Raw genomic sequence first — 68,428 nt, 5'->3', positions numbered from 1 at the left:
ACTACCGAGTTTTATTTGAATCAAATTGAGTAGCTCGCGAGTCAACTCAACTCAATTACACCCCCAAGTGTGATGGTCATAGAAAATACCTGGTCTCGCAGTTTCCAAATTGCAGAGATGTAACTTTCACGCTGAGCTTTTGACAGGTCATCACTGTTCTTGTCTGGGATTAAAAATAAATTCAGTGGTGCAGAATGAAGATTGTTAGTCTGATTAGAAGCTACGGAATCAATCTCCTCTTTTCCCACGTTTCCACATCTCTCTCTCACGAATGAAGAGGAGCTGAAATATTGAGCCAGTCCTTCTTTCAGTTGCACCAAGTTAAGTGGACTAAAATGCTGATCTTGAAATCTATAAATGAAGCGGATAAATGAATGCGACTAAAAGAGTTACTTGCACATACCAAGCGGCAATCCATTCATACAGCGCAAAAAGATAACTTACTTAGTATGCACAAAAACTGGAGTAGCCATATATTCTTTACTGTCAAAAGTTCTCTCTTTCATTTCTTTTTCAGGCCCAGCATTAGAGGTTTGTGAATGTGAAGATGTTAGTGAAGATGGATCTGGTATCCCATGTTTCAACAGATCAACCTGCCGAAAAAATAAGAAAGAGCAGTGTAAAATTATATATTATCTGTTCAATCGAAGCACATAATGATGACAACAAGGCAATGAAAATCGATTACAGAAATAGAATTAAAAGAAATGCCTGCAAAATTGAAAAAAGAAAAAAATAATGGCACAGATTGCTGGTTCATATATCTACTTCGCATAGCTTCCAACCTTCCAGCATATCAAAATAATGAAAGAGAAGTGCTTGGTGGTTGCATATGAAACATATTACACTAATAAGAGAAAAGACCAAGGCAAGAGCAGTACCGTCAGCATTAACTGCCACATACTATCATCATGAAGTCCGTCTGAGACCACCAGCACAATGTGACAAACGGATGCTAGAAGAACACCAAGCTAAGGAACTCCTTACAGCACCCAGGAATATACAAATTCATTAGATATTCAATTTGAAAAGTATAAATCGAATACATTTGCAATCAAAAACTACGTTTTATAACAACTTAAATACAAACTTTCTCCGGCGCAGTTACCTGAATAGCCATAACTTCATGAGCCAATTCAGCAGATAAATTCTCACCACTTAATACTGAAATAGTGGATGAACCATCAGGTCTCATCATCTCAGCTAATATAGAAGGGCTAAAAACAGGCTGCAAATAAAAGAACCGTCATGTATTTAGTCTTTCACATTAAAAAGGCGAAAACCGTATAAATAAAACAACACTACAATTGAAGTCGCAAACAGAAAAAACCTGCGTATCAAGCAGTATAAGCCGGTCAGCCGATATTCTCGGTTCAATGCCAACACTACAATGTCTTGCCATTGCTCTGTTATCTTCTGTTTGTACAGTAAATGGTGGTAGCATTCCTGCATTTTTTTTACCAAACAGTAATAACAAAAATTCAGAAATACAATCAAACAGACCATAATTTCGTCAATTAGAAGTTAAAACCCTAAAAAAAAGAGTAATGTTCCAAACTGACCAGGTGAAGTTGAATCAAAACCATAAAGCTCGTTCATAATAGTGGATTTACCAACTCCAGAAGGTCCAATCACACCGACCACAATGAAATCCGTATTTTCAGTTAAAAACTGCATCCAGAATGTCAAAATAGGCTTAATAATAATGATATCGTAATATAGCATACAGAAATGTTAATTAACTCGAAGGTAGAAGAGAAAATTACGGGGAGAAAACGGTCAATGTGAAATTCCCAAGACTCTGAGAGGAGATTGAGAGAGCTGATTGCAGGTATACGAGAGCGATGCGGCACCGTTTCGTCTTCGGATCGTCCGTACTTACCGACTGTCGGTCCAGAGGTGACGAGTCCGGGCTTTGCTAATAGGATTTTGGGAGCAGACGGAGTCGGTAGAGGAGTTGAAGAACCGTTACCGCCGGTAGTTGAGCCGGCCATTTTAGATTTAGATATTCTGGAGCTTGAATTTCAGTTGCCTGAGAATTGAGAAAGCTGGCTTGCTTAACCAACAAAGGTTCATTTTGACCCCTCAATTTGGCACAAAATATCAATTAAGGACAAATTTATAATTTAAAAAAACAACAACTGAAATCTTATTTGAATGGACAAAACGAGATAAAACAAGAGTATTTTTGTTTAAAAGTCATGAGATCTTATTTGATCTTTCATCCCAAGTCTCAAAGAATCCAGGTGAATTTGTATAGGGGCGAAACCAGCCCTTTGGCTGAGATAGCGACCGCCCCTGAAAATTTTATTTTTAAAAATTTACCCCTTCAAATTCTAATTAATATTTTTAATATGGTTATTTAATTTTAATTTTTATAACATTAGCCCCTTAAATTTTATTATAAATTAGCCATTCCATAGTAGAATTCCTAGTTCAGCCCCTAAACTAGTATAACAGGATTATTTAGTATTTCTCTTAGTCCGTATTGTCATTACTTCTATAAGTTTTAGATTCGAATCACTCATTTCCATTAAAGACATCAAAGAAAACAATATAGAGCTGCAGCATTTATACTTCTTTTTCTTGTGGGAAGAGGGCAACAATGACATTTATATTACATTTTGAATTCTTGAATTTCAGATATCATTACTCATTCCATGCCTCGATACACTGTCAATACTATTTTTGTATTCTCTAAAGACAAATAACAAATCAAAGATGAACTCTGATTACAAGAGAAACAAAATTTGGGTTAAATTCAAAGTCCAAAGGCATGGTGTGCACTTGTGGCATCACTGCAAGTTGTAGAGGTATCTTTTCAATTCTCCTCCTTATCATTCTACCATTGCCTCCACTGAAGTTTCAGCTCCTGGCTTAGATTTCCCTTTCTTCTTGCCTGTCAATTAGAGAAGCGCAGACACATGAATAGAGGCTCGAGGATTACGCAGATAATGCGTATAACCAAAAGAGAAGAGTAAGATATAGCAAGAAAATAACTTAATAAGCTGGATTTATGATGACATAAAATGGAAAATTACCCTTGCTCTTTCCCCGTTTCAGCTTTAAACTCTTCTTCACATTAAACTTTCTCGGTGTTTTGTTGGCATTTTTCGAGGAATCTTCACCTGCAAAATCAACTTGCATGAGCTTTGCACAAAGATGCTTGTTATACAGGTAACGGTAGCTAATTAAAAAATAGTGCCCATTCTTAACAGATAACAATACAGCAAGTCACAAGAAGTTTGTAACCAAAAAAATTTCTCACTCGTCTCTGCTCAAGTAAGAAAGTATTTACTAAAATCAAAGGGATGAGCCCTCATATTTCACCTTATGTGTCTTTCGTCTAGGTGTGAACAATATTGTCTTCCTATCTTGTTCCTTTTGACTAATAAGAGTTTGCACCAAATCCATAGTCTAATCGTCTAAACACGTACGTCATAATAGCATATAATGAAAGCATATCACCTGACACCATCTTATGCAACTAAAAGCACAACAATATTGGATCCTACAAATCCTAATATTAAATACAAAACTGCTTTTGCTCTCAAAGAACTTGTGAAGGAAGCAGCTGAATTTCTTAATCACTAAACAATTGCAGTTCCATGTAGCACAAATTCAAAAACATAGCCTCTATTCATCAGCAAATTAAACCGTTACACCTGGATCAAGAGTAGATCTTACAGCTTCAGATAAGCCAAAATCGATAATTTTCCAAGAAATAATTACAACTTTGATTGTTCTGAAACAGCAACAAACAGATTAAGTAAACTACAGTATTTCATCGAAAGTACCGAAAAAAACAAGTCAGGAGACAAGTGCATCAATTTAGCTAAAGTGTGTGTTAACTAACAATTAAACTTCAAAAATGAGACGGAACGAGTACATATTAAGCTAAAAACAATAAACTAAGCTAATTCTACATCACCATGCATTCAAGAATCTACAATACCTTCTACTAGTTAATCTAAAAGAACCCTAATATAAAACCTAAATTACAATAACTAAATTAAATTTCTAAGCTTCTAACCTTCAGCGGCAGCCATCTCCACATCTTCCATAGTAACCAGTCCTTTTTCCATAAGTTCCTTCTGCTCCTGCAACACGATTAATTAATTAATTAATTAGCTAATTAATTAATCAAATTACAGGTTATTATCATAAAAAAAATGGCAGAAAGAAAAACATAATTTTGAGACATACTCTACGCCATTTCTTGAGCTGCTTTTGTTTCTGTTTACCGGAGATGGAGTGAAGCTGCTGCCGGCTTTTCAATTTACCGGTGACTGGGTCTCCATGTACTGCTCTTTTTCTTTGGGCTGTTTGTTCTCTTCTCCGTTTCTGTACTACGTTGAACTTTGCCATCTTCCGATCAAGAATTAAAAATGTCACCTCTAAACCCTAAAATCTTTTTAAACTTTTTATAGTTTCTCAAAATTTGGGTCTTTGGACTTTATTTCTGGCCCATTAAGGTTAGGAAATTTGTTTTCTTATTTATTCTTCAAATTATAGTAAAGCTGCATTTTGAAAAGAAAAAAAATTTCTTTTAGATAAATTAAAAAAATCATTTTAGAGTTATGCTATACATTGCAAGAGAGATTTCTTAATTTTTTTTTAAACATCCAAAAAGATAAAGGATAATAGATCATCTCAATGAAACAAAGGGAATACCATTGTTTAAAAATTTATTAAAAAGAAATAAAAATTGTATTTAACTTTTCATAAAATTCACACGACTTGTCAAATTTTAAATGAATTTTAAAGTAAGAAGTTAATTTGTTTTTTAACAATTACAAAAACACCTGTAGAAGAATGAAAGTCTTGCACATTAATAGGTATTTTTGATAAAATAAAATAAATTTCCTGAAAAGCAAATGAATTTTCAAATAATAATATTATTTTTTAAGATGATTTTAATATTTTATTAATTGATTGCACATGGTCATCCTTATTATAGCAACCGGCAATAAAAGATGTGGACATTCTTTTCAAACCAAACCATATAATTTTCACCTTTTTAAACTCAAACCAAACTATTTTATAAAAATCTGAAATATTTCAAACCAAATAGAACCATATAGATCTGTTGATTTTCAGTTCGATTTTACCAAAATTAAACAAATACTTTTGTACCATTATTATCGAATCAAACTAGAAAAAGCAATAAAATAATACTTTCAAACCAAACCAAATCAAATTTATAGGATTTGTCGGTTTGGTTCAGTTAATCAGTTTGTGTTCGATTTTGCACACCCCTACTAACTGACTCTCACTCAGTGTTACTAAAATAAATCTGTAGTAATCTCAATCATGTATATATAGTAGAAATAACCATTTATAACAACATGAACTTTATGTATAAATTTATGAACATTACAAAGATATAGTAATATATATCATATGCTTATTTGTAACACCGCATGTAGCAACTCTTCTGCATCAGAATGTTGCTATACAGATGCAGCAGTGAAATTTATTTTTTAAATTTCTCAGATAATACAATTTTTTACTATAAGCATTTAGCTTCAATTTCTTCAAGAGTGAGTCCTTTAGTCTCTGGTATAATGAAGAATATGAAGAGGAGAGACAGCACAGCTATTACACCAAAACCATAGAATAGAATTCCAGCTCCCAAAATTTCCTGTAATCATATACAACAGCCACAGATGCAGTTTAAAAGACTAAACTTTAATTCGCATGTCGACTCAATTAGTTTTTATATACACTCGATTACAACTTAACAGGAAAATTTTGCTGACGGTAACTGAACTTCCTTCTCTCTCCTAACGCGTTACCTAAATTTCAATTCAATACTAGAATAATACCCGAAATACTTTTGTAACCGTAAAATACCTTCTGTTGACAAATTTCCGTTTCTGTCAAATTTTTGTGGCAGTCACCTGACTGTCATGTGAGTCCATTTTGATAAATATGGAGAATTGTTAACGGAAGGTACTTTACTGTTATAAATTAGAATTCATGCATATTCTAATTATAAACTGAAATTTAGATACCTTGCCGGGAGAGAAGAAAATTTAGGTATTGTTAGTGAACTTTTTTTCCAACTAAGCGCATAATGCAATGCTGTAATTGGACCATATGGGTAGCGATTACAAAGATGAATGGAGCGACTTGCTGGGAATAACAAATTCATATAAAGACATGTTTGAGACAAAATGTATGTACCTCCAAAGGTGAAAATGCAAATGTAACAAGTGCATTTGCTCCAAAATTTACGAGTACTGCTAAGCCAAGTCCTCTCCCTCTTAGGCGTAGGGGGAAAATCTCAGAAATCATCAGCCAACCGATAGGACCAAATGAAAACTGCAAAATCAATTTCATTATAAGCATACAAGCGTGGATTGCTAAAGCAGCAGATATATTTTAAAAGACTATTACCCTTGAGAACCGAAAATCTGCAACAATAGAAAGTCAAACAACTTTGGCAGAACTTAAAATAAGTTTGTTATATATTAGTTGCAGATATAGCCACTTGTTGTAAATATCAGAACATGATAGAGTTTGGTAGTGGTTAGTTGTACACATTTTCACTCTGCAAGGAAACAGACTTAGCTCCACGATCCACGAGACCAGGAGCTGGACGGCAAAGACTGATAACCCAATTTTCTCCCAGTCAAGAACATGTTCAGACACAAAGTACTGTTATTAAACTTAAATTTCTATTTAGGTCTTAATGCTATCCCCAGACGAGCATGTTCAGACACAAAATACGGTTCTTAACCTTAAGTTTCTATGTAGGTCTTAATGCTAACACCTGAGAGCATACACTAACAGCAACACACAAAGATATTATATGCCCTCTGGTGTCGGAAATTCGTCAACAACATCATGATGTATAACTACTCTCTTTGGTTTGGTTTTTCAGGTAGCAATCGCTCACCAACTACTTTAACATGACTAACAAATTGCCCAATCATAATGCAGAAGGCTTTTATAACGTTTAATTGCATTACTGAAAATTAAATTAATACGATTGCTTTGCCTATAGGTTTTAATGCCAGCTTCAAAACAGTATTCATTAGAATATCTGTATTATTAAGCAGTTTGGTTTTCTATTACTGTGAGCTTCATTTTTGTCGTATTGAACCTAATTAAATTTACTATTGAAAGTCATTTGATTGATACATGTATTTAACAATTTAAGAAAGAACACATATAAAAGTAAATTAATAATCTAATTATAATTCTGATTGGATGATACATCAGCTGACGCTGATATCTCATGAAACAGTAGTAGTCCTTTTAAAGCAAAACAAATGGGAAAAATAACAAGGAATCTTGATTACCTGATAACACCCAACGTACAACAATAGTGCAACTACAGCCACAGCTGGAAGATTACCCAGGAAAAGATAATATGACCCCAGAAGGAACAAAGCGATCGCCTGTTGCAAAATAAAGCATTTATTTCAATTTCGTTCCTGAATTTCAGACTTCGTTGCTGTGTCACTTAAGTTCATATAATAGATCATGCAGCCCCAACTCCACTCCTTTCACTAATAAATTATGTAAGACATCAAGCAACGGAGAGCATAATTCTCTCTGCGACAGAATGGCCAACCAGTTATAGCATGCAGACAATTCTTGCCCTCATAAAGGCTTGGCTTAAGATTGGCATCAGAGCAGACAATGAATAGCCATTACATAAGTGGTGTTGGGTGGTGAAGAATGAAAGGCTGAGATAACAATTACCATTCCAGAAACACCAGCGAGCAATAGAGGTCTCCTTCCAAGTCTATCAACAGCAACTACAGCTGCCCCAGTCATAATCAACTACAAATGCAGAAGTTCATGTCAGAAATTTCCCGAGAATAGTCAAATCGTTCCAGTTATATATAAAACAACTGTTGTATCACAGAAGAAAAGGAACATCTTGGTCAATAACTTGGCATATAATTTTATAAATTTGCATCCTATAAGTTCAAAAGCAACTTTACATGTACATTTCTTGATAAGAAAGGGAAAAGGTTGAGCTCCAATAGAAAATTGAAATTTGCAAACACCAAATTCAGAAAAGCCTCCACCAAAACCAATCTAATTTCCCACATAAACATGAAAGGGAAAAAACATGCATGTCATACACGAACTAGGAAGAACATACAACAATAAATACATTAGGCAGGATTAGCACAATGAGAGGCACATCAAAACAAGTGCGCACACACATATGACACAAATGTCTAATGCATTAATGCCACTAATGGCACTAAGAGCTGCGGTAAGTCTCTTATCCAGAACGGCTAACTATGTTTTCTTCCTTTAAGAGACTTTACTTTTTTTGCCATTAGATGATTCTCCATTAGGCAACTTACAATGCAATTTATCTTGTTAAAAACAAAGTTATAAGAATTCACCACGCGCACGCGCACACACATATACATTGTACTTCAAACTATAAATAATTAAAAGGATCATTTATCATAGAGCCCCTTCAGGATTTTTGAGTTTGATTATAGGCCAAGTAGAACTCCTAGCAGTCTCGGATGTCAAATAAGGTAAATACATTTATTATATATTCACTGACTAAGAAGAGGAATATACCTTCAATAAACCAAGTAGAATTGAGACCCGTGTTGCATCAGATGCAGCAGAAAATCCTGCATCCTATCAGATAACAGCAAATTACGATGAAAAAACACTTTTTTTGCCAGTCTCACAGAAATTGTAGCAATAATAATTAAAGAACAGAATTTAAAATAGGCACCTGTAAAATTGATCCCGCATAATACAGTACACTTGGTTGCCCTGTAATCTATCATGAAAATAGATCAGTTAACAAGCTAAGCTTTTGGGAGTTCAGCATTTAATCTCAGACCATTTTTGGTAAGATATATACCTGTTGAAAAAGAACTAACCCTGAGCCAATGATGAGAGCTTTCAAGCATTTTCCTTGAAATATTTCCCCCAGTGAAGCTTCTTTTTCTTCACCAACAAAAGTAAGTTCGCTAAGAATTTCTTCAACCTGGGTGGTTGCAGTGTTACCAATAGCCTCGCCCCTGAGTCGGCTCAAGCAGACTATTGCAGTTTCTTTTAAATCCTGCAGATTGCCTTTCCCCTGCATGGCACATAATAATAGCCATCTAGGTGATTCTGGTAGCCACCACATCCCAACTCCCATGATTAGTGCCAAAGGGGTACTGGCTACATACATGTAGCGCCAACCACCGATAATTTCAACCAAAAGGCTACCAACTCCATAGCCTGCCTGCATAAAATTCCCATACTAACTGTTAGCGACCATTAACATAAATGCATAAAAACTTAAAACGATGAAGGCGTTACAAGCTATTGTTGCCTTACCGTAGCTTGTAAAGCCTAGAGCAAATTAAAAAGTTCAAAGAAAAATAAGAACTTACAACCATCCCAAGAACTATAAAGAACTCTTTGAGAGAGATTAGTAGACCGCGAATCTGAGATGGGGCTGTCTCAGCAATGTACATTGGAGCAGCATGCATTGCCTAAACATAAAGAAACTGAATATTAACTGTTTTCCATAATGATAAAAAAGAAGATGCGCTAAATTTACAAAATAATTTAAGGAAATAGATAAATCATTTCAATATTAATCCATCTTACATTTTAGTACTCTCTCCGTCTCAAATTGATAGGAGGGTCTCAAATTGATAGGCAGTAATGTTAAGTTTATCAAATAAAATGAGTTAATTTATAGAAAAATACCACTTATCCCAATATAATGCAGTTGTAATTTTGTGTTTTTTAGTATCTTGTGTTTCATTTTATTGTCTTGTATTCTACCAAAATTAATAGGGCATATATGACAATTAATCATGTAAAAGATATTAAGTGCCTATAATTTGGGATGAAAAAAGTTTGAATAGCGCATATCAATTTGGGACTGTTAAGCAATGTCTTCTTGCAATACATGTAAGCATATGAGGGAACGAAAAATGGAAGCCATATATGAATGATTATCATGAAATTTCCAAGCCAATGTATAATCTATCAGTAAAAAGTGTATCAGATTTTACCAGTCCGATTCCAATACCATAAACAAAGCGTCCAATCACCAAAACAGCAAAATCAGGTGCTAGTCCTGTCACCAGAGCTCCAAGAAGATACAACACAGCAGCCCCAATCAACTCCCTTCTCCTTCCTTCATAACAAAATCATCATTTCAACTTCATCAGAAAAATGACATCAGTAATTCTTGGAATTGTAGGTTAATAAAAAATAACTAACCTAGAAAATCCGCAAAATTAAATGCCAAGATGGAGCCAATCAATGCCCCATATAATGAGCCGCTGGTCTGCATAAAAAGCAACTACCAAATTAAAACCAGAACATTTACATTAAGAAATTGATCATTCAAACAAACCAAAAATTAAAAATAGGGAGGACTTCATGAATGAACAGCTCAAACGAGCAAATTATTAGTAGAAACTCACAATGAGCCCAAGCTGCACAGCATTCAAGTCGAACCAACTAATTCCACTATATATGGGCGACTGCAGGGTAAGAGAAATAGTTAATCAGCTGAGGAAATAAAAGAGCTTCTAAAGTATTCCAAATGCAGTATTAAATGATCTAAGTGTCTCGCATGCATGTGCATATGAAAATACTTATTTGTAGATAGTCTGTGCCTCTAGGAATATTCATAACTAAACTGGAGGCTTCTTTAAGTTGCAAAGAACACAAACAATTAGAAAAATCATCTTAATCAAAATTTAATTAACTTAATATAATAAGCTTCTTTCCTCTTCCACTAGAGCACAGAATCCGCCTATGACAATATTAGTCATCAGGTCCACATGAAAATGTCTTGTAGGCTACACTCACTGTTGCAGCACCTCATTATAGACGGAAGCAATTCAAGTTGACATATATTGGCAATCCAAAAGGTTATACATTTTACTGCAGGAACAATATATATAAAGGGCAAGCAAAAACTACCAAACCTCTATAATTATTGTAGCACAAGATGTGGTTCCAATATCATAACCATATAATAGTCCTCCAAGGGCTGGAAATAGAAATCTGAAAAGAAAAAAAAGGGCAATCCAGTAAGCATGCAAAATTTACTTTATTTTCAAGAAGCAACGCTATTTGTGAATGGATTATGAGAACCATGACCCAGGAGTGCAGAAGCACACAGTACAATGATGATCCATGGTATCAAATACAAGTGTTGAATCATCATCTGAAAAACTGTTTATCACTTGAGCATAAGGCCATGGGAAAAATAACATGGAATACCTTTATTCTTTTTACATTAAACGTGCAAAATTAGGATACTCCAGTATCGAATTATAATTTCCTAATATTGATATCTAGGTAACAAAATCCTTAATTACAACTTCAAGAATTCAAATTGATTTCACCCGTTACAGTCAATTAAAAAATGAATAGTAAACAAATGCATTTACAGTCCCAAAATTTTCTGTAGAGTATGCCTTAATGTAATCTTTACTTAACTGTTCACTTTCCCATATGGTTCATTGGGTACTCGAAAACAAACATGACCAAAAACCATATAATTTGACAATGTAACCATACCATAGCAAGCATATAAGTATTATCATATATAAGAGTTGTACAAAACCCTTAAATATAATAAAAGTAGAAACTTACGGGAGAACTGCAGCTAGGATAGAGTAGTTCTCCGAATAACCCCCATTTAAAAGAGGCTCTTCTACACCATCAATTTCACCTGAAGACTTTCCGACCTAGTAAAACACTGACGAATTTAGCAATTCTCCAATGTAAAATAAGTAACCTTGATTCATCAAAAGAAAAAGAAAAACAATTCTTTGTCTGGTTGCATAGTAAGCAAAGGAGTCATTATTAATCAATCATACATAAATACGAAATCATATGGTAAGTTTTATTGACCCAGATGAATAGTAAAGATTGAAAATCACACACTTAATAAGATATTATAAGTTCAAGGGTGGAAATTCCAACAACAATGAGACAAATGAAATTTTCATTCGCTGAGAAAATTTTAATTTTTTTGAAGTGTCAGTCAACTAAATTGAAGCATAATCAACCAAATTCCCCTATTTTTTCTACAGTTTCCCAGCAAGCAAACAGCCATGAAATGAGAAAAGAAATAACCTTTCCGAGAGAAGAAAAAGAGGGCTGCTCAGGATCAATTGCAGCCATGAAACCCACCTGTAAGAGATAGTGACACTTGTAAAAAAAAGGATCACAAATAAATCAAAGGGGAGAAACAAGAAAGATCAAATTCAAAATAAATTAACCTTATTTCAATTTAAGAGCTAACTAAACAAGTAAGACAATGGTGGTGGTGGTGGTGGTGGTGAATGGTGGTAAATGGTGGTGGTGGTGGTGGTGGTGGTGGCGGTGGTGAATGGTGGTATACTAACAGTCAGATGCTTGAAAATATAAGACTGAATGTTGCAGAATAAAATGGTTAACCACCAGAATTCAAAAATTGATGAGCAAAAGAGAAGACAAGCTGAAGAAATTAAGTGAAATTGGATAGACTCTTCTTCTATATATTTTTGACCTTTTAATTTGAAACTGTCTAATCAGTGGGCACCCAATAGAAATTAATATTTTTATTAAAAACATTGTATTTTTTTTATTATTTATGGAGGGAAATATTTTATGTCAACTTGACATGTGAGATGGACACAACTAAACCGATTTAAAAAGTTGAGTCTTTTTTTATAATTGAGTAGGAAAAACGTTTTTGAAAGGAATAAATATTACAATCTAGCAAATTGCTGTCAAGCGCTTATATTATTTGAGTTACAGCTCATGGTATTTTAAAAAGTTGAATAGAATTCTAGCAAATTGGTCAAATTGTTATACTTACAACTTTTAAAAGTTTCAGATAGTTATAAAATCGGAAAAGTTTGACTTTTTGAAATCATTAGACATTTTTTAACCGAAGAATAATATAAAATGGTATATATTCTATTGTAATTTTACAAGGATGAGCTTTTTTCTATCCATACGAGGATGAGCTAAATAAATTATATTAATTGTATTATAAAAAAATTATTTATAAGATGGACAAATATTTAAATATATGCCTATAAAGGTCTTCTCATGTCTGTGTGAAACTCTAGAGATTTAAAAAGAAGGTTAGGTTATTTAAAATAATTGTTTAGGGTTTAGATTTTATTTACAATGAAATTGAGGGGTTGAGATACAGGTACTTCTACTGCTTTGACAAATTTAGTTGATATGGTGCCTGTTGGAGATACAGTTTTTCCTACTTCTTTTTCCCCAGTGGTTACCTTTCCTGTGATTTCTCATCCCCCCCCTCTTTTCACAAATGCTACAACTATTACACCTACAACCCAAACTGTTGCACAAACTACTACCTCTTTATCTGGTATGGCTGGTTTATCTGGAGGGGTTACAAGGTTGATGATTTTACCTCCCCACATTTATAAGCTTATGACCCCTGCCATGCAAGATAAGTATTATGCTTATCAGTGTCGTTGCATAGATGAAGATCAGCAGGTTGAGGTTGCTTTGGATGTGATGTATCCTAATGCCCGTTTTGTGCCATCTCTGATCCGTTCCTTTAGCAAAAAAGATAAGGAGGATATGATTGTGCTTCTTAAAGAAATTGTGGTGACGGAGATGTCCTTACCCCCGGATTCTACTGCTTTACAGTCTAATCTTCCCTGGCTACCTTGTCCATCTCAGAGTCGGTTGAATGCTCGTACTTGGAAGAAACTGGCACGCTTAGGAGTTACAGACTCTCCTTATGATGACAGTGGTCCTTCTGACTTGGGAATCCAAGAGGGTAAGAGGAAATGGGATCAATTTTCTGCACCACCATCTCAGGATATGTTCATTCCTAAATCTAAAGTGTTTATTACTGAGATCAGTTCTCCTATTATTTATCCTACTCCCTCTCCAAGGTCTTTTACTACAACTGATGACTTCTCACACAATACTGCTGAAATGTTAGCCTTGCTACCTTCTGATTTATTTTTGTGTGATGCTGAAGCCTGTGTGCAGGGTCCTGAGACCAGCCAGAATTGGTCTCCACCAGTTCCATGAAGCTTCTTTGTTGGAATTGCCAAGGGTTGGGGAATCCCTTGACAATTCGTCATTTGAAATCTCTGTGTAGAGATCATTCTCCGGATATGATTTTTTTGATGGAAACAAAAAATGCTCGAGATAGAGTTCTTACATATACCTCTACTCTCCAGTTTCCTCACCATCTGGTTATTGATCCTCAGGGTGCAGCTGGTGGTCTTTTGCTTTTGTGGACAGATTTTTTGCTTGTAAATATTCAGCAAGTAGGAGCTTTTTATGTAATCTGTTCAATTACCATGCCAGATGGTTTTATATTTGATGTAATTTTCTGTCATTTTCATACCAGTACTCAGTTAAGGTTTAAGCAGTTTGTTACCATTTTAAACCTTAGGCATAGTTTATCTGATAGCTATGTACTCTTAGGGGACTTTAATGATATTATCTCCCCCTCTGAAAAGGAAGGAGGTCTTCCTTATGATTTTGGTGCACATATTCCTTTTCTCTCTTTTCTTAATACTATGCAATGTTCTGATTTGGGTTTTTTGGGATCACCTTTCACTTGGTCTAACCATAGACATTGGCCTTTTCATATTCAGGAGAGATTGGATAGAGGTTTTATTTCTAAACATTGGATTGATAAATTTCCAGGCACTACTTTGTTTCATTTACCAGTTATAGCATCAGATCATGTTCCTATTTTGATGCAAACTCATCCTCACCAAGCTGTTAAATCTAAATTCATTTTTGATCAAAGATGGGGTCTGGAAACAGCAGTTACAGATATTATCAACCAATCCTGGAATCAATCTTTTCGAGGCTCTTTAATGTTCAGTATCTTTTCCAGATTCAAACTAATTAGACATCAATTAGTTTCTTGGAAACGAAGTCATCCATTGAATTCTTCCAAACTTATCTCTGAGATTAAAGAGCAGCTTTCTCAATGTCATCTTCTACCTGCTGCATTTCTTGACTGGTCCTATATTCGTCATTTAGAGACTGATCTACTTAAAGCTTATCAGCAGGAGGAATTGTTTTGGGGTCAAAAAGCTCGTTTAAATTGGCTTCAGTATGGAGATCACAACACTCAATACTTCCACTCCAAAACCAAGCAGAGACGTTCAGCTAATACTATCCATCATCTTCAGAATGATTCTTCTCAGTGGTTATCCTCTCCAGATGATATTGCCCATCATATTTTGGAGTCTTTTCAGCAGATTTTTACTACCTCTCATCCTCCTCCTCTGGAAGAACATTTTCAAGCATTTCCAAAGAAAGTTACAGATATTATGAATGCTGGACTTATTAAACCTGTGACTCCTGATGAAGTTAGAGCTGCAGTTTGGAGTATCAATCCTAATAAAGCACCAGGTCCGGATGGTTTAACAGCTTATTTTTTTCAACACTATTGGGATATCTTGAAGAAGGATATTACTACCTCTATCATTCATTTCTTTCAAGGAGGTAATCTATTATCTAGTTTTAATCATACTATCATTTCTTTAATTCCCAAAATTCCTCATCCTCAAGCTGTTAAGGACTTACGTCCTATTAGCCTGTGTAATGTTTATTACAAAATAATTTCCAAAATTTTAACTACTCGGCTGCAGTCTATACTCCCTGCTATATTGAGTAATTTTCAGAATGCATTTGTTAAGGGGAGATCTATTTCAGACAATATTTTGGTGGTTCATGAAGTTTTGCATTTTCTTCGCCTTCACAACTCTGGTAATCTTGGTTATATGGCCCTTAAATTGGACATTAGTAAGGCCTATGACCGCCTGGAATGGTCTTATTTGACTACTATCCTACAGGCGTGGGGCTTTCATAGTCAATTTATTCATTGGATATTACAATGTGTTACCACAGTTACTTATTCCATTCAACTCAATGGCAAGCTTCATGGTTTTTTTCATCCTTCTCGGGGACTCAGGCAGGGGGATCCTTTGTCACCTTTACTGTTTGTTCTTTGTGCTGAGGGGTTGTCTTTTCAGATTAACAAAGCCATGGTTTCTGGTAGTTTTTCAGGCCTATCACTTAACAGGCAGGGTCCCAAATTATCTCATCTCCTTTTTGCTGATGATTCTATCCTATTTACTAAAGCAACTGAGGCTCAAGTGGACATAATCTCTACTATTATTACTTCCTATGGCAGAATGAGTGGTCAATTGATTAATTATGAGAAATCTGCAGTTTTCTTTAGCCAAAATATTTCAGATTCTCTCAAGTTGCATCTGGCTGCCAGATTAGGAGTTCGAAATAGAGGTTTTGAAGGAGTTTATTTAGGCCTTCCTTCTTGTATTTTGCATTCTAAAAAGGCTACTTTTGCTCCTCTCCTATCCAAGATTTCTTCTAAACTGTTGGGATGGAAAGAGCAGTTTTTATCTTCAGGTGGGAAGGAGATTTTAATTAAAGCAGTGATTGAGGCTATCCCAGTGTACACAATGATGTGTTTTCGACTCCCTTTATCTCTTTGCAAGCGAGTTAATAGTCTCACATCTCATTTCTGGTGGGGTCAGATTCAAGATGAACATAGATATCATTGGCTCTCTTGGAAAAAATTATGCTTTAGTAAGTCAATTGGAGGACTTGGCTTTAAGGATTTACAGTCTTTTAATCAAGCTCTTTTAGCTAAACAGGCCTGGCGTGTTCTTCATAACCCTGATTCCTTGCTTCATCAGGTCTACAAGGCAAAGTATTTTTCATCTGGGGATCTCTTTACAGCTCCTTTGGGTTCCAGGCCTTCTTGGGGTTGGAGGAGTTTAAAATTTGGAGCTACTCTTCTTAAGGAAGGAATAAGATGGCAATGCAATAATGGCTACTCTATTCATTGTCTTCAGGACCCATGGCTTCCATCTCAATTCCCTTTTCTTCCAAGGTTACTCCCTGGTATTGATCCTTCTACAGTACCACCTCTGGTGCATGATCTAATTTCTCAGAATTCAGCACAATGGAATGTTCAATTACTTGGTCAGCTTTTTATTCCTCAGGATATTGAACATATTTTATCTATTCCTCTTCCAACTTTTGATTGTGCTGATAGATTAATTTGGAATTATCAAACCTCTGGGAAGTATACAGTTAAATCAGGATATCATTATCTTTTCAATAAGCTTAATGCTTCTCAATTATCCTCTGTGGATGGTATCTCAAATCAAGACTGGAAATTTCTCTGGCATGCTCCAATTCCACCTAAGATTCGTCTCTTTATTTGGCGTTGTCTTCATAATGCCTTACCTACAGGGGATCAGTTATTACAACGATTCCAGGTGCAATCCTTATGCCCTCATTGTCAGCAGATTGAGACTTTACCTCATCTGCTATTTAATTGCACCTTCTCTCAACATATTTGGTTTTTGTCACCTTTATCTCTTAGAGTGGATTGTTTGCATTCATGTTCTTTTCCAGACTTATGGGTACAAGTTTGTGCTGACATTCAACAGTTGGATCCATCTATGGAATCTTTTACTCTTTTCTGTTTTATTCTGTGGCAATTGTGGAAAACTCGTAATGCTATCATTTTTAATCAAGAATTTCCCTCAGCATCTACTACTCTCAGGTTAGCTTCTCAGGCTTGCCAAGAGTTTATATATTCTCAATTCCTTTTGGCATCTCATGACAGGACTTTACCAAGTGCACATGAATATATGCCTTGTGTACCTCCAGCTAATTGGATTAAAATTAATGTCGATGCTGCTACTAGTCAACATGCTAAATTTGGAACAATTGCAGCTGTGGCTCGTAATGATACAGGTGTAGTTGTTGGAAAATTTAGTGCTATTTTTCGTTTCATATGGGACCCTGGAATTTTGGAGTTTTTAGCTCTTCGTGAGGCTATGAAATGGGCTCTTTCTCAGAATTGGCAGCAGGTTATATTTGAAGGGGATGCACTGCAGGTTATTCAGTCTGTTACTACTCATGAATCTCAACTTTCAACAGCTTGGGGAATCTGTACGGATATTTGGCATCTTCAGGACCTTTTTCTCGCTTGTACCTTCTGTCATACTCCAAGGGCTTTTAATGTTTTAGCACATGATTTGGCTCAAAATGTTAAGAGAGCAGTGCTTAGAATTTAGGTTTTCTTAGTTTGGTTCTCTGTTAATACTTTTGTTTTTGGTTTTGTTTGTTCCCTGAATTCTTTTTCAATATATCTATCTTTGGTTAAAAAAAAAAAGGGGTTGAGATCGCTATCAAACAAATTAATTAAAAGATTCAGTAGATTGACAAATCGCATTCAGTAGGTAACATGGACTGACAAATCGCATTCAGTATATGTATACACACTTGTAAAAAGTTTCAAAATTGGACTGAAAAAGAGACTCGGAAATTTAATCTCAAATTTTAATCTAAATTTAGACCGGTTTCAATTGTTTTTCCATTATAAAATAAAAACAAAATAACAAATTAATCGAATTCCATAAATCAATGACTCGTCCAATTTGGCAATCAATGAAAATAGAGCAAAGAAAAATTTTGATAAATTTCTCCATTTTTTTTAAAGGGAGATATGGTTAGCTGTGTTAGACGTTAGGATTATGAGTTAATTCAGCCAAAAATCAGGGGCCGAGGCCCGGGTGGAACCCGAGACGTCAAGGAAGAAATAAACAAGAAGAATGATTATGTCAAAGTAAATTTTGTTACTCTGTTTCCAGTAATTCCTGCTCTGAAAATAGAGTCGCACAACGATGACCAGTGAAAGACTGAAGATTCATCGTCTCTCAACAGTGTTGCCATTACAACAGTTTTCCCAACTAAGGTTTGTTTAGAGGGTGTGGAATTCACAATCAAAGTACTCTTCAGAAAAACAAATGCAAAAGCTCTGTGATCTCCAATAAGCACATGCAATTTATTGATGAAAATCAGATATAATCAACAATTTCAAGTTTACATAAGATGGTCGATCCAAAGCATTACTCTGGCTTCGTGGCTCGCCAAGGTTGATACCTGGTCCAGTCTTTCTGACTAGGATTAAGAGCATGTCCTTTGGAATGGTATATGTACTGCTCACCTTCTCCTGAGAGATTTTCCTTGTGCTCAGCTCCATACCTCTTAGGTTTCAGCATGAGTAACTGCAACAGATAAAAAAAATTAATTGCTATATACCATATGTTTACCCGGTATTGTTTATTCAAGTTGACGGCGGCTTACCTCATCTCCGGTGTGATCAGTAATGAAATGAAGCCAACCATGCCATTCTGGCGGCACCTGAGACGCATTGTACCGAGTCTTTTCTGCATATTCAATCCATCGGTGCCTTCCTATAGAATGCCATATAGCTCATTAAATCAACAGTAGCTATGAACATAGTGATTAAAGCAAAGGGAGTTGAAAACATATCAAGCACAAATATATGAGAACAAAAAAGCACCGACATTCTTCTGATACTTCACTAATGGGTAATAACTTTCCTTCAGCATTGATACTTTTGACTAAACTCTAAAAGATGGGTGTATTTGTTCTCTGATCCATGCATAAGTATATAAACCCAAAACTAGCAATATCAGTAAACCTTTAACGAGTCCTATGGCAGGATGCCTGTTCCGTTATAAAAAATCATAACACAAATATGCCAGAAAGCACAAAATCCTACCACCACTACCCGTTCATACTTTTCATTTTGACCTATCCTTTTGTGTTCAATTGGTCCAAAAAACTATGGAAACAAGTAAGAAAGAAAACAAATATAATTGCTTGCCGCGGTAGTGTTTGTCAGATAGACCCGTAATACCTCTATTAACTTATTCAGTGTGTGAAAGTTGTCAAGCTGCAGTGAGATGATATGGTAATAATGTATAATAAAGAACCAGAGGTAGTCCCTTGAGTACCGAGTTAACCCAAAACCATAATGTAATGACAATTTCCTAGCTAAATCAGGAAACATGGACTGTAGAGAATTACAAGAAAAATATGCAATGATTTATAAATATAGAATAGACGAGCATTTTCTAACAGAACAAATACTTTCACCGTCTTAATTCATAACCACCACCAGAGAAGAGAGTGAGACTTTTTAGGATCACATGTTGGGTTCACATTTTAATAATTTGGAGACTTCCAAAAGAAATTTAATGTTTACTAGAATAGGTCATCACATATGCTGATGTCAAGATATCAACAAAACATTGGACCAGCACATATCTCATTACGGTCATCAATGGTCGATTTGAGAGTTCTCAATTAAAGGAGGTATGTCCAATCTATAATGATATGATATAGTAAATGATTTTGTTATGCAATTTACCAGCTGTTCAACACTATAATAAAACATGTGCAGTGGAATGAATGAGGGAAAATGTAGCCTGTAGGGTGTGAACAGAATTAAAACTTGGGGCAAGAAGTCATAGAATTTAAACCAGTTGAAACTCGAGTTAAAAATACAAGATCCACTACATGCTAAAAGAATAAACAGTAACGGTCAGCTTATTTTTTGTCATTATATGCCCTGGGGTAAGAAAGCTTATGCTGGAAGGAGAAAAGGAGTTGGATTCCTCAAGATTCTTTTGTCTGTGGGGAGAGACCTCTATTTCTAACTATCATGCTTTTGTTGCCATGACTTTAGTAGCCGAATTTATCCTCTTGAATTGCAGAAAATTCTCGTCTAACCCAAGTCTTCATGGACCAGATTCAGATTAACCAATATCTTTAATTTGTGGAATATAATGATGTGAATGTGGGTCCCTAAAGACCCATCTAGGCAAGTTTTCCTCAAATAACATCCATTGCCCGAAATAAGTAAATATGCATACTTAATACAGCTATAAAATGTGCAAGATCTTGTATCTCTGAGCAAATATATGGGGCTGTCATCAATTAAAAAGACATAGAATCACAATAAGCAATCAGGGGAATGAACTTAAAACCTTAGTCAATGGCAAGAGGTGCAATTACACAAGAAATAATGAACTTCTCATTATTAGCCGTAAATCACTGAAAAAGAAGTAAATTGCACGACAAAGAGAAAGAACACTAACCAAATTGTTCGCCTTCAAGTCTCTCATAATACTTGTTGCCAAATTTGTCAACTCCCACAAGTGTTGCCCCTATGTTGTGGATTTTTGTTTGCCTAAATTTGATTTAACAAATTCTAGTCAAACAAACTGATAATATCAACAAAGCTTAAGAAAGAAGAAGAATGATGCTATTAATGAAGACTAATCGAATATTTAATTAATTGACAAAACAATAAAATAAAAAAGGATAAAAATAGATAAAACAGAAGGCCTGCTCAAGCTTCAACAAAAAAATATGAAGAAAAAATAATTCCCAAATCAAATAACAAGCCATAAATCATAAATGTACAAAAAAAATACATATAACCCTCCTCGGTTAGGGCACAGGCACAAATCCAGAATCCAAAACCTTTAATATGAATACCAAACCTAGCTTCTGTATTTTACTAAAAGTGCATGCATAAGAGCAATTCATCAAACAGAGCACACACACACATAAGCATAGTTTTGTGCAACAATGTTCGACAACTGAAAAAATCGTCAACTAAGGAGAATGAAACTTACAACAGATTCCCATCAGCAAGGCACCTCCTGAAAAGATATCAATGGAAAACAAGAAGTCAGTAAAGCTCAACAAACAAATGTAACTAAAACAGCAATTTTGCAAAAGACATGCTGAACTGCTGAAGGGTTCTTTCACGAAGAAAGAATAGAAAAAGAACAAGAAGTCCATAAAGCTCAACAAACAAAACCAACTAGATAAAAATTCTTTCACAAAGAAATTCATAAATTTACTATTACATCTTTATACATGATGAAAGATTACTTTCTCTAATGCTTTTATTAGTGATAATTTCAGATTCCATTTTGCTCACATAAATTTTGATTACAGTTGGTCAACAATTGAAAAATGTTAAATTACTTTTTCTAGCTGCTCATTGCTCAAAAAACTTCCCATCCCACAATTTTTCTTCCTCTTTTAAGCAAACTTAAAGTACACAAGCTACCCAACAGAAGCTATAAAGCAACCCTAATAGGATATACCAATTTCAAACACATTGGAAGACAATTGCCAATCAACTGGGAGAGGATAAAAAACCTAAAATTAAACAGATTAACGGGTGATAGATAAGATCTTTTAGATATCAAATAACATAGAAATACACTGCACTAAATCAAACCGTTGGATTTTGAAATTTCCCATCATTTTGAATTAGAACAAACAAAATTAAGAGAAAAAGGAGTTACAAATAGCCTTCATCTTTGAGCTCGCGAAGAAAGGAGCCAATTCCTTTCTCTCTGATCGACTTGATGACTCCCTTCACTATCGTCGATGCCATTTCTTGCTCGCTCTCTTTTTTTCCTCCTTCGTTTATATTTTTGCTTTTCTTCTAAATTTACTATTTTTTTTATTTGTTTTTGTTGAATTAAGTAAATTTACACTTTAAACCAGCTAAAATTTACAAATAATTGCTATTAGCTCCTCACGTTATGTGAAGGTTATTTTTTAATTATGATCTTTTTGAGAATTCTAAAATTTATTAAAATACAAGTCGATAGGCATTTTAGGACAAACACAAGTATTAAAAAAATTAGTAAACATATATAAAATGAGTTATTTCATAAAAATATACTATATTTATTCTTATTTAATATAATGTTTTTTTTGCCGGGATTTAATATAATGTTGACTTTACCTCTTAATGGTATTTGTTTTTTTTTAATGTAATATAGTATAATCAATATGGGTATTGTATTTATGTCATTTTATCATTTAACCAATAAATGACTGTCTATAGTTTGGGACAAAAATAATGGAATAGTGCATATCAATTTAGAACGGGTGAAATATTATTTAGCGGCAAATTCTATTTTGAATCATATTCTATCAATATTAGTTTTTTAGATTCAGAGGTTAATTTTTTTTTTTCTTGGATAATTTTTTTAAGTTGGATCAAACTAGTTAAAAGAATATGCACTTAAATATAAGTTTTTTCTTAAAAAAAAAAAGATGTATGAATCTAGACTTTTAATAAAAAAATTATCTCAAAATTTAATGTAATTAATTTCTTATATTACAAATAACTTTAATTCCTTAAAACAGTAGTAAATTCTTTGTCAATAACAGGATTAATATTTCTATTTAGAACAGTTTGAAGTAAAATGTATTCTAAGGTAAACCCTGAGGATGTTGAAGTACTTTTTCCAATTACATTATCCGCTTCAACTCAACCCGGCACGCTCCTATTAACTCGACCCGTAAAGCTCTTTCAAATCGGGTCAAGGTTCCAACCATCTCTTAATTCTCCACGTGGTTCACTACTATTGGCCAGCGTGACGCGAACAAACAGACTATGTTCATATCACAGAGAACAAGACCCGAATAATAAATCTCCTAATTACCATTAAAATATCACATAGATAAGTTTTCAATTTCCATTTTGTTGCAATCAGAGAAAACCTTAACAAGGTACGATCAATTTCTGATTTTTTTAATCATCAAACGGTTATTATTGATTACGAAGCTTTTAATTTTACTTTGATTTGATTAATTTTTGGTTGCTTTGATTAGGTTTTAGAAATTGATGAGAAACAGAGTCTTATTCGAAAATTTGAGTGTTTTTGTTAGTATTATTGTTATTGCTGTGTTCAATTGGAAGTTATTATGCTTTCTTTTACTTTGATTTGATGAGATATATATTTATATGTATTGATTGATTGATTGATTGATTGTGGCGTGAAACAGATTGGTAGCGTAGAAAAATGATGCGGCTGCGAACATACGCAAGCTTGAGTTTGGTAGCGACAATAGCAGTAATTTATCATGCATTCAACAGTAGAGGACAGTTTTATCCAGCAATGGTTTATTTGTCAACATCTAAGATTAATTTAGTTCTTCTGCTTAATATGGGGCTTGTTTTCATGTGCATTTTATGGCAATTAACTAAGCGCGTGTTCCTTGGCTCTCTTCGCGAAGCTGAAATTGAACGGTTGAATGAGCAGTCGTGGAGGGAGGTTATGGAAATTCTGTTTGCTATTACTATTTTTAGACAGGATTTCTCGGTTACCTTTCTTGCTATGGTTACCGCTTTGTTGTTGATTAAGGCGTTGCATTGGCTGGCTCAAAAGAGAGTTGAGTATATTGAAACTACCCCGACTGTTCCCATGTTGTCTCATGTTCGGATTGTATCGTTTCTCGGGTTTCTTCTGTTTTTGGACAGTTTGTTTTTGTATACTTCTGTTAAGTATTTACTAGAAACACGGCAGGCTTCAGTTTCTCTTTTCTTCTCCTTTGAGTAAGTTACTTTGAATTTATTCTCTTATATCTCTTTTGTGTTGCTATCCCTTGCTCCCTTGAGTTTCTAAACTTTAGCTTTCTTAATCTCATTGTACTTTTTAGAGAGTGTTAAAATTTACTCTAACATGTTATTATGTTAACTGCCAAATTGGACATGTTAGCTGCAGCATGGTGTAGGTAGGGTTTTTGAGCTACCATTTTTGGAGATAGCTGTTTTTTTTTTTTAAATTATGCACTTGACTGGATGAGGAAATAATAGTAAGTTAAATTGATGTTATACTGTTATACCGCAGTGAATTGAGATTTATTATTTTACAACCCTTTAAATATAGGATGGATTTCATAAAAACATTAAAGTTAAATGATTGAAATTTGAAAGTAAAAGTGAGAGTTTGGAACTTCATGTGGAATTGGATGTCATTATTTCAGTAAAAACCAGACGCCTGTCCATTTGATCAGTCAGTTACTTACTAAATCATTTCTTTATATTTACAAAAATCTTTATTTTAAGAAATTTCGCTTGACTAGTCATCGTCATTGATCATATATTTACTTTTGGTATCTCAGGTATATGATACTAGCAACAACAACAGTCTCCACTTTTGTAAAATACGTTTTCTATGTGAGTGACATGCTAATGGAAGGACAATGGGAGAAAAAGGCTGTCTACACCTTCTACTTGGAACTCGTTCGTGACTTGCTTCACTTGTCCATGTATCTTTGCTTCTTCCTTGTGATTTTCATGTAAGTTTTTAGTATAACCTAAATCTTACTCTAGCTGTGGCATTTATAGTACTCAGACACAAGTATTCATAGTTCATCTTGTGATTGAATAAGTTATTATTTCACATACAGTGCTAGTAGGTAAAAAATGTATTTATTGTCTTGGAATCCTAGATTTATCCCCTTGTTCTCAATCTCAGGCTCATTGATCTTCGAACTAAAAGCATCTTAGAGTCTTCTATTTCTCAAGGCTCCTAATGACTTCACTTTATATCATGAATTTGTAAAATTTTATTTACATTTTTGTCTCTAAAATTTGATTTTCAACTATGCTTCAGGCCTGAACTGTTATGGAACTCTTTACTCTCTTTTTTTAGAATTGGAACTCTGTGCTTTAATCCCTCTAAATTGTACTTTTCAATTTATGGTAGCTAAAGTTTTCATGTTTAATGTAAATTGTTAGGGATCAAAGTGCATTAGAAGGATGCTTTACGGGGTTTATAATTGGCACATTTCTTACTGTCAAGATAGTAGCATAAAAACAAAATTGAATTTTCTTAGGTTGATACTTGGGACCAACTTAATTTTTGTAGTCCACAACTCACTTATCGGACCCCCTGTGTTACTTTCTGTTATCTTTCAACTACATGTATGGTTGCCTTTTTATAAGAATGAGGTCGTCAGCTGGTATTGAACAATTGTTTTTTATGTCATTGATAATTTATCTGATGAATATAATCCGGAAAATAATCATGGCATCCCTCAGAAACTTATTGTTTATTGAAAACGCCTACTCTGATGTAGGACATGACCCTTTATTATCCATAAGGGTCAAGATACATAAGCAAATCTTATTACAGATATACATGTATTGCCATTTTTTCTTGATGAATTTGATTTTTTTGTTCAGCAAATGGGAAGAGGAGTTGAATTTAGTCCAAAATTATTCTTGTATGATTTTATCATGTTGGATTAATTATCTTTTGTATGAAGCTCTGCTTCTGTGTCCCCAAGGCTTCCATGAGGTGGTTGCTATATAAAAATGCTTTATTTGATGTTGCAAACCATCTTGGAGCCGTTAAATTGGCGCATGTTTGCACTCTAACAAGTGTCTGAATTTTTGTTTAATGAATTTGAATTTCTATCTGTAGGAACTACGGTGTGCCTTTGCACTTAATACGGGAGCTTTATGAGACATTTAGGAACTTTAAAATTCGTGTTGCTGATTACATTCGTTATCGGAAAATCACTTCAAATATGAATGATCGATTCCCAGATGCAACACCAGAAGAGCTTGATGTGTGAGTTTAATTATGCGTTCAGCATTTGTTGATCATATTTAGCAAAAATTAATTTGAATCAGCATTTGTAATTGCTTCATGGATATGCAGAAGTGATGCAACATGCATTATTTGTCGTGAAGAGATGACCACAGCCAAAAAATTACTTTGCGGGCATCTCTTTCATGTTCACTGCCTTCGTTCATGGTTGGAACGGCAACATACTTGTCCTACATGCAGAGCCCTAGTTGTACCACCAGCTGAGCATGGTGTAAGTTCAGCTGGAGGGCAACATGGATCAAGATCAGAAGCTCATCGGCATGGTAAATAGATCAGTATCATTTTCTGTTGCTTTAAAATCTTTTGTTTTATGTACAATCAAATTGGTTTGCACTATATCTGCACATTTCTTTTGGTAGGAGGCTGACTAAATTCTGAATTACCAATGCTAAAATATTGAAATATAGCTATATTTTTAAATTGGGCTAGACTCTGTACCAGAGTATAACTTAGATTATTATGACTGGATTTTCCAAAAGCCTATTGAGCTTAAGTTGATATATAGTAAATTCTTAAACATGGATTGTTTTGTTGCAGTAAAACATGATCCGCAACAAACAGAATAGTCACATTGCTTTTTCAATTGTTTTTCCTCTTTTCCCAGTTTTTCATTTCATGGTTGTCTTTGATCCATTGTATAAATGCTGAACTTTTTTTCAGGGGCAAGTTCTGCAAATACAGGAACTCAGGGCTCTGTTAGTGGCGTGGCTGATAATAACTTGAGTGGACATCAGGCCAGACTCCAAGCTGCTACTGCTGCTGCCTCTCTATATGAGAAATCTTTCGTGTACCCTTCTGCTAACACTCTAGTGTGGTATGGCCTTGCATGTTGTAAATATTACATGTATATGCTGGTAGTATATATATTACAGTTACTTTGCTGGCCCGTTATATCACCCAAGATATGATCGTGATTGTATATTATCCATTGATGGCCGTTGATTAATATAAAGACATTAGACATACAAAAATGTTATTATGCTCATACTACATTGCCAAGTCTGGAACCGTTAGCTGAAGTAATGCTGATGTTGAGATTTTTAACTCGGCCCAAAATGGACATCTCTGTCTTCCTCTCTTAGCCCAGGAAAAATGACAAAATTATCAAGGGTTCTCCCAAGTACTGAGATATTAGCCTGTCATACATGCCAAGTACCCCTATGGGGTTTTCCCTTTCTTTTGTATATGAATGTTTGGGAGGATATATTAGAGTTAGATCATGCTACATTGGAATCAATGATGTTTCACCTTATAGTTCATTTTAGGGAATTTTTATCGTTGTCTGGATATGATTTAGAAAAACATTCAAGAAATGCATTTGGGAAGGTATAAAGTGTTTGGTCAACTGATTATCTGAATTATTTTGCCTATCTTAGTAGTCATGATATAAGTGATGAGCATTTTAAGGAGTATATTGCAGCTTCTCCTTGCTCAACTCTAATTATTTACATCTCTAGAGGGCCTATGATGGCATTTTTAATCTTTTTTTAACTTTATTTATCTATTTATTTGCAATTTGCAGGTCTCCTGGATATGCCTTACTTCCTCAGCCTCAAAAGCCCTTGGCTGACTCTACTAGTGGAGAACCCGCTGTCATAGGGCAATCACACTCGCAGCCTGCATTCCACGCTGAACCTTCAAACTCGTCACTTCCTCAATTTCCCAGTTACGTCTTTGTACCCTTACAGGTGCCTGGTGGCAGTGGAATACAAGGAGAGGGGTTAGGAAGTACACCGAACTCTGAATTAGAAGCTCAAAAAGAGCTCCTCCAACAGCAGATTGAGGTTCCTTCTATTCCCTTCTCTTACGAAATTCTTTTTCAGCATTTATTATAATATGAACCAGCAATGCTATTGAAGCTTTGCATGGTGCCTTAATCCCATATTTATCATTATTTTCTGCAATTACACTAAATTGATTACATTTAATATTGAGCACGTGAGAAAATAAATAACAATCACACACAATCCTGTCACCCTGATATGTGTTGTGTATTTGATTATCTTGGAGTTATCTGATTATGCTTCTTTTAGTATGTTTTTTTTTTCTACTATTACCAAATCATATTCAGTCTTGTATTTGTAACATAACTGATTATGCTATGTTTATTTGAATCATATGTATCAACTTATTACACGATACACTCTAAATGATCTGAATCCTTGTGTAAACTTACATGTGAACTGATATAGCAAGTTAAGTCTGGACATATTACAGCAGCAGCTTTGTTGGATGCTGCTTTTTCACTTCCTGACACTTATGTTGTACGAAAACTTTTTGCTCTATATCTATTATCTATTCTTGTTAAAAATGTAGTTTAGCTGTATTCCGTGTTTAGCTGTTTTCCTTTTTCAGCATCTGTTTTTGTGCCACATAGCCTTGCATTAGACTCGAACCAATGAAAATAATGTCTCTCTCATAAATATTTGTATCCTTATTCTTTATTTTCTCGATTCCGTAGGTCCTGCAAAGGCAGCTCCAATCTCTACATCGACCAAAAGCTGAGGATAGCATTCCTACGGAGAGTGCAAAAGCATCAGAAAGCAAAGGCAAAGCAGTCGCATCATCACCGTCGGATTGATGCCTTGAGCAATTGTAGTTGTATAATGAGGCTGAATAGAATCTTGTATGTATAGGCAAAAGAAGTAGAGAAGATCCTAACAGTGTTTTTCCAACTTCCTTTGTGGGCGGTTGCTTTTATTTTTTTCATTTCTTACTTTTTTAAATATTGTTCTTCTGTAACCTTTTCCTGTTGAAAAAAAAGAAATGTTATGTGTAGCATAGGGTATGATTTTTGCCCCTGGGACTATACTTCCGTTAAAAATACTCATTCTGGATCTTTTACTGGTTAGAGTTCTCATACATCAAACACAGTTTAAAACTTTTTTTTATAATGAGCATACAAAAACGTGACATCTTGGGAAATAGTGAAAATATTTGAGAGACAAAGCAATAATTCTGGCATATGCAAATTCTCAGCGGACTTGGATTACAAATTTTCACATTACAGATTCTCGGCAGACTCAAGACTTTATAAAGCAATTTGCACTTCTATATGGTTTCGAATATGTTTAAAACTGAAATGTAGTTGTTTTGCCGTCTGGTCAATGGGAGGCTGCTAATGAGTTATCAACTTGTATTCATGTAGGACCTTTAAATTTTCATTTATAAACAACATTACATATAAACAACATTACAAGGGCGAACAGTGCATAAACTCAAGGTTATAAGCAACTAAAGCTAAATCTCCTCTATTTAAACTAGATGTCATATGCAATCCACTACAATTGCATGAACTTTTCTTTTTTGTTATAAAACCTTCAAGTCGATGTAGCACGGATATGGAAAAACGGGATACTTGGACATGGACATGGACATGGTGGAACGTTTTATTTTAAGGTTCCCTCTGTTAAAGATCAAATTTTATATCCGAAACGCAAAGTTCTCAACACGTTTCGTGCTACTTGCGTTTAAGCTCTTTATAACTCACGCAGGCAGCTTAAGCTGCTCTCGATTCTTCCAACTGCAGCAATAAAAAGGTCAATGCTAGTTAGTTAAAAGGAATTATGGCAATACTGAAGCTCCTACTATCCAATCTCACACTTTTTTTTACTGAAATTTAGATTAATGGAACATATATTGATGACAATCACGAACACAAGGAACATACAAGTAAATAAGCAGGAAGAATACCTCTTAATATAGTAGTAGAAAAAGTCAGCATATAAAGCAGTCTGAACAAGGCCTGAAATCCAAGCTGTTTGTTGCCATTTAACAAATGATTTTGGTTAATAGCATCATATTAATGAGTGAAATGCAACAAGGAGGAAGAGCAAAGCAAACAACAAACAACTTACGTATCCAGCGGACTTGAACTCCTTCTGTGAAAAAACGATAAACCCAATTGAAGATATACAAGGTCCGGTAAGCACTGCATGGGAAATGAAACAATAAAAAAAGATTAAAAGAAAATATAAGGATTATATACTGAACAATACATATGATATTGAAAATGGTTATGGCCTTAATAATAGTTTACAATCAATGCAAATCTTCTTTGTGCAATCAGCAACATAAAATTAGTACTTCGCCTTTTATGATACCCATGTCAATCCATTTTCTTATACAGCAATTTGAGGAAAATAAACTCTGGTCGCGGCCAAAAAATACTATAATTATAAAAATCTACTTACACTATTACCTTCAACATTTCCAGTTCTTAACAAAGAGCAGTTCCTTATAAATGTATTAAGACCTGTAAATCCATGTCTCTGTTGGTGCTACACCCATTAAATTTCCGAATGCAGATACCAACATGAATCTATTCATATTCTTCATAAATTGTCGTTCAACATGGCATAATGGGATCCTCCAAATATTCATACACACATATAGTGGCAAATGAAAATAAATTGAGGAAAAGAAAAGATGACATAATTACATAGCATGCTCAATGAAAAAAAAAGAGAGAAACAACAAAGCTGTAGAAGTATTATGACATACCCAAGAAGGAAAACGTAATTTACAGTCAAGTTATCAATGTTCTTTGATCTTTGCAGCACTAGCAACTGGGGTAAGATAGCCACCGCTTCAAGATAAATTGAAAATGCCCATGACACCTATCACCAAGTATATCATTGGCATGAGCAATTGAAAAAAAAAAAACAAAGTGGAAAGCAAAATTGTGTTATGCATTCATTGTCAAGAAAGATATGCTGTTCCAATATTACCTTATCTGTTAGATACAAATGATTCAAGATATCATATACGCATAAAGACTTAGAAAAGAATATCACACACCTCAATCACATTAAAGGAACGGTGGACCAAAAGGGCAAGGGCAAAGCACAAGAGAACGAGAACATAATGTCTAAAAGTATCTTCACTCTTGCTGTATGTTTGCTTCACAACTTTATGGTAACGCATGTACCAGACAATTCCAACTGAAGTCCCGATAAATACTAGTTTCATTATAGTGTTGTAAAAAGAGCGGTAGATCACAAATAAATCAAGGTACCGAGTGAGGAAAACTATAGCATACAGTTCTTGAGTCTTCAGCGAAATTCCTGATAAAAGAACAAACAGCAATAGGCATAAGTAAAGGTTTAGCAGAGAGTCATTTTCCTAGAAAAGACTTAAATCATCAATGACTTCTCAGTTCAAGCAAATGTCCGAAACTATATAAAATACTTTGAATTTATTCTCTAGTAATGCCCCTAAAAACCATTTCATCGTTTGTCATTGGGACGTTATACGAAACTTAAAACAGAAATTGACCTTCATACCAATCAAATTCTCCATATCAATTCATCCCACACCCTTCAAGTCTAAGTAACAGTTGATGAACTCAAATGATCAAACAACTGCCTAATAAGCTATGATAAATGCAAAAAACATTACATAATACAAATGGGCCCTAAGAATTTCTCCTAATGGGCTAATTCTTTAAGAGTTCTAATGTTTAACTTAGCTACAAACTCAAATTCTTAAATCTTATAACTAATTAAGCTCCAACAACCATAAAACAAAAAAGTTAAAACAGAAAAGGCAAAATTATACTGATAAATGTAGAAAAATATTAAATACCAGCACAAGATTTCATTTTGCGGATCTTGAGAAGCAAAACCACTACGCTTAGCAGGTGGGTCATATCTCCAGCTAACCTAAACAAGTTCATCTTTTTTTATTTTTAAGAAGTTTTAATTCTTTTGAGCTCTGCTCAGTGTTTTTGGAGTTCTTTCTTTCTTGCTTCTATTGATTTTAGTGCTCAAGGTTTTTCTTGACGTTGTTTAGGGGTTAGGATAATTACAATCTTAGTGCTTGAACTTGTTTAAAAATGATTGTATAGCGTTTAAACTAAAACTTATATTAATTCGGTGTTTAAACCTAAATAATACTTCCTCCACTTTAAAATAATACTTCCACATCGCATCTGTCTCAAGGACAGATCCAAAGTTTTGGATGACCGAAAAATTTTCCGGTCATCATTCATTCAGAGAAGATGACCGAAAAAAAATTTGGCAGTGGTTGGATGGTGGTGGTGGTTGGGTTGGTTGTTGGGTTAATCCAATGGTTTAGACTGGGTTGATTTTTTTTTTTTGTCTTTTATTAAATTAAATTAAGAATATTTTGGGTTTTTGAAGTTTTTAAGGTATTTTGCTGACTGGCGCCGTCATATTATTTTTTTTAAGAATGTCAGTTGATTAAAAAAAAAGTCCTCAAGGAATTTTGTGAGCGCCGGTACAAATATTAGGAGATTTTGTGCATGTTTTTAAACATTAAGGGGTTTTATGCACGGAACTTAAAAATCAAAAGTCATGGATGATTATTAGCCAATTTTGATCTTTGTCGCATTAGAGCAATTATGTAGTTTTACTTTTCGTTTATAAGGTGATTTACAAACAATACTTTGCGGCACCGTTTGGATTGATGGATTCTAAACGATGGATTCTAAACAATCCATGAATTTGGACAAATCGTTTGCCTAGAAAAAAATTTGATAAAGTCCATGAATTTATAAATTCCCTCATTTTTTTACAATCCATCATTTTTGAGGGTTTTGATTTCCCACCTACTAGGTGGGAAAGTCCAAATCCACCATTTTTTATAGATGATGGAATGTTATACTATTTATTAGTTTCTATAAATAATATTAAAAATCGATTGATTTTATATTCAATCCAAACGATGGAATTTTAAAATCTATGGATTTAAATTCCATTGATTTAAAATCCATCGATTTTGCTAAAATCTATGGATTTTAAAAACCCTCAATCCAAACAGTGCATGCATGTAATTGCATAAGCATTTTGTTCTATGAATATATTAGAAATGATTGTATGCATTTTTTAAATTTTTACACGTATAATTAATTGATTTTAATAGAATATCTATTTTATGTCAATAAAACAATTGGATCAGTTAAATTATTATTTTTGGATTAAAATTCTATTAAGTTCATTTCAACTTGAGGGGTTCAAGTTCAAGATTTACATCATTCATTATAAAATGAACGGTGTAAATTAAATTATTTAAAATTATACTTTTTTCATCTACAGCATTTATTTTAGGGTTAATTACATATAAAATCACCACCTTTACACGATTTTTTAAAAATAACTTGACTTTTAAAACGTGTCAATTCAGGGCATTACCTTTCATTTCTTTTCAAAAATAAGTGGTGATTTAAAATTATACTTTTTTCATCTAAAATATATTAGGTGTCGATTAATGCGGAACGGAGGGAATAATAAATTGGTGTTTTAGGAATTTGTTTATTAATGACGTGGTTAAGTTGTATATACATAAATATGAAATATAGAACATGAGATAGCCATGCGATTATTAATTTAACCTAATTTAACCATCAACGTCTATAAACTGAATTGTGAAAAAATAAAAATAAAAATCTCTCTCTAAATCACACGCTACGCAAAAAAAAACCAATCTGCAATTTGGAATATGCGGGTTTTGATTTCAGTCTCAAAATTATATTTCTTCGTCGATCTTTACTCTGCAATGAAAAGGTATGTAAATATCTTCTACTATTAAGGATTTTGGATTAGGGGCTTAGATTTTTTACCGACTAAATGATAATAAATTAACGATGGAAATTAAAATTGTTGCATTTATTTTAAATCTATCGTTTTAAATTCAAATGGTAGTTTTACTTTTTGATGTGTTTGCTTGTTTTTGTTTTATGGTTGTCGTGTTATTGACATGTAAGCGCTTTTTATGATAAAATAGATAGTGGTGATGGTTATGGTTCACAAATTGATAGTTCTGGTTTGCAATTGTCGGTTCACGATTTAAGAAACACTGGAACTGGCTATAGACCGTCTTTCGAACATATCGATTTCAGTTCACGGTTCTGATTTCGGATGGTTTCAAAAATTAAAAAAAAATCAAAAGTTAAATTTAAATACATAAATTAGATTAAACTTTAAAATAAGTGATTAATTATATTTAATATATATTTACCATATTTTTTATTAATTAGTTATACATGTGTATGTGAATATATAATTGCATATTGTTATAAAAAGAAAACAATTAATGATTAGTGTTAAAATGAATATAATTATTAATGTTGTATATATGGTATAATATCTATACACTAAAATAAAAGGAATGAAATTTTATGAATAATATATAAAAGGAATGTTAAATTTTAGTAAGTAATCCTTTTATATATGGTATCATACATTATAAAAGGAAAGGTAGTTGTATAATTGATATATAAAAAGAAATATTAATTTTAATAACTAATTACATATATAGTTATAATAGATAGTTTTTTTTTAACAAAGGTAATAGATAGTTTAAAATATATTTTTTTGTTAAAAATTAGTTTGATATCAGAATTGCTAGTTTGGAATCGAAATCGACGATTGTGATTTTAAGAATTAAACCAGCCCGGAGGAAATAATATTGGGCATAAGTGTTGTGTGAGGCACATATATACTAGTCGGACGAAATGAATTGAAATAATATAATCTAAAAATAATAATATATGATGTGTCTTAAATCCACAAACATGTCTGATTTTGATTAAAATACATATGAAATGAATAAGTTATCACAAAAAGAATTTGATAACATGCTAAATACATATGATATGTACTTGTGCATAGCCTACTTTACTATTGATTTAAAATGTTAATTTCAAAAATTAGAGACTTCATGAAAAAATAGAAAAAACAACAAGTCATATGAATGAGAATAAGTTCATATTATTACTATGTATTAAGTTGATTAAAAATTAAAATTCAAAATTTAATAAGTAACATATTTAATCGAATATAAAATTGGATGAAACCATAATTATTAGGTTATAATCATCTTTATATGATACACGAATATCGATTAAATAATCATTTTCGTCCAATTGGTGCGGTCCTGAGAGATTATAGCTCATCAAACTAACCGCCAACCAACTCTCAATCCTTAAGGTGCGATTTTCGAGAGAATGTCGCTCATCGAGTTTAACTCTCAAGAGGTCCTAAGAGAAGTTAAACCGAGTTAACTCACCGCGAGATTAAAGAGAACATATGGGCGAATTAACTCACCGCGAGTCTCGAGAGATTACTCTACTGAGTTAACTCTGTATCTAGTATTTCTTATTCGCCCTTTTTGATATTAATCTTATATGTAAGTTCCATAATTGGGTTCGTTAGTTACCGGTGCGCACAATCATATACATGTTTTAAAATAACTATAAGCGATATATAAATTAAATATGAAAAAAATAAAAATAATAGCATAAATTTATTGATGTCGCAAAATCTCTATATACGGCTTACGACAGTTCTAATCTCGAAACCTTTGTGTTCATCATATCTATCAAATATACACAAATCAAAATTCATATTAATAACATATCGAGATCTACGACCTACATCTAGAGTCGACTTCAAGACTTAATTAAAACAAATGTACATTCATATTACACCCCTCCAACACACACGCACACATTTCATGCAATTCATATACTCACTATTTACACATCATATAATTAACTTATTATCAATTTTAACTTTATTTTTAAACACTTTTAAATAAAAATCTCCTTTTCATTTCAGAATATACATACATCAATAAATAGATTTCACTTTAAAATGCAGTATCAACTTTCATTTCCCGTTACTTGAGTTCACTACTTTAGACCCGAGACTCAAAATTTCATCTTTCAAGCATACTTTTTTAACATTACGGCTGAGCCAATACCCTCTTAAACCCGGTTATCAAAATACCATTTATCGTAATCAATTTTCAATATCTTTTTAAAACTCGTATACTTCATATATAATTAAAAGGAATAGTTGATAATATGAAGATTAGATCGATAATAACAAATTAACAATAATTCTGATAATTTCGACGTATTCCACTTCGTATACATATTTTCATTTTAATTTCCCACCCTTTTATCATTTTGTTAATGTTTTATCTCAAATTCGCATATATGTATATCGCATGTTCACAAATCATACAACCATCGACATAAAAATTTGAAACTTAGTAACCCGTTATTTTCATCGAACTAATTCAATACTTGTTTAAACTCGAGTTCAAACTCGACATAATAACATGCTCGCCCTTTTTAACACATATTTGTTATCTTAAACCACGTAACTCGAGTTATGTCAAAAACGACCAATTCGTCGTTATTACCGTTCTGTCAATGAAACCATAATTCATCATTGCTCATTAATTACCTAAAATTCTCTAATTTCACGTATATAGCTTAATTATCATGCCAACAACCTCAACAAATCAACAACAAATAGCTATAATACAAAATTTCATTAATATTCGATAACACCCTTTAGCACACATTCCGTTATATTAACTTGGAATTAAAAATATTGACTAAGGTTCGTCGTTATTACTTCAATAATGAATTCCTTTGACGTTCAAAACCCATAGTAGTGAGAGATTTATAAAATAATCCAAGCATTTTGTCATTAAGGAAGCTTCACAAACATTTTGCTAAACCCATCACCAAAGAGTCATGCATGTTGTTTTTTTGGTTGTTTTTTGTTGGTTGCCCATTCGGTTTCCAGGGCTTCGCCCTAACTAATCCGGATCCGGCCCGCGTCGCGCACGTGGCATGGTGGGTGAGTCTACTAGTTGGGATTTTCTGCATTCACAAGATTCGAACCCGAGATCTTGCTTAAGTGATACCAAGCCGTTTACCACTTGGACCAACCCCCATTGGTCATGCATGTTGTTTTTTCATGATCTTACACTTATGAAGTATTTATAGGGTTTCGTTTGGTGTTCGGAAGGGTATATGATGACGTTTCAAAGCTTAGGATGAATGTGCTAGCGAAACAATGGAGAAAATGGATTTTTTCAAGCCATTGGGTCCTTTTATAGCATCTCGGTGTGACGACCACTACTTTGATATTCTAACAATTGTTCATACGGTTCTTTAACGATCAATTTTATCACTAATTCAAATGATGATAGTTTGCAGGGTGACGATCATCACTTGTGGGAGTGACAATCGCCACTCACCCAATCCACACAAAACCCTAAAAATTCTCCTAAAACGGAATCCAATCATTTTCTGATTCAAATTCTAACTCATTTGCATACTACATTGGTTATTCATATTTATTTTTTCAAATCCTAACTCACATGCATATGAATATGTACTATATAAATTTCGATGTCTGCTATTCATTTTACCTTGAAATCAACACTTCTTTTAAAGAAACATGAAATATTTGATTCTGAACAAAAACGTCCAATGTTATCGTATCGTGCTTTACATCATGCTTAAATGTCTTACTATGATTTACCGTGTCAACGATAATACATGTCATGTTAGAATTTTGACGGATCACACGTCACATGTCAGGAAACTTACATCATGACGGAGCGGTGTATTACACTCTTATTGTAAAACATCTGTGCCGCCGCTATTACTCCTTATGTGGAACGTTGTTGTCGACGCTGTTATTGTTTTTGTTGTGGAACGTACCTCTGTTGCTCAGGTTGTGAGATTGCAACTTGTTTAAACGTAATAAAATTGAAACAATTAACAACAATAAAGATATATTTTCAAAAATAGTAATAAAATTGAATTCCTAACTTGTAAAATAAAATTATTTATTGTTTCAATTTACTTTTTGTATATTAATAAAAATTATTATTAAACCAATAAATCAAACCTATTAATATCATTAATGAATAATAATGATGACTCGCATCTAAATCTAATAAAATCATAAATGTAAGAGACAAAATTTCATGAGAATATTTCATTTCTAGTTAGTTGATGATTGATATGCACTTGAGATAAGAGATACAATATCATGCAAATATTTTATTTATAGATATTAAATAATCGATATGCATACGAGGTAAGATAAATAATATCGCGATAGTATGTTTGTATGAATATTAAATAATTGATCACAGTTTAGACAAAAGACAAAATCTAACGAGAGTATTTTATTTATAGATATTACATAATTGATGCATAATTAAGATAAAAGACACAGTCTCATTATTTTTTTTTTTATAAATGTTAAATGATTGATGCACAATTTAAGTTGAAGATATAATTTCATATCAATATTTTTATTTATAGACATTAAAAGTTGATAAACACCTGAGAGAGTAGTTTATTTGTAAACATGAAATGATTATTATGGAGTCGAATAATTGAATTCGTCTAATCTCTTAGAAGTTCATACTTTATATCTTTTTTTTTTCATTTAAACTGACACAAATATTTTTTTTTATGATATATAGCACTCTCATGAGCGATAAAAAATCATACTTTTTATCAATATTTTAAAAACATAATAAATAATTCCTTAGAAGTCTTGTAAGTATGTCACACTTATTTTTAACAACTTCAAATATTATACCATATGCCAATTAGGTATTAGCGCTCAACAGAGTTAGCGGGATAACAACCAAATTTTAAACCAGATAGACACTGTCTGTGCGAGAATTGGGGACGAACCCCCGACCTCATGATGTACAAGATGTGAGAGATTAGCATGTATACAAATATGCCACACTTTAATTTTATAAAATCTTAAATACCTAAAGTATTAGGTTATATCAGCTAAACTGGCTAGATACGAGTGTGAGAAATTGAATCTAATTCAGGTTAGTTGTAGTGTGAAAGATCTATTATAAATATTAAATTAGTTAAACATATTGTGCTGAAATTTGAAATTGAGACTTCAAAAGTGCACTTGGAGAGTCTAGCTATTTGAATTAATTCTCGCTGGCATAAACATAGCAGAATTACCCTTTACCAGGGCTGAGGAAAAAAACCAGCCGACCGAATTAAAGAACCGATGATTTTTGGTTGGTTCAATTAAAATTTAGGTTCAGTTGGTTCGATCTAGATATATTTTCTTTTCCGATTTTTGGTTATAGGTCGATTCGGTTTTCAGTAAAGAAAATTTCTTATTTGGTCGGTTCACTTTTGGCTATTCTGCCAAATATTTAATTCGGTTAAGGAGTTATCGGTTTGGTTTTGACCAAACAGACTAAGTACACCGAACCGCCCGAATGCTCAACCCTACCCTTTACACTAATATAAATCCAATATCAACCTTTTCTAAGAATAAAAATATTACAGCTATTACCATAAAACTCTACTAAAATACAACAAATAATTACATTTACTTATTTAGAATGTTCGCCCCACCCCATTCTCCCTCCAAACCCTTACTAATCACATATTTTAAATTTTTTGCATAATTAATTAAAAACCAATAAAAAACAATTAACATTCAAAAAAGTCCATAATTACGCTCTCTGTCCTCTGCTTAAATTTCAAGCAGTCTTTTCAAAATTACACACTCCAAAACAAGAAAAACAATTAACACTCTCTCTCTTTTAAACTGTTCGTTCTCTGTCAATTTTTTTATCGTCCCCTCTTTTTTTTCTTTTCCTTCACATAAACCCTCACTTAGAATTTTATCTCTGTGTTTTTAAAATTTTGTTAATCTATTAGGGTTTGGTTTATTATCGTTTTTATTAGAGAGTGAGTGTGTTCCTCTAGGGTTTTGTTAGTGTTTGATTATGGCGTCTTTAGCTATGGCCGCCGAGAAGCTTAGGGACTTGAGTCAGCCGATTGATGTTCCTTTACTTGATGCTACTGTTGCTGCCTTTTACGGCACCGGATCTAAGGAAGAGGTTCGGTTTTTATTAATTCTTTGTTTGTTTACTCAGGGACAAATTTAAAAGTTTAATTTGAATAATGACTGAATGTTTTAACTATGCTTATGGTTTTTGTAGTATTTTAGGTTACTGGTTCTGTTGTATTGAAGTTGTTTTCGTCGGTTTTAGGGATTTTAGCTGTAATTTGGCGGTTTGGGTATCTGTAATGAGTGTGTGAGATGTGAATATGGAGATTAGTTGAGGCAAATTGAGCTGGATTCTCTAGCCGTTGATTTGGTTTTAACATGCCCTATTTTTTCAATTTTGGTCAATTATTACATTAAGGACTTTGCAATGGTCATTTTGTGTTGTAACCAGTTGTGGGAGAATAGTTTCCTTTGTTTCAACTTTTAGGGTTTAAGCAAATAGTTGGAAATAATGATCACTGTACTTGCTAACAAAGTACACTGATTGTCAAACTCGGAAATCAATGCCTTTCTACTAAGAATGCATCCTGTTGAATTTCTTAGAAAATCATCTCTTTCTTTCCATGGAAGAGTGAATTTAAAAACTGAACAGGGGGATTTTTGAAACTGTTTTTACGAGTGGACAAACTGATTGTGAACCCTTCCCCTCGGTCTTTCAAGCCCTTTGCGTGTACTGATGATTTGCTGTTGAATATTATCTATTTAGATCTGAAACGGCTCTTATTGAAACCTGCTCTTTGATGGTTGTTATTGGAGTCAAAAACATTAGAGGTCACTAAACTTTGACTTTATTTTAAAAAGGATATTCGAGATTGATTTTTTTTTAAGTTTATTGAACATTAATTTGCCGATCATCGGTTGGTATTTTAATGAAGTATGGCCGAAAAAGTGATGTGGAACCAGAATACAGGTATGATGTGGCTAGTGTAACGTGAACATTTTGTTAATGAAGAGGTGACGTGGTTCGTATCATTTTTTTAGTCAGATTTCATTGAAGTACCAACTACTCATCAATAAATTAAAGTTCTATAACCTCGAAGAAATAGATCAATCTCAAATACTCTTTTTGAATTTAGGTCAAGGTCAGTAACCCCTAATGATTTTAACCCGTTGTTATTATTATAAATTTTATTTTTTAATCTCTCAGTTATGTAAAGAAACTCTGAAAAGATTCTAGTGAATGACTTGGGCCTTCCTTTTTCTTTTTTTCACCCCATGGTGTATTTTGTCTTTCACTTTTGACAGAGGGCTGCGGCAGACAGGATATTGCAAGAGTTGCAGAGTAATCCAGAGATGTGGATGCAAGTTGTTCACATTTTACAAAGTACAAAGAACTTAAACACCAAGTTCTTTGCTTTACAGGTGAGTTGCAGTGTCTGAGTTCATTTATTTAGCTTGGAATTAAATTGACATTTTAAAACATGTAAGTTTAAGGTTCTGATAAATTGTTTTGTATTGGAGTGATTTGGACTTGTTGACTGTTAAATATGAGTCTGGTAAAACTGACTTAGCTTTTAGTACAACCTATCAATTATCTAACTGATGCTGCTGTAGACCTTTGAATTTGTGGCATAGGTGATCCATAGAAGGCAGACTGATGAAAAAATTAGATGCCTTTTCTTTTAGAATATAATTTTGAACTGCAGTAGATATTACAATTTATTGGCACTTTGAATCTGGTATTAGTGAAATGAAATGACCTACTAGAAAATTTAAACAATATGTGTTCAAGTTGTTTATGTAAGTTTAATCGAGAATCAGACATTTAATTGTCTGCCCAAAATGCTTATTGCGTAGGTATTTCTGCTTGGGTTTCTTATTATTTATGCATGTTAAAATGAACTGTGGCAACTGGCATGTATAGCAACTGAGATGAAAGCTGAAAGTCTGTACACACAGCATGAGGCATGGAATGTGCCTTCAAAGGCTTAAGTATTGTGCTAGACCTTGGATGTCTTGCTCTTTTTGGATGCATGCACTTGTTCAGGTCTGCCTTGCTAGTTGAGTAACTAGAGTATTCAGTCAGATTTTTGAAAGAGCTTCCATCCACTGTAAGAGGTAACCTTGATGCAGCTGAAAGGCCTTTAAGGGATCATCTATTACCTTCTCAAGATTAGGAATTCTATGTCTATCCATCAGACATGTCTATAATTTGCACAATCTTATTGTGAACCATTAAATTAGAAAAATAAAGGCTTGACTGCAGATAGAACTTTTTGGATCTATTTAAAAAGTAAGATTTCATACTTGCATTGGAGGAAGCTTTTGGGTACTAGAGTATGACGAGTTGCATTCATTTTAGGGAGGGAATTTGTTTATTCTTTTCTTGTGCAACGAAAATAGGGGTTGAATATATTTGCATGTTGTTGATAATATATAATCCAAGTTTCCTTATGGTAATATGTACTCTTTTGCGAATTATCTTGATGAACAAATTAATATTTCTATTTGCATCTTTGTCTCGTTTGTGTAGGTCCTGGAAGGAGTTATTAAGTACAGATGGAATGCATTGCCTGTTCAGCAACGTGATGGAATGAAAAATTACATTTCTGAAGTCATTGTACAGGTATTTCTGAAAAAATTGTGCTGGGAAAGGAGATTTCAGTAATTTTTATTATTTGTTTTATCTTTTTCTTGTTGTATGCTGTTATAAATAATTCCTTAAATGTGCTCTCTTCTTCAGCTTTCTAGCAACGAATCTTCTTTTCGAGCGGAAAGGTTGTATGTGAACAAGCTCAATATAATTTTGGTTCAGGTACAGCCGAGTTGCTTCACTAAGATAAGAATTTTATGCAAACACTATTTACTTGCTTTTCTAATTTGAAATTATTTGTGAAATATATTAGTGGCTACTGAAGATGCGTACTGTAGTAACTTTTATTATCTTTACTCAGTTTATTTCCTAAACAACATTTGTAATGTGATAAAACTTATACTGTGAGTTTTTTGATTGTATTGTTGTTCTTTACATCAGTGTTTTAAAAACTGGACCGTCCGGTTGAACCAGAATCCGGTCAGTAGTCCGGTCCAATTGTCCTTTATGAACCGGAAATGCGGTTTAACCGGATAGAACCGGATAAAACCGCTAGAACCGGATTGAACCGGTTACAGGTTACACCATAGAACCGTCCGGTTAGAACATTAATTTGCAGAGAACAAAAAGAGAGGAAGAAAAAAGACAGATGCTATTTTAAATCTACCCAAAATAATTTTTCTTCACTTTTAACTCCATTATGCAGATATAGTTTTATTCCCAGCAGATCTTATAAACCATTGATGTGGCCATCTCCTTGTAAACTTCTTGTGGCGTCTTTTTTCTTCAATCTCCATAAATTTTGCCTTTGCCGTTCTTCTCAGAGAAGGAAAGAAAGCAATATTAAATTATTAGGTTTATTGGGTTTTGTGTTTCAAAAGTGGTACACAAGAAAGTAGAGATGGAAATGAAAGATGGGGGGCCATATCTTTATTAGGTTTTGTGTTTCAAAAGTTGGGTATTGAGTATTGGGTTTTTGAATTTTAAATTTAACACAGTAGACAAATGGTTGTGGAGAACTGGTTGACCAGCTGTGTTTATGTTTTAAGATTTCACTCAACCGGTTTGACCGGTGGTTCAACTGGTTGAACCGGTCAAACCGTGAAACGATAGACTAAGCGGTTCGGTCACCGGTTCGGTTTTTAAAACACTGCTTTACATATGTTTATTCTTTTGTTGATTTTTTTGGCGAGAACTTTACTTTATTTAAATTAACACAATACAATTTTCTTCTCTAAAGTTAAAATATTAGCCATAGTGTATTGAGATTTATTCCTGTGACGATGTTGTAGATATTGAAACATGAGTGGCCAGCTAGATGGAGAAGCTTTATTCCCGATCTTGTTGCAGCAGCAAAAACTAGCGAAACTATTTGTGAGAACTGCATGGCTATATTGAAAGTGTGTTTTTTCCTCCTTCCTTCCCTCCTTTTTTTGTTTGCATCAAACATGGTCTTGTTATGCATTAGTAACACAAATTTTATGTGCCAGCTTCTAAGTGAAGAAGTCTTTGATTTTTCCCGTGGGGAAATGACTCAGCAGAAGATCAAAGAGCTTAAACAATCATTAAACAGGTAACGCTTTTGGAGTTCTTTTTTTTTTTAGGCCTAATCATCCAAATACCCACCTTTTCGACTTTTTTTCGTTTATATCCCAAACTTCCGAAATCGTCAATTTTTCTCAATTTTATAAGTTTCAGTTTCAAATGTACCCATTTTTTCAAATTGGAAATTTTTTGACTTGAAAAAGTCTCAAATATGTCCTTCATATTTTAGACGTAGTTTAAACAAGTGCAGTACTAAAAATTGAGACCGTGTGTCAAATATGAAGGACATATTTAAACCTTCTCCAAGGGGAAGGACTCCGATTTAAAAAATGGGTACAATTGAAATTGACAATTAAAAAATGAGCTAAGATTGAAGATTTTGCAAGTAAAAAATGTGAGGTATTTTCGGATGTTTAAGTCTTGTTTTCATGTAATGCTGATAAACCTTTAAAGCGTGTAAATTGCAAAGTTGTCTAGTCTTCTTCTCATGTTAAAATTGTAGCATTGATATTTGAAACTGCATAAGCTGGTGAAATTTAGTTTTGAGTGTTCAAGGATAAGTTTTTGGTTTATGATTATGGTTGTGCTGATTGAGATTTACCACTTTATGTGTATCTCTCATCTGCCAATAGCACAGCTATACTTTTAAACTTCCAACTTTAGTAGGTGAGATCTAGGTTTTTCTTTTTTATTTGTTTTTTAGTTTCAACTTTTAGTTGAACACAGTGTCCATTCCTTATTTCCTTTCTTCTCCCATCTTCTAAAGTCCTTTTCTGCTATCGACATCCTTTATTTTTTGCTTCTCTTTTTTAGTGTGGATTCTTTTCTAAAGGGTTATATTTGGTTGGTTACAGTGAATTTCAGCTCATCCATGAGTTATGCTTATATGTACTATCGGCTTCTCAAAGAACTGAGCTTATTCGGGCAACACTCTCTACTTTGCATGCATTTCTTTCTTGGATTCCTTTGGGCTATATTTTTGAATCCCCACTGGTATGTATATTTCATGCATAAAGTTTAATGGTAGCATTGGGTTTATATTGCATTCTAATTCAACTCTTTTATTCAGCTGGAAACACTCCTAAAGTTTTTTCCAATGCCATCATATAGAAATCTTACTCTCCAGTGTCTTACCGAGGTATGTCGTGATATTATGATTAATAATAATGGCCACTCTGTATCTGTTAGCCGTTGACTGTTATCTGATTTCTGGTTACAGGTTGCAGCTTTGAAATTTGGGGACTTCTACAATGTGCAGTATGTTAAGATGTATACTTTTTTCATGGTTCAGCTACAGGTGCAACATGGCATTCATGCTCAGAAATTAATATGTCTTTTTTAAATTTTAAATATGGTCATGATTTTTCTATCATCAGCATGTTCTAAGCTAATGGGTTTTCTCTTTTTTTTGCTTATGCCGGTGAATGAGCTTAGGGCATTCTTCCTCCCACAACAAATATTCCAGAGGCTTATGCACATGGATCCAGCGAGGAACAAGTCAGTGTGTCCACTTATCTCTCTAACTCTCAATCCATAACATGTCTTAGTTTTTAACTTTGTCTTGTCTTTTGTTGTTTCTTCAGGCATTTATTCAGAATTTGGCATTGTTTTTCACTTCATTTTTTAAGGTAAGGTCTTTTTCCGGGTTAGCTTTAGTTCATCAATACAAGATTGGTTGCTTAGGCAGAGAAATTCCATAGTGTTAGCAATTTGACCTTGTTCGACTATATTGTTTTTAGCATCTGTTTTGAGAATAACTTTATACTGTTTCAAATAGTAAAAGTGGAGTCAGTGTTCAGGACGGCTGCAGCCTTGACTGTCATTTAGCTTGTTGTTTGCTGTACAGCATATGCTACTTGCTATGAGTGACAGCAATTGCCGTACTAAGATGTATGAATTGCATTAAATGGTCAAGTGTCTGCATATATTTTGGGCATATGAAACAAACAATTGTGTGCTCTTCATTGCTTGGGACTTGCTGAATTGTCATTAGCTGTTGATGGTTGGCATCTTTTGCCATGAAAGCATCATTTGCTGTGTCTTTTGTCATATGGGATATGCCCTGCTCTCTGCCTACAACGTTGATCTTCAAGAAACTTGTAATTTGAAATGGTTAAATGGTATGACTCGTTACTCTGAGCATGTATTTTTTCTTCGTGTGAGGCTCTTTTCCTTCCCTTTTTTTACATGTAGAGGTTTAGTTGATCCTTGCGTGCACTATAATTGTTTTGGTCTCAACTCTTTAATATTGACTATTTGCATTTATGTCTTCTTTCTATGCTTCAGAACTCGGTATCTGTGAGAATTTGTTGCCTCAGTTTCTTTTTTGCAGTGTCAGGAAGACTTTTCTGATTATTGACTTTTTGCAGGTCCATATTCGAGTGCTGGAGACTTCACCAGAGAACATATCTGCATTATTGTTGGGTCTTGAATATTTGATTAATATCTCATACGTTGATGATACAGAGGTTTTTAAGGTAAAATGTTTTCTTCCTCTGGTCTTTTGTTTCTGGCATGAAATACCAGCATAAAATGTGACCAGCTCTTAAATTATTAACAGGTTTGTTTGGACTATTGGAACTCCTTGGTATTGGAGCTTTTTGAGGCACATCATAGTTTGGATAATCCTGCGGTAACTGCAAGCATGATGGGGATGCAAGTATGCTATTTTCAGTCATTATAATTATTGGTTTTAAGATGTTTTAATGCAAGAGATCTGTTATAATTGATTATATGGGAAAATGACGTGTTTCTAGTTTCTCCTTTTGTTGACTGTGGTCCCTGTTCTTATTTTCTTGCGACAACATTTATTTGATATGCTACCATGCGTGCATGTATATTTACTTTTTACCCTCTTTGATTTCTTTTAACCTTTTTGTTTCCCAAAATTAGTATGATATTTCAAATGCATTGATTTCATGAAGCATTTCTTTATATTCAGTGGAATCTCCTTTTTATGTTTGCTAGATTTATTGCTTTCAAATGATTTTTATCCCAAAACAACTTTTTTTATTTATCTGTACTTATCTCCTCATCTACCATGTGGTAAGAGTATGAGTTTCTAATTCTGTATGTCTGATTTATTTTCTGTATTTTATTTCCTTGGTGCTTTTTGAGAACTGGAGGTTACTTACCACATGCTGTGGCTGTTTATTGAAACAGGTGCCTTTGCTTCATGGCATGATTGACGGCATAGGTTCTCAAATATTGCAGCGGAGGCAGCTTTATGCCGGTTCTATGTCAAAATTGAGGATGCTTATGATTTGTCGTATGGCAAAGCCTGAAGAGGTTCTTATTGTTGAAGATGAGAATGGTAACATTGTGCGGGAAACTATGAAAGATAATGATGTTCTAGTTCAATATAAGGTACAGTTTTGTCTTATTTAAACACATTGCTTGGTTTTTGAACCATGATTCTGGTGTTCTCTCTCCAAATATAATATTTGAGAAATGGTGATTTCATCATGCTGGATTATTAGTATGTAATTTGAAAGTTGAGTGAGAATAAATATTGCTTATGAAACTATTAGCTAATAAGTTGCATTTCATGATTAGGTAGATTTCTCCAATTTGATTGCAATTAGGAAGTCCCTGTGCATACTTATTGATATATCCATTGCTTCTTATATATGTTGGTATTTGCTGAAGCAAGTGAATTTGGTAGTATCTTTATACAGTCAGGATCTTAAAATGCTTTATTTCTTTAGTCACAGCTCCACCATTTATTAAGCCTGACCAATCTGTTGAATGGCAGAATTGCATTAGTTGTTCATTCTTTTTTTATTTGTTATATTTATAAATATGGTGTCTAATAGTGTAAGAGTTGAGTTGTTATTTTGGTTTCTGGGAATCTTATGGTACAAGTTGCTATTGCTAATCAAATTTGAAATATGCAGATCATGAGGGAGACTTTGATCTATTTGTCTCATCTCGACCATGAAGACACTGAAAAACAGGTATTACTTCCATGCATGTTTGGAGATTATTAAAGAATCAATTAATATATTCCATGTAAATACAATATTTAACACTTAAACGGCATACTTGAACATTTAAAAGCTTGCAAAGGTTCACATGTCTGATATAAAGCTGAATTGCTTGTTCTTCAATTCCCATACTAGTGCAAATTATTTGAGGTTATATGTGAAAACACTGTTAGTAATGTAAACTGGCATTTAGTTTGCATGATAGTAACAGTAATTATAAGGAATATTGAAACTGCAGTGTTAAATAATAGAGGGGAATAGGCTGTCTTGGAACTGATATATTCCATGAGTCATATGGTGGGCAATACACTTAGTTCTCTGTTGCAATCCTGCTTTTCTTTTTGTCTGTTTCAACTTCTTGTCTTCCATTCCCACGGGTCTCAATATAGACACAATATGAAAGGTCATCTTTGCTGAACATCTTGGTTAATATTCTTTGAAGTACATTTCTGTCTTTTATATTGATTTCTTTATGGTTAGATATTTAGCCTATTGTGTTTTTTGCTGTTTTCTCCTTCTGTACTACATTAGATGCTGAAGAAATTAAGCAAACAATTGAGTGGCGAAGATTGGAGTTGGAATAATCTAAACACACTATGCTGGGCAATAGGATCTATCTCCGGTTCCATGATGGAGGAACAGGTATCCGGTTTGCATTTTCATCTTTTTTTATTGGTTCACTTCCCTTGCTAGTAATGCATAGTTAGTCATCAAAGCTTCAATGTCATCTTGTAGCACCCCATTTTTTTTTATTTAAATGTCCAATATATTTTTTAAATGATTTTTTATTATTATTTGTGATGTGTTTACTCATAATTGTTACTCTTATTATAGTCAGCACTTGACGTATTCTACTGTCTTGGCTTCTTTGCAGGAAAACAGATTTCTTGTAATGGTCATCCGAGATTTATTGAATTTATGTGAAATCACAAAGGGGAAAGATAATAAAGCTGTCATTGCAAGTAATATTATGTAAGTAATTCTTAACTGTGAAGGATGTTTTATGCCATCGCTGCTGGTAGACTTTAAGACAATCAAGATTGCTCAGCAAACCTCATTATTTTTCTGTGCACAGGTATGTTGTTGGGCAGTATCCACGTTTCCTCAGAGCTCACTGGAAATTCTTGAAGACTGTTGTCAATAAATTATTTGAGTTTATGCATGAAACACATCCTGGAGTTCAGGTTTCTTTTTTTTACTTCTCTATCTTTTTTCCTTTCTTTGGAGTCTGGACAGTTGGATGCTTTAGTTTTGGATCATAGGGCGTTAACTGAACTTTCAACTGTTGCTTACAAAGTTACTCCTACATGTTTCCAGGATATGGCTTGTGAAACATTCTTGAAAATTGTGCAAAAATGCAAACGGAAATTTGTAATTTTACAGGTAGCTTATTTAGCTTTGAACTGTTCCCTTTTTGTACTATTGTACTAAATTCTTCCATTGCATTGATTGCATCAAAAAGAGTTGGGATCTGATTACCTCTTTTTCAGGTTGGAGAGAGTGAACCTTTTGTGTCTGAACTTCTGATAGGCCTGCCAACGACTGTTGCTGATCTAGAACCACACCAGATCCATTCGTTTTATGAATCTGTATGATGCTTGTTCTGATGACAAACTTGTGTATAGTGTAGTGGTACCTTTTTGACCTTTGCTTATGCTTCTTATTCAGGTAGGGCATATGATTCAAGCGGAACCTGATCCCCAAAAAAGAGATGAATATTTGCGGAGACTTATGGATCTTCCGAATCAGGTTAGCTCCTTTTAGTGTGTGTTTTGTCTGTTTGTGCTTCTGATTCTGAAGATCTTGTAAATTAAGTCGACGGGTGATAATTTTTTACTTTTAAGTCATTGCACATGAATTATAAGAAGTTGCTAATAATGCTATAATGAGTTATAATGGGCATCATTAGGCTGTTGACTTTCTTGTTTTAGATAGATTCTAGATTTAACATTTTATTCCTGTTTAAATGTTAGAATTACCAGGCCATCCCCCTTCTCATAGCTAGCCTACAAATGCATCTTCAAAACCTTAGAAACTACTAGTATTTTATCCTTATGCATAGCACATGATTTTAATTGATTGGAATTGTTATTATTCACATAATAAAATCATTATCAATTATATTTTTAGATTTCTTTCACAATTGTCAAATGCATCATACTCTGTAACAATTAACAATGTATGGTAATACCATATTATAAGACTTTTTTAAATTGGTTAATCCATCATTTATTTAGCAACAATATCATCTTTCTATGATATCTTCTGACATAAATTGATTTAAAAACTCCTTTTTTTTAATTATTTAATAACTAGCTAATTTTTTTCAATATAATATTTTCATTAGTAAATCTAAATACTAAATTACCTGAACCGGTGAACATTAATATATTATAGATGTTGTAATTGTAATTTTGTCACTCTCCCCAACCCATGTTAGACACTTATCAGCCAACTCCTCCGTTTTGAATTTTACTATTTAAATAAATATTTTAACCACGTCCCTTTGATTCTTAAGTTTAAATCTTAACATTCTGAAATTTCATTCTAGTCACCATAATATTTATAACTGAGGCACTGACTATAGCTGCGTTCCCGATTATATTATGACCAGTGGCTTATTGTAAACAACTCTTTTGCAGAAATGGGCTGAAATCATAGGGCAGGCACGCCAGAGTGTTGAATTTCTTAAAGATCAAGAAGTGATTAGGACTGTTCTGAATATATTGCAGGTATAGCCTTCCATTCAATTTCGAATATCCTTTGAAACAAATTTAATTGGTTGCAATCGCGGAGACTAGATGATTTGAGTGTACACAATCATGAACTGGATTGTATCATCTTTTAATTTCTTTAGCATGATATACTTTTGGTAATTTTGTTCACTTGCTATAATTTTTTTAGCCCGAGATTGAATGCTTAACAGTATTTATTAGGATATTATTATTTTGGTTCATTGTCATTCTCATAACATTTACTGGAAGAACTGTTATTTTGCAGACAAACACAAGTGCTGCAACTTCTCTGGGAACATATTTCTTATCTCAAATTTCCTTGATCTTTTTGGACATGCTAAATGTTTACAGGTATGTTATCCATGATTTTGTTTCTCTGTTTTTGGTCTGGCCTTGAGTTGAATTTGTTTACTGGGCTATTCTTGTTAAACAATATTCCATTTGGATTATTCGCAGGATGTACAGTGAGCTTATATCGAGTAGCATTGCTGATGGGGGGCCTTTTGCATCTAAAACATCTTATGTGAAACTCTTAAGGTCAGGCCACTATTTTGATTATTGCTTTCTACATTTGGTCATGCTAAAGGTTATGGCGTGTAACATGCTTGGTGAAACAGATCTGTCAAGAGAGAGACACTTAAGCTTGTAGAGACATTTTTGGACAAAGCGGAAGACCAACCTGAGATTGGGAAACAGTTTGTGCCCCCAATGATGGATCCAGTTCTTGCCGACTATGCTAGGAATTTGCCGGACGCTAGAGAATCAGAAGTTCTGTCACTTTTTGCTATAATTATAAACAAGTATGTCATATATTTAATTTTCTGCTATCTATCTGATAATAGGATAATTAGCTACTATCCTTGGATTATTTTTTTATGAAACTGGGAGGGAATCATTATTTTTGCCTTTAGAATGGAAACCCTGTTTTTCTTGAATTGAAATGTTGCTTTTCTGGTGTTCACCTTTTTCCAAGGTACAAAGCTGCAATGATAGATGATGTGCCTCGAATATTTGAAGCGGTTTTCCAGTGTACTCTAGAGGTAAGGATGCATTTTGGTCGTGAATTCTGCAGTAAACTGTACAATTTCTTTATTGGTGGTCCTGTATCAACACTCTTTGCATCATTGAAATCTGCAACGCTTGAATTTTTAATTAAGTGGTTTGTTGTAAATTAATTTAAAAACTCTACTTAGGGCATACCAATGATACCATCACCAGAATGACCTTATGTTCATTAGAAATCACATAAGAGAGTAATCATAAATTTACTTCTGTGCAAAACAATCATTTGTTCGTAAGGTTCTAGCACTTATCTCTTTTTGTTATATTTGTAACCTGCTTGTGGACAAATTATCTATGCTCTTACTCGGCTGTTTCTGCAATTTTAAATGTGTTTGGCTCACATGCTTAATCTTATATTTGCAGTGTTTTAACAACCAAACTGGTGACTGAACCGTTGTAGCCACCGATTTCCGGTTTGACTGGTTCAACCTGGGGTTCAACCGGTTCAGTTATCAATTTTATTTTTCAAATAAAAAAAAATTATACATGTATAACATTTAGTTTGAGGCGGGCTAATTAGCAATGGCATGTTATCTTGAAAATATATATGTCAGTGTTATAATTTCAAAAGAAAAAGTAGGTCTATATTGATAGTGACGTGTCTTTGTTAAAGCCATATCCTTTTATATTAGCTTACACACTACTTCCTAACACTTACACAACACTATCATTAGTTAGTCTTCTTAATTTTCTTTCACACGTTTCTGTAGCCTTCAAAACCACCATTTTTTTTGTTAAAAAACCCACCTCTTGCATCGTCCGAATCAAAAAAGGGGATGAATTTTGAGCTTTTTTCACTTCAGTCTATGGTTGTAGAAGGCTTTCAGGTGACGTATCTAAATTTTTGAATTTTAAAATCGAAAGAGCTCATGAGCTCTTTTGGATTCTCCGGCGAAAATTGAGCCACCATCTGCAATTTTCCGGGTTTTCCAGTTATCGTTGAGATAATATGGCGCTGTCACCTTAGAGATGCGATTATTGATAAGCTCCGGCCGAAATTTGTAACTGATAATTGAGATTATTAATTTTTTGAAATTTTGAAAGAACTTGTGATTGATGAAAGAAACCGTAAGGGAAAGAAAAAGGTGATGTTTGAAAGGAAGAAGATAACACAGCACTGTAAAGGCAAAAGATCTGTATTAAAAGTGAGAACCGGCCGGTTCCTTAAAAGTGGGCGGTTCTATCTGGTTGAACCGGATTTCCGGTTCATATAGGCTATTTGGACAGCAGAGGTTTCCGATTCATGGTTCAACCGGCCGGTCCGGTCCGGATTTTAAAACACTTTATGTTTGCATTATCCCATAGCATGAGCTGTGAAAGCGTGCGACTATCTTGCCATTTTCAGTCATTGCCTTTTTTATCCAAATCAATGATACCAGCCTTATACTCAAGGACCTTCAGGCAAGCTTCTACTTTTTTTGTATGGTGGATGTAATTATATGCTCTACTGCGTCGCAATCAGTTTTGAACTTTAAGGAGGCGTTACTTATGTTGATTGCATTGCTTAGTCGTGCCTTCAGCAGCTGCACTGCTTTCTCCAATATATATCACTAGATAAACTGCTTTCCAATATATATCACTAGATGAAGCTGGTTGCTGGATATGTAGCCCTGCATGTGTGTTGCAGGACTTACATGAGAGTGGCTTGGACATGTGAAGTAAACAATTTGAGTAGACAAGATAAGCTGAGTTTTTAAAACTGTGTATGAACTTCTTGCTTAACATGGCTGTGTGCATTCTGCAGATGATAACCAAAAATTTTGAAGACTACCCAGAACATCGCCTCAAGTTTTTCTCATTACTTCGGGCCATTGCTACCTATTGTTTTGCTGCTTTGATCCGGTTATCCAGCCAGGTTTGAATCGTATTAAGGTTTCTGAAGTCATTTATTTATTTCAAAAACCAAGAATTCAGCTCAATTCTCAGTTGTCATATTTTCTTTTACGTCCGCAACTGTGAAATGTAAGAATGCTGTTTTTTCTCTGTGTCTGGCTTGCTCCAGTGATTTTTATAGTTTTTTCAGATAATTATTAATTTTTGGGACCCTTCGAATGTTCAGACTATGATTGGTGCATCTAAATTTTATTTGGATTGCACAATTCCTTGTTTTTCCTTGCTTGTAACCATTATAATTTTTGGAATTTTTATCATACTGAATATAGAAATGCATGCCGAAATTTGTACGTATTCTTTTGCATGTCATTATTTGCAGCAATATCTTTGAAAATGGTGCATTTTTTCTCTTGATCATTTAGTGCAAGATTATTCTGTTTTGAGTGTTTTTATGGGGTTTAATCTATTAGGCTCAATTATACATTCCTGCTACATCATATTTTCTCTCATGTTTTTCCACTTATTTTTTTATTTATCTTACAAACATTAACTGCTGTTATGTTACCCATATCAGCAATTAAAGCTTGTAATGGATTCAATTATATGGGCATTCCGGCATACAGAAAGGAATATTGCCGAAACTGGGCTAAACCTACTGTTGGAAATGTTGAAGAACTTTCAGGTGTGATTTTTGCTGTAGTTCCTGACTTAGTATTAGTAAGTTGTTTCACCTTTTGTGCTAATTAAAGTAGTGTGTGTAAATTGACAGGGCTCTGAATTCTGTAATCAGTTCTACCGGACATACTTTTTGACAATAGAGCAGGAAACATTCGCCGTATTGACAGATACATTTCATAAACCTGGCTTTAAGTTGCATGTTTTGGTCTTGCAGCACTTGTTCTGCCTGGTATGTGGCTTTATTACTTCGTGTTTAATTTTGTGAGTCCTTGTCAATTTTGTAAGGATGTATATTTTTCCAGGTTGAAAGCGGTGCTCTGACAGAGCCATTATGGGATGCTGCAACAGTACCCTTACCTTACCCTAACAATGCAATGTTTGTACGCGAATACACTATTAAACTGTTGGGTACATCATTTCCCAACATGACTTCATCAGAGGTGAAAAGGCAGAAATTTCATTTTTAACTATTGCTGGTGTGCTCTTCATTGGGTTTTCTAATATGAAGATCTTTTGCAGGTTGCTCAATTTGTCAATGGATTGTTCGAGTCAAGAAATGATCTTGCTGTATTTAAGAATCATATTCGGGACTTTCTTGTGCAATCAAAAGAATTTTCAGCTCAGGTAAAACTTACTCATCTTTGCCAACGCCTAATTAGAGTGTGCACTCTTCGGGTATAACTGAATTGTGTGGCAGAACCTAACCAAAATTTTAATTTGGCCTGGTTTTCAGTTAATCCAGCTCAACTATAGTTAACAATTTTGGTCTTTTTGGTTAATTCTGTTCGGTTCGGTTCTTGATATGAAATTTACGAATTAACGTATCCGGACGAATTAACTGAATCAAAATGTATTTGTAATCTCAAAAAGCAATTGGTGTTTTCAAAACATATAATTAAGACTATTTAAAATATCTAGATATTTTAATTAAAGATATAGTAGGAAGTTAATTAGAACTAACTAATTTAACTTTTATTTCTTAATTCCCGCACAAATCCAGTTTGGCCTATCTTTATGGGACGGAGGGAGTATATGTTTATTTTTAATAAAATTTGGTTAACCAAAATAACCGAGAAACCAAATTTTTTTTTTTGGTTTGGCTACAATTTATGTAATCCGGTTACGGATATTAAAAAAATGGACAAATTTTGTTACTGTTAATTTGGTACGGTTTGGTGACTGAACCGACCTATGCACGCCCCTATGCCTAATACATGTGTTTTCTAGTGGCTTTTAGATTTAAGATCCAGAAAGGAGCGAGAATTTATGATGCTTGTTTTTCCTTGCAGGATAACAAAGATCTTTATGCCGAAGAAGCTGCTGCTCAGAGAGAAAGGGAGAGACAAAGAATGCTTTCTATTCCAGGGCTCATCGCCCCCAATGAGATCCAGGACGAGATGTTGGACTCTTAGAAGGGAGGTTATATTTTTGATGGAAGAAGCTAATTCGTGAATTTTAAACCAGGAGTTGCCATTGCCATCTTGATTCGGGTACCTGGAAGTTAATGGGTTTTAAACAGATCACATCATTCTTTTCCTCTACTGTCAAATTTTTTCGTTGGTTTTGATTCTGGTAGATGACAAGGGTGCCTCGGGCATGAAAGTTGGGCTGCTGGCATAACTCTCGCAACTATCCATCGGCTGGGTGTAGATTATTTAGGTGCTAATGTAGAAATATATTGGAGTCATTCTTCGGTTTTGCGGTTCCTGCTCGACCCGTGTATTAATCATGATGATGGCTAGGATCAAACTGTTCAAATGACTCTGTTTTGGAATTGTTGATTTATTCATGGTAGGCATAATCTCTAGTATTGATGGGTTGTGCAGCTAGTTTAATTTGCTTTTACAGTGCTGTGTTCTATGTTTGTTTCCGGGGGGGATTAGTTTTGGTTCTCCCGCTTATTCGTGAAATGTACCTTGAACCTGCTTTAATATATATGAGTTTTATTTGACCCTTTAGATCGTTTTTTATTCTCTGTTTCTTAGCCCTAACTTGCTACACTTAATGCAGCTTTTGTAATTGGGTTCACCTTCAGCCCTATGCTTTATGAAATGCAGGTTCTTGCTTGTCAAGCAAGAAATTGATTTTTTGTTTGGTTTGGATATAACTTCATTTTTAAATTTTGATCTGAAAAAAGTTGGATTAAACTAGCTGATTTTACTAGATTTGATTTCTAATTTTTGATTTTATAATAAAATTGTGTTGTTTTATATTTTTCTGAGTTAGAAGTAATGATATCATAAAACAAGTAATTTCAGTACAATGTTTGAGTAATAAAAATCAGATAGTATTGAATGTTCGAACCAAAAAATTGTGCGATTTAATTTGTTAATTTTATAATAAATATTACTTTAATATCTGTCAATAAAGATAGTGGAAATTATAAAAATCAAAGAATAAGATTATCTTCAACTTTTTATAAATTTTATTCTGCTTGATTGAAAAAATTAAGATTTTAATTTGATTGGAATTAACTGTTTCTGATTTTTCTTGATGAGATTATTTTGAAGTTCAAAAGTAAAAAGATGACTGGGAATGTTCTTAGAAAATTGAAAACCTGGAAAACTAAAAAGAAAAAAAAAGAAGTGAATATTTAGTGCGAAAACAAAAAATTTTAATTTAAAATATCAATGTAAAAAAGAAACAGATATTTGAATATTCCAAAAAGAATATAAGGAAAAGCAAAGAAACGCAACCTTTCTTTGTGTTTCCGTGTTTTATTTTTCGAATTTCTTATAAGAAACAGAACAAAGAAACAGCCATTCAAAAAGAAAAAAATACAAAAGTTTGTGATTATTATTGTAGAATCTTAATTAGCAGTAGCGTTTAGAGATCAAAATACAAAGTGGAAGGCTAAAACTGATACAAGAATCAAGAATTGTAATAGTAGAATGGGTCAAGCTTTTCGGAAACTCTTCGATACTTTCTTCGGCAACACCGAGATGCGAGTAAGCCTACCTTTTTTTTCCTTCTTCGAATCATAGAGAATCAAAAATGAAATTGAGGGTTTTGTTAATTTGTTAATTTAATTGTTTTTATTTATATCATTTAGCTGTTAATTCGTTTGTTTTCTTTCTTCTAAGTTTATGTATTCTGTTTGATTTTGGTTAAAATTCAACAATATATTTTATGCTGTTATCATTATAGTATATGGGCAGTACCCAGTAGTGTCAAATCAATATCTTAATGTATTTAGACAGGATTTCCTTTTTCAATTTTGCAGGAAATAAAAAGCATATTATGTATAAAATTTTCATTGTTTTGATTATTAGTTGAGAGTCTTGTGACTATATCTTATTAATATTATACAGCTCTATTCGAGTGTTAAAGTTTAAGATAATTTCAGAAGCAACTATGATCGGTATATAGTGGTCTAAGTCTAACCATTGTGCTTGATCGTCTCTTAAGTACTGCTGTTGGTATGTTGAAGTTCATTGTGAGAGTTTAGTTCGCGTGTCTTGTCGGAAATAATATGTTCATCTAAGAGTCAGAAATTTGTTGCAATGCTTGGGAAAACAAGTGAAGTGGACATAGAAGATATGAGAAGAAAGGAGGATAAGATCTTAGGGGTGTGAATCTTTAGATCAGGCATTTATATTAATTCTCTCTAACTGGCATGCATAAAGCAAATGGAAAAAAGTATATCTTCTATGTTTCTCTATCAATGGGGTATTATTGAAATTTAGGCTGATAAATATTTAGCTTTCAGCTTATTCATTAGTAGACTACTAGATCGTAGTCTTTGTGAATTATTGGTTTTCTTGTATGCTTAGGAGATGCACTTTACTGATAAACTATCATAGCTTTAATTCTATTTTTATATCTTCACTTTTCCTTGGAGCTGGCTTAGGTTGTGATGCTGGGGCTGGATGCAGCTGGTAAAACAACAATACTTTACAAACTACACATTGGAGAGGTCTTATCTACCGTCCCAACAATCGGTAGGCACCTTTTTATTATTGATTGATTTCCTGTGATTGCATGAGGCTCATAAAGCAGCTATTATCATCTTATAACATCTAAGAATCTAATCTCTTATTCTTTCCCACATCTTATAGTCAAAGTTCATGATTGGTGTTACTATTCTATTCCCGGTGACAATAATAAATGTCATAAAATTCACCACTATCCTTACATACATAGTGTTCCGTTTTCTACTCATCATCATAAGCTTAGAATATTTTGCTCTTTTCCTCTTTCATTTCCGGTAGCTGAAACTTGAAAAAGATTCATGCTGGGAAACATGCATCTGTGCATCAATACGTGTTTCCTGAAGCTAGTTAAAAGGAAGGGGAAGAAACCAAGCTTGTAATGCTTTATGGTTGGCACGTTTGATGCTAACACACTAATAATTGAGGCTAAAAATGTTGGAATTTTGTTTAACTAAGAGAAAACTCTTGGAAATATATGTGGAGATTGCCTCTTGAAAGAAGAAATGACCGCATCATATATTAAAATATTGCTACTCATTATGAGATTTTGAGGTCATATGGTATCATTATAAATTGAAATTCTTATCAAGATTCTGCAATGCCAATTTTATCTTCTGGCCACTTTGTGGAAGGAACCACCTGTCCTGCTTTTTGTTTTGTCCTTTGGCCAGACTACTGAACTTCTTGAAAATATTAGGCAACCGCAAATTCTAGATGCTAGGATATAGGTTTTTTTCATTACTTTTTTTCTAATTTGCTTATCTGTTTTCTCTCCATACGTGTTCTATAAAATTTTGATGTGTTTTTCATTTAATTGTCGAGAAATTCTGATTTATAGTGTGTTATGGTCTAAAGATGGAATTTGAATTTTCAACTGTTGTAGTAACTATTTGGCGGATCCCAGTTCTTATTATGTATATCTTTTGTTTTTTTTGCGGCAGGGTTCAATGTGGAGAAAGTTCAGTATAAGAATGTGATGTTCACTGTTTGGGATGTCGGTGGACAAGAGAAATTAAGACCACTTTGGAGGCATTATTTTAATAATACAGATGGCCTGGTAACATTAATGTTTGTTTTCTTTGCTAATTCATGGTTCTTCCGGTTTCAATTTTGTTTTAGCGGTTCCTTCTTTTTTAATCATTGTATTGGGTCCAAGCATGATTTTCATGAGCTCTATTTTTTTTTTTTTTTTGAAGATGCTACTTTTGCAATGATTTTGTTCCTTTTGAGTTTTTTGATGCAGCAATTATTCTGTTCATGCAGATCTATGTTGTTGATTCCTTAGATCGTGAGAGAATTGGAAGAGCAAAAGCAGAGTTCCAGGTTGTATACTAAGAGAGGTATGTTTAATGTACCCAATTTTTGTGAAAAACAGTTTCTAATACTGTCATGTTTCTTTCAGACCATCATCAAAGACCCATTTATGCTAAACAGTGTCATCTTGGTGTTTGCCAACAAACAAGACATGGTATGTTATCTGCTGCCTTGCACATTAGTGATAAATATAAAATTAAATTATCAAGCAGGATCCAGATCACTAAAGTTTTTAATTACTTGTGGTTGCACTGAGAAAATTACTGTGCTAATTAGTGTCTGGTACAAATAGAAAGTCCCAAGAAAATGAAACGATAATTTGAAATAGAGAAATCAAGAGGGGTAGAATTTCAACCATCTTAAATAGCTGTAAGCACATGTAATGACAGAAGCAAACCTGCACATGCATGCATTTCACACTGTAACGACTAACGAGCATTTAAAGGTTTATTTAGCCTGTTAAACACACAACCCCTGTTGATTTTGATGCATATAATAGGGTATTGAGTTCTTGTTTCCATGTGAAGCTCTTTAATGAACTATTAGTTTCAGAAAACTTAATAATAATACCTTTTTCTGTTGTTAAGAAAGGAGCAATGACGCCGAGGGAAGTATGTGAAGGATTAGGTCTTTTTGAACTCAAGAACAGAAAATGGCACATACAAGGGACTTGCGCGGTGAGAGGAGATGGCCTCTATGAAGGATTGGACTGGTTGGCTTTAACTTTGAAAGAAATGAGAGCTGCTGGATACTCGTCAGTGGGAACATCGTCATTCTAACTTTCCGCGGTAATTACTGATTCCTCTTTAATATCATAACATAGCATATGACAGCATGGCGTCGATTGTATTGCTAAATCTGTATCAACTTCTTTTTGTAGTTTACTTGAAGTCCCAAGGTTTATATCGATGAAGTTGAAGGGCTGGCGTATGCATCTTCTTTGGAGGAAGTTTCAGAATTGTAATTGAATATTTTTACGAGTTGTCTGAAGAGAATGCAGTTTATTAGGGTTCTTAATCTTACCTTTGGCTGTATTTGTTAACCTGTGACTTCCAACAATGTAAATTGAGGTGCTGATGAGTGATCAGAACTTGTCATTGCTAGTTAATATGGATTTTGAGAATATATGAATACGTAGATTTCCATTCCATTTCCGTCTTTGCCTGTAAATATTTTTGTGACTACAGGTGTGATTTATCCTTTGAAAAATCTTAAATTATAGTTATATCATGACAGGCTAGAATACATGTTATACATGAAATGTTTGAAATTGCTACTGTAATTGAAATGGAACTTAATCCATCAAGCTCTTCTGCTTATGTTCAAGTGAAGGAAATACAATATTATGTTTGGAGTTTTATCTCCAGATCCAGTTAAAGAATTTGCTCCATGGATTGCATGAAGAATGCAAGAAATGTAATTTAATCATGAGTTATGTCACTACCTGTTCGACGTATTGCTTCAGTGAAAAGGTAGGTATCCTCAACTGTATATTAAATTCACATCAATTGGGCTGTGGCTAGTATTAGTTTTTTAATTATTTAATCTTTGGGTTCTATCCTACTTGAGTTGACTTGCTAATAAATATTCATTCTGATTTGTTGTCATGTCTTGTATTGCAGGCATGTTTGACCAAAACAAAAAGAATTGTATTTGATTTGGAGAAGAAACTTAAGAATGAAGGAAATGATTGAGATGGAAAATAGATATATAGAAAGGGGAAAGTCTGCAAAATTATGTGATAACAATATATGCAAATGGGTCAAGCTTTTGGAAAATTCTCCGATTCTTCCTCCGGCAACAATGAGATACGAGTATTGACTTCTCTCTCTTTTCAGTTTTAATCTTTTTTAGACAGATAGGAGTTTTATCACCTGGGATTTAGTTACTTAATTCATTTACTTGTATTTATCACTTAGTTCATCTACTTCAGCTGTTACTTTAATTTAGTTTTAGAGTTTATGAGGTGATGGTTATATTTTTTTCCCATACAACTACTGGGTCAGTCTATAATGCACAGAATGAACAGAATGTTCGTTCATTCATTCGATCAATGTTTTCGCATTTCAAATACGTTTCAAAAACTCCATATTTTGAAATGAAAACTTTCAGAAAAGTACCATTGAAGGGCTTCCTGGTGTCCTCTAATGCGATGAATAAAGTTAATATATTTTGATATTACTATATCATGTATCTTTGGCTCTCTTCCCTTATTTGTGATTTTGTTTGGAGGTGGCTTAGGTTATAATGATGGGTTTGGGTGCATCTGGTAAAACAACAATACTTGAAAAACTACAATCTAAAAATGAAAATTCCACTGTCGGCATCCCTACAGTTGGTACGCCTCTTTACTTTAGTATTGCTCTCTCTTTTATTTTAATCGAATACGTTGGCTCTTGTTTTAGAGGACATCAAAATTTAATTTGGATGATTGTCTGTTGGAAAAAGAATATGTTTAATTCATACAGTGAATTACTGTTATAGACTATGTTGTAGGGGAATGAAAATTTTAAAATTTTAAAAATATCAAAATGGAAAATAACGAAAGTCATCTTTTACAAGAGTATATTATAAATGTAGAGTGTTGAAGTTAGAGAAACATTTTCCAAAATGAAAACAAAACGTCCGAAGCATAAAACTGGAGAAAAATGATTAGATGTCGATCTCTAATTAAGGTGTTATGCCATACATCACATTGCTTTGTCATGCCATACATCCTTATTATGGTGTTAAAAATGATTAGATGTCGATCTCTCTTTTCGGAATGTTTGTTTACGAAAAATGTTTCTATCTTCTGTAGGGTTGAATGTGGAGAACGTGAAGTATAAGAATGTGTTATTCATTGTTGGGGAAATTGGTGGACAATGCTCACACTACTTGAGGCCACATTATTTTTATAATGATGCACTGGTACATTCTCGGTCTACCTTCTTTTGCTTGCATTGTAAGTTAGCATGCACAAGCTTCGAGCGATGCTTGCGCTGTCAATTTTTGTTCCTGTCAGAGGTTTTTGATGCAGCAGTAATAATTCTGTTAATGCAGATCTATGTGGTCGATTCCTTAAACCATGAAAGATTTGAAGTAGCGAAAGCCGAGTTTCAGGTAAGGGTGTGCATTCAGTATAAACACAACCAAATTGAATTTCTCCTCTCTTTCAAAACCGAACAAAACCAAAATTCTGAGGAAGTATAATTTTTCAAACCAAACTGGTTCGGTTTATATTAAAAATTAACTTAATTTTTTATGTCAAAAAATAACCAAACGGAACCAAATTTGTCGTTTTGGTTTTTTAATCTTTTGTTTTTCGACAATAAACAGTTTATAAATTGAAACTCATCATCTGCAGGACATCATCAAACATCCAAGTATGCTCAATCGTCTCATTCTGGTGCTTGCCAACAAACAAGATATGGTATTTAATATGTTGGCTACTTCTTTCTGCATCATTAATGAAATTCACTAATATGTTTTTAATTTAAGGTTTAATCACCAAAAAATGCCAAACCTATACGTCTTGTGTCAGATTTAGCCAAACCTTTAAAAACCACCAAATTTAGCCAAACCTTATATGTTGTGTTTCTTTTTCAGCCATTTTCGAATCGAACCGGATTTATTGTCTATGTGTCATCCATGTCACTTCCAACTCAGCGAAATTAATTGACATGGCAATATTTCAAACCACTAACCCAATCAAATCAAACCATATAGTAAACCAAATCCAAATAAATCAAATCTATATAATAATTATTAAGTTTAAAACCATATTAATTTTTAAATAAAAAAACAAAAACCATTTATAACTTTAACCCGTTAAAATTACGAGAAACCCAACCGTCGCCGTCCGACCAACCACCGCTCAAAAAAATTCCGGCCATCTAAATCGGAGCAGACCCATGGGTCTGCTTCTCCTATAGTGTGAAACAATGCAGGTTCAAGAAGAGCAATTATAAAATGAAATGAATTTTAGACTAAAATTGAAACAAATGAAGGGTAAACCAGCAACACCATTTCTATGCATGTCTAAATTTAGTTCTTTGAAAGGGGTGAGGAAATGGTCAAACTGGTCGATTTAATTAAAATGAAATTAACCTAATTACTTTATTTCCTTAAATGAACCAACCAAATCGTAATTTTAATCGAATAAACTACAATATTAAAAATACAAAATCAAACTTACTAAATTAGTATGTTAATGCGATTAAACTAATAAAAATATGTATTCCAATTTTTAAACTCTGAACTATTTTTTATCAACCAATGCATCTTGAATTTTCTTTATCGATTATTTTGAAAAGCTCGCTCCCGAACTAACCAAAATCGTTAGTTCTAATATCGGTTAATTCGATTTAACTGACCGTTGGCTCAATGGTTTTTGTATGAAGAAAGGAGCAATGACAGCAATGGAAGTATGTGAAGGATTAGGGCTTTTGGAAGTGAAAGACAGGAAATGGGATGTCAAAGGGACTTGTGCTCTCACAGGAGATGGCCTATATGAGGGGTTGGACTGGTTCATTTCAACTTTATCACAAATCAAAGCTGTTGAATGAGTAGTTCATCACTGTAATTTAATTTTCCAGGTGAACTAAATCAACTGTTTTTTTTTTTTTACTTTCATTTATCATTCGCACAAATTGTTGATTATTTACCAACAGTTTTTGCAGGTTTACTTGCAAATATTTCCAATGTTTTATGGTTGTGGGACTCATGCATGTGTTTCTTGCCACTCAAGCTTTTGGATTGGGCATAATGTGCAAGCTATAAGATACGGGCTTTTTATATGTTTTACGGGTTTTTTCAGCACAATATCTTTTATACGGACCAAGCAATTTCTTTACTTTTCATACCGGATTTTATTACTTTGTTGACCTAGAATTTTAAATTCTTCTCTTTTTTACGAACTTCCTTCTCTTAGCTTTGAATTGGCAGTTTCTTTTTCTTTTTTCTCTGAAAATAGCGGTTTCTTTTCTTCTTCTCCACACGATTTCTTCTTCTGATAGTCGTCGCTCTTCATCAAGTCTCAGTGCCGCTCCACTGCCGCCTTCGTTGTGCCGCCGCCGTTTTCTTATTTTTGTGTTTTCTTTTTCAGATCTGAACCGGAGTTTATTGTCGGAATGAATAATAGATATCAGAAGTTTTTAACGATTGTAAAAAGTTTTTTAAAGGCATATGATCCGATTTTGAAACGAAAAGATTCACTGTTCTTCTTATTCTTCTTTTTCATTTTCAGATCTAGAAATTGTTTTATTAACTGTTTTTAAGTCACAGTAATTCTTTTACCATTAAACATGTGTAAAGATTATCTTTAAGGAATGTGTTTGCACCAAAATTAAAAAATATGGCTTAAAGGCCATAAAGCCCCTATTCTTTTCAAAAGATAAAAGAGGTATTATTAATGATTGGCTTAAATTAATTTCTAGAGGTTGACTAATGTTGATTTCAGAAGTTGATTTCTAAAGGTTGGTTTCTAAAGGTTGATTTCTAGAGGTTGACTAATGTTGTCAGAAGTTGATTTCTAAAGGTTGGTTTCTAAAGGTTGATTTCTAGAGGTTGACTAATGTTGTCAGAAGTTGATTTCTAAAGGTTGGTTTCTAAAGGTTGATTTCTAGAGGTTGACTAATGTTGACAGAAGTTTATTTCTAAAGGTTGATTTCTAGAGGTTGACTACTCTAATTCAAAAAGTCCAGGCCCAGTTGCAGAAGATTAAGCCCAAATTTGAGATGGCCATTAAATATTAATTTAAATGGCCCATAAGCCCAAGAAGTCCATTCCAGAAGAAAAGAAGTTAAAAAGCACGTGCAGCAGAAACAAAACACGATTGACAGTTTTTGAAAGTGGGGAAGAACGTGTGCAGTTGAAACATGAAGCAGTAGTTTTCAAAGGAAAAAGCTATAAATAAGAGAAGAGCAGCCAATTTGCAGCCCCCGATCAAATCCAACAAAAACCAGCCCAAAGGCAAAAACACTCAACACTTAGCATTCTCAGTTTTCTTCAATCAGTAAAGAACTTTACGATTGAACTTTTGCAATTTCTACTCAAACACTTGTATTTTCATTTCATTCAATTAGTAAACACATTTACAATTGGATTCGTTGTTTTAGCATTACTTGATTGGAGTACTTGTTATAAGGTTAACCAAACCCCAATCGCTCGTTTAAGAAGTTAAGTTACATTTTGGAATCCGCTTCCTGGCACGCCCGCATTTCACACGCTTGTTGTTACAAACGCAAAACGCCAGTAACAATTTTTGGCACGCCCAGTGGGACACTAAGAGTTATGGCTAGAACTCGAAGTGAAAAAGGAAAAGATGTTATTGTATCCCAGGATACAGTGGATGATCCTACTACTACAAATGTAGGACATGGAGACTATGTGGCTCACATGGTCAGAAGCATTGAAAAAGAAAATTTGCCTCTAGGGGAGGCGAGTGATGATGTGCCTCCTGGCTTTGGAGAGCAACAGACACCAACTCGGCGAAATTCTGAGCCAAGATTGGTAGAGGCTTTAGACATGCTGTCAAAAGCCATGTTAGACATGAAACAGACTCAGGCTAGCTTTAACCAAGCAAAAGCCGAGTTGACCAAGAAACATGAGGTGATGGATAAGAAGCAGTTCGAAATGGAACGCTATTTGGCAGAATTGATAGTTGCTGTCAAAGTGTCATCTCATGGTGGTGATGTACCAGAGGCTGTTAACACGGCCAAACAAGATCCTAAGGGACACGGGGGGCAGCCATCTGGAGGAATCCAGGAGATTGGGAGCACTAGTCATGTGCCAATCTTAAACCCGCCCTCTGAAGAAAGGTACGTTCCTCCTCACAAAAGAGATGAACCTGTGTATTTTAATTCTTTTAAAACTAATAATCAAACTGGCCGGAATTCCAGGCCGTTTAATGCAGGTGCTAATTGTCCGACTTCGGACGACCTAGAGGTTAATCAAAATTTTCCTCAACCTCTGGGCACGGGGGGCAATTACATGCCCCAAGAGAGAAATCAGCCTCAGGTGCCACCCCAACCTTTGGGAAGGCAACTAGACATGGAGGCTGTAAGAGAAGCAATTCAGGAGTTGTATGGTCCAGGTCTAAGGCAGATTGACCGACCGCAATTTCACAAGCCTTATCCAGATGTCATTGACAGGGAGAATCCTTACCCTAGAGGCTATAAGATTCCTAACTTCTCTTTATTCTCTGGAGAGGATGGCCACTCCACCATTGAACATGTGGCAAAATTCACAATTCAATGTGGGGTCTTGGCCAACCTAGATAACATTGCAAATTTTAAGCTGAGATTATTTCCAAATTCTTTAACAGGTACTGCCTTTACTTGGTATGCTACTTTGCCCAGGAACTCAGTGCTCACATGGCAGGAGATGGAGAGGCTTTTCCATACTCAATTTTACCGTGCAGAGCCAGAGGTTTGCATAGCAGAATTGTCAAGAGTTTCTCAAAGGTCGGGAGAGGATGCCGACATGTATATACACCGCTTCAAAAGAATGAGGAGCAGGTGTAAAATTGTTCTACCAGAAACTGAGTATGTAAAAATGGCTCAGAGGGGCTTGGACATTGAGCTCCGAAAAAAGTTCCAGGGGATGGAATTCAGGGACTTCTATGAGTTAGCTGCTAAAGTCTCTGAATATGAAGAACTCCTAAGAGAAGAAAGCCACAAGAAGAAGGTGGCAATGGGCACTTACTATCAGGAGGTGGGAGCATATGAAACCGCGGTAGCCGACCTCACGGCCACCGGTTCATGTACCTGCCCTATGTTGATCAAAAAAGCACCTGATGGGTGGAAGAAACAGAATTCCAATGCCCAACCTCTGTATACTTTTGAGGTTTCAAAAACAGAAGAAATTTTTGATTTTCTGTTAAAGGAGAAGTTCATTACTTTGCCTCCGGATCATAAAATGCCTTCAAAAGATGAGTTGAAAGGCAGAGAGTATTGTAAGTTCCACAACTCCTGGAACCACTCAACCAATTCATGTTGGGGGTTCAAAAATATTATACAGGATAGGATTGCCAAGGGAGTTTTAAAATTCCCAGAAAAAAAGGAGGCACTGGTAATAGATGAAGATCCTTTTCCGGCTGTGGCGTCTGTGAATGCCAGTGATCTCTCGGAACTTGACTTGAGGTTGTTATTAGATATAAAAAGAAAGCTCAGAATCAGGGAGCAAAATGACCAAAGAGTCAGGGGAGAGCAATTCGAACGGGAAAGGAGAGCAGAGGTAAAGCGGGATTACAGAGGAGAAAGAAGGCAGGTATCTAGAAACTCTAATAATTTTGTTTCTACTAACCGCCCTCTTTTGAAAAAACAAAACAGGGCCTCTTACTATCAAAGGAGGCCAGAAAGGCATGTCTTCCCGGAGAGGCGATCTTTCGTGTGGAAGAGGGAGGAACAGCCAAAAGCTCCTTTGGCACCTAGGGAGGAAAAGCCAAAAGCTCATTTGGCACTTAAAGAAAAACAGTCAGAGGTTCCTTCTACCTTTGAAAACCGAAGAAAAGAACAAAGATTCGTGGTACCACCATTGGTCTCACCTAGTCCAAGGTGGCATACCAATTATCACAAGAAGTTTCCGCCTCCACTAACAAGAACTCAGAAAAGGAGGCGCCAGAGGTTGAGGGCTGCTGCAAGAAACGAGTGGCAGTCCAGGCACTTGAAAGATCCTAGAAAAGTTGTAGAGGAAAAGGGGTCAAAGAAGATCTTAATTGAGAGAGAGCAATCTGGAAGCCAAAAATCTTCAGAGGCAGTGGAAGTGAAAAATAAAACTTCCCACGTGCCTTCGAAGAAGGAAATTTCGGATATGGAGTTGGAAGCTTTTCTTGAAGGAGAATTTGCAGGAGATGGCATGAACTTAGATGATCTCCTAGAAGACGA

General features: G+C 34.1%; 9 protein-coding genes across 12 annotated transcripts in view; 4 read left to right on the top strand and 5 right to left on the bottom strand.

The window, feature by feature from the left end:
* The window catches only part of LOC126675392 (uncharacterized), a 2,711-nt gene extending 597 nt beyond the window's left edge, over positions 1–2,114 (bottom strand). Inside the window, exons 1-7 of the mRNA XM_050370031.1 lie at positions 1,767–2,114; positions 1,563–1,671; positions 1,331–1,446; positions 1,109–1,228; positions 882–971; positions 445–593; positions 90–351 (exon numbers count right to left, since the gene is read on the bottom strand). Of these exons, the coding sequence (XP_050225988.1) occupies positions 90–351; positions 445–593; positions 882–971; positions 1,109–1,228; positions 1,331–1,446; positions 1,563–1,671; positions 1,767–1,994 (1,074 nt within the window). The 5' untranslated portion in view covers positions 1,995–2,114. The remainder of the gene's footprint in view (positions 1–89; positions 352–444; positions 594–881; positions 972–1,108; positions 1,229–1,330; positions 1,447–1,562; positions 1,672–1,766) is intronic.
* A 515-nt stretch (positions 2,115–2,629) lies between these two features.
* On the bottom strand, positions 2,630–4,408 carry LOC126671169 (uncharacterized). Its single transcript, XM_050364892.2, has 4 exons — positions 4,207–4,408; positions 4,034–4,100; positions 3,042–3,128; positions 2,630–2,899 (listed from the first exon to the last, which is right to left on the bottom strand). The coding sequence occupies exons 1-4, from the start codon at positions 4,366–4,368 to the stop codon at positions 2,838–2,840; spliced, it is 378 nt and encodes a 125-aa protein (XP_050220849.1). The 5' UTR covers positions 4,369–4,408; the 3' UTR covers positions 2,630–2,837.
* Positions 4,409–5,297: 889 nt separating this feature from the next.
* Positions 5,298–12,514, bottom strand: LOC126674353 (D-xylose-proton symporter-like 2). Of its 3 annotated transcripts, none has more exons than XM_050368792.2 (16): positions 12,348–12,514; positions 12,246–12,316; positions 12,100–12,156; positions 11,614–11,708; positions 10,941–11,019; positions 10,431–10,490; positions 10,225–10,291; positions 10,014–10,138; positions 9,381–9,482; positions 8,861–9,229; positions 8,729–8,776; positions 8,566–8,628; positions 7,717–7,797; positions 7,311–7,409; positions 6,190–6,327; positions 5,298–5,644 (listed from the first exon to the last, which is right to left on the bottom strand). In XM_050368792.2, exons 3-16 carry the CDS (start codon positions 12,145–12,147, stop codon positions 5,513–5,515), a joined length of 1,506 nt encoding a protein of 501 aa, XP_050224749.1. In that variant the 5' UTR covers positions 12,148–12,156; positions 12,246–12,316; positions 12,348–12,514; the 3' UTR covers positions 5,298–5,512. The 3 variants fall into 3 exon arrangements, with proteins under 3 accessions (XP_050224749.1, XP_050224750.1, XP_050224751.1); XM_050368793.2 differs by having other exon boundaries at positions 12,246–12,301; positions 12,355–12,514; XM_050368794.2 differs by lacking the exon at positions 12,246–12,316 and having other exon boundaries at positions 12,427–12,449.
* A 6,110-nt stretch (positions 12,515–18,624) lies between these two features.
* LOC126675308 (probable NADH dehydrogenase [ubiquinone] 1 alpha subcomplex subunit 12) lies at positions 18,625–22,365 on the bottom strand. Its single transcript, XM_050369928.2, has 5 exons — positions 22,206–22,365; positions 21,522–21,548; positions 20,979–21,070; positions 19,156–19,265; positions 18,625–19,076 (listed from the first exon to the last, which is right to left on the bottom strand). The coding sequence occupies exons 1-5, from the start codon at positions 22,295–22,297 to the stop codon at positions 18,918–18,920; spliced, it is 480 nt and encodes a 159-aa protein (XP_050225885.1). The 5' UTR covers positions 22,298–22,365; the 3' UTR covers positions 18,625–18,917.
* Positions 22,366–23,317: 952 nt separating this feature from the next.
* On the top strand, positions 23,318–29,096 carry LOC126673816 (ERAD-associated E3 ubiquitin-protein ligase HRD1B-like). Its single transcript, XM_050368116.2, has 8 exons — positions 23,318–23,427; positions 23,704–24,253; positions 24,823–24,999; positions 26,130–26,279; positions 26,370–26,581; positions 26,979–27,132; positions 27,841–28,102; positions 28,780–29,096. The coding sequence occupies exons 2-8, from the start codon at positions 23,721–23,723 to the stop codon at positions 28,897–28,899; spliced, it is 1,608 nt and encodes a 535-aa protein (XP_050224073.1). The 5' UTR covers positions 23,318–23,427; positions 23,704–23,720; the 3' UTR covers positions 28,900–29,096.
* A 344-nt stretch (positions 29,097–29,440) lies between these two features.
* Positions 29,441–32,115, bottom strand: LOC126671343 (ER lumen protein-retaining receptor-like). The gene is made up of 6 exons (XM_050365111.2): positions 31,905–32,115; positions 31,119–31,384; positions 30,822–30,937; positions 30,176–30,249; positions 30,012–30,075; positions 29,441–29,841 (listed from the first exon to the last, which is right to left on the bottom strand). Exons 1-6 carry the CDS (start codon positions 31,993–31,995, stop codon positions 29,805–29,807), a joined length of 648 nt encoding a protein of 215 aa, XP_050221068.1. The 5' UTR covers positions 31,996–32,115; the 3' UTR covers positions 29,441–29,804.
* Positions 32,116–39,655: 7,540 nt separating this feature from the next.
* LOC126671301 (protein EXPORTIN 1A) lies at positions 39,656–56,273 on the top strand. Its single transcript, XM_050365064.2, has 32 exons — positions 39,656–39,992; positions 41,189–41,305; positions 42,417–42,509; positions 42,627–42,698; positions 43,769–43,876; positions 43,967–44,049; positions 44,876–45,014; positions 45,091–45,159; positions 45,241–45,318; positions 45,456–45,518; positions 45,605–45,649; positions 46,391–46,498; positions 46,582–46,680; positions 47,184–47,387; positions 47,918–47,977; positions 48,539–48,649; positions 48,882–48,979; positions 49,083–49,191; positions 49,325–49,390; positions 49,498–49,596; positions 49,676–49,756; positions 50,650–50,739; positions 51,008–51,093; positions 51,199–51,279; positions 51,360–51,542; positions 51,716–51,782; positions 53,549–53,659; positions 54,212–54,319; positions 54,407–54,544; positions 54,618–54,755; positions 54,835–54,939; positions 55,605–56,273. The coding sequence occupies exons 1-32, from the start codon at positions 39,879–39,881 to the stop codon at positions 55,725–55,727; spliced, it is 3,246 nt and encodes a 1,081-aa protein (XP_050221021.1). The 5' UTR covers positions 39,656–39,878; the 3' UTR covers positions 55,728–56,273.
* Positions 56,274–56,993: 720 nt separating this feature from the next.
* Positions 56,994–60,711, top strand: LOC126674819 (uncharacterized). The gene is made up of 7 exons (XM_050369336.2): positions 56,994–57,263; positions 58,166–58,256; positions 59,189–59,304; positions 59,511–59,570; positions 59,650–59,715; positions 60,149–60,349; positions 60,442–60,711. The coding sequence occupies exons 1-6, from the start codon at positions 57,207–57,209 to the stop codon at positions 60,338–60,340; spliced, it is 582 nt and encodes a 193-aa protein (XP_050225293.1). The 5' UTR covers positions 56,994–57,206; the 3' UTR covers positions 60,341–60,349; positions 60,442–60,711.
* Positions 60,712–61,150: 439 nt separating this feature from the next.
* LOC130014507 (uncharacterized) lies at positions 61,151–64,401 on the top strand. Of its 2 annotated transcripts, none has more exons than XM_050369338.2 (7): positions 61,151–61,375; positions 61,803–61,899; positions 62,362–62,471; positions 62,604–62,663; positions 62,908–62,973; positions 63,944–64,138; positions 64,214–64,401. In XM_050369338.2, the coding sequence occupies exons 1-6, from the start codon at positions 61,313–61,315 to the stop codon at positions 64,106–64,108; spliced, it is 561 nt and encodes a 186-aa protein (XP_050225295.1). In that variant the 5' UTR covers positions 61,151–61,312; the 3' UTR covers positions 64,109–64,138; positions 64,214–64,401. The 2 variants fall into 2 exon arrangements, with proteins under 2 accessions (XP_050225295.1, XP_050225294.1); XM_050369337.2 differs by having other exon boundaries at positions 64,223–64,400.
* The last annotated feature ends 4,027 nt before the right edge of the window (positions 64,402–68,428 follow it).

The sequence above is a fragment of the Mercurialis annua genome, linkage group LG3 (assembly GCF_937616625.2).
Source record: "Mercurialis annua linkage group LG3, ddMerAnnu1.2, whole genome shotgun sequence".
Classification (NCBI taxonomy): Eukaryota; Viridiplantae; Streptophyta; class Magnoliopsida; order Malpighiales; family Euphorbiaceae; genus Mercurialis; species Mercurialis annua.
The sequence above is the reverse complement of the archived record's forward strand: the minus strand, read 5'-3'. Positions and strand labels throughout refer to the sequence as shown.

Bases quoted from the DNA above. Each gene is read 5' to 3' on its own strand.
- LOC126671169 (XM_050364892.2), bottom strand. From the start codon at position 4,368: ATGGCAAAGTTCAACGTAGTACAGAAACGGAGAAGAGAACAAACAGCC. The intron at 3,129-4,033 runs GTTAGAAGCTTA...TTGATTTTGCAG, and splicing joins GGAGATGGCTGCCGCTGAAG to GTGAAGATTCCTCGAAAAAT. The intron at 2,900-3,041 runs GTAATTTTCCAT...TCTAATTGACAG, and splicing joins GAAACGGGGAAAGAGCAAGG to GCAAGAAGAAAGGGAAATCT.
- LOC126674353 (XM_050368792.2), bottom strand. From the start codon at position 12,147: ATGGCTGCAATTGATCCTGAGCAGCCCTCTTTTTCTTCTCTCGGAAAG. The intron at 11,709-12,099 runs GTTATTTCTTTT...GTGTTTTACTAG, and splicing joins CTTTTTCTTCTCTCGGAAAG to GTCGGAAAGTCTTCAGGTGA. The intron at 10,491-10,940 runs GTTTGGTAGTTT...CTTACCCTGCAG, and splicing joins GTGCTACAATAATTATAGAG to TCGCCCATATATAGTGGAAT.
- LOC126675308 (XM_050369928.2), bottom strand. From the start codon at position 22,297: ATGGCATCGACGATAGTGAAGGGAGTCATCAAGTCGATCAGAGAGAAA. The intron at 21,549-22,205 runs GTAACTCCTTTT...ATATCTTTTCAG, and splicing joins CTCAAAGATGAAGGCTATTT to GAGGTGCCTTGCTGATGGGA. The intron at 21,071-21,521 runs GTAAGTTTCATT...AATCAAATTTAG, and splicing joins CTTGCTGATGGGAATCTGTT to GCAAACAAAAATCCACAACA.
- LOC126673816 (XM_050368116.2), top strand. From the start codon at position 23,721: ATGATGCGGCTGCGAACATACGCAAGCTTGAGTTTGGTAGCGACAATA. The intron at 26,280-26,369 runs GTGAGTTTAATT...ATGGATATGCAG, and splicing joins ACACCAGAAGAGCTTGATGT to AAGTGATGCAACATGCATTA. The intron at 27,133-27,840 runs GTATGGCCTTGC...TGCAATTTGCAG, and splicing joins TCTGCTAACACTCTAGTGTG to GTCTCCTGGATATGCCTTAC.
- LOC126671343 (XM_050365111.2), bottom strand. From the start codon at position 31,995: ATGAACTTGTTTAGGTTAGCTGGAGATATGACCCACCTGCTAAGCGTA. The intron at 30,938-31,118 runs GTGTGTGATATT...ACTTGGTGATAG, and splicing joins GTTCCTTTAATGTGATTGAG to GTGTCATGGGCATTTTCAAT. The intron at 29,842-30,011 runs GTATTCTTCCTG...TTATTGCTGCAG, and splicing joins TTCTACTACTATATTAAGAG to TTGGAAGAATCGAGAGCAGC.
- LOC126671301 (XM_050365064.2), top strand. From the start codon at position 39,879: ATGGCGTCTTTAGCTATGGCCGCCGAGAAGCTTAGGGACTTGAGTCAG. The intron at 51,094-51,198 runs GTATGTTATCCA...GATTATTCGCAG, and splicing joins GACATGCTAAATGTTTACAG to GATGTACAGTGAGCTTATAT. The intron at 51,543-51,715 runs GTATGTCATATA...CCTTTTTCCAAG, and splicing joins TTTGCTATAATTATAAACAA to GTACAAAGCTGCAATGATAG.
- LOC126674819 (XM_050369336.2), top strand. From the start codon at position 57,207: ATGGGTCAAGCTTTTCGGAAACTCTTCGATACTTTCTTCGGCAACACC. The intron at 59,305-59,510 runs GTAACATTAATG...CTGTTCATGCAG, and splicing joins TTAATAATACAGATGGCCTG to ATCTATGTTGTTGATTCCTT. The intron at 59,716-60,148 runs GTATGTTATCTG...TCTGTTGTTAAG, and splicing joins TTGCCAACAAACAAGACATG to AAAGGAGCAATGACGCCGAG.
- LOC130014507 (XM_050369338.2), top strand. From the start codon at position 61,313: ATGCAAATGGGTCAAGCTTTTGGAAAATTCTCCGATTCTTCCTCCGGC. The intron at 61,900-62,361 runs GTACGCCTCTTT...TATCTTCTGTAG, and splicing joins TGTCGGCATCCCTACAGTTG to GGTTGAATGTGGAGAACGTG. The intron at 62,664-62,907 runs GTAAGGGTGTGC...CATCATCTGCAG, and splicing joins TAGCGAAAGCCGAGTTTCAG to GACATCATCAAACATCCAAG.